The 72,089-nt window shown below is 38.8% G+C and overlaps 6 protein-coding genes across 8 annotated transcripts in view; 1 reads left to right on the forward strand and 5 right to left on the reverse strand.

The window, feature by feature from the left end:
* Window positions 1-3,077, reverse strand: part of LOC124288744 (solute carrier family 22 member 5-like) — a 5,541-nt gene extending 2,464 nt beyond the window's left edge. Inside the window, exons 1-5 of the mRNA XM_046725272.1 lie at window positions 2,970-3,077; window positions 1,428-1,717; window positions 855-1,060; window positions 464-679; window positions 7-246 (exon numbers count right to left, since the gene is read on the reverse strand). Of these exons, the coding sequence (XP_046581228.1) occupies window positions 7-246; window positions 464-679; window positions 855-1,060; window positions 1,428-1,697 (932 nt within the window). The 5' untranslated portion in view covers window positions 1,698-1,717; window positions 2,970-3,077. The remainder of the gene's footprint in view (window positions 1-6; window positions 247-463; window positions 680-854; window positions 1,061-1,427; window positions 1,718-2,969) is intronic.
* Window positions 3,078-6,007: 2,930 nt separating this feature from the next.
* LOC124288758 (solute carrier family 22 member 21-like) lies at window positions 6,008-10,249 on the reverse strand. Its single transcript, XM_046725289.1, has 6 exons — window positions 10,169-10,249; window positions 9,501-9,965; window positions 9,043-9,125; window positions 8,439-8,562; window positions 8,013-8,085; window positions 6,008-7,620 (listed from the first exon to the last, which is right to left on the reverse strand). Exons 2-6 carry the CDS (start codon window positions 9,632-9,634, stop codon window positions 7,414-7,416), a joined length of 621 nt encoding a protein of 206 aa, XP_046581245.1. The 5' UTR covers window positions 9,635-9,965; window positions 10,169-10,249; the 3' UTR covers window positions 6,008-7,413.
* On the reverse strand, window positions 9,722-11,925 carry LOC124288745 (solute carrier family 22 member 4-like). The gene is made up of 4 exons (XM_046725273.1): window positions 11,639-11,925; window positions 10,533-10,738; window positions 10,226-10,384; window positions 9,722-9,965 (listed from the first exon to the last, which is right to left on the reverse strand). Exons 1-4 carry the CDS (start codon window positions 11,906-11,908, stop codon window positions 9,722-9,724), a joined length of 879 nt encoding a protein of 292 aa, XP_046581229.1. The 5' UTR covers window positions 11,909-11,925.
* A 7,291-nt stretch (window positions 11,926-19,216) lies between these two features.
* Window positions 19,217-31,386, reverse strand: LOC124288746 (solute carrier family 22 member 15-like). The gene is made up of 15 exons (XM_046725274.1): window positions 31,229-31,386; window positions 30,061-30,365; window positions 26,515-26,720; window positions 25,998-26,212; window positions 25,020-25,227; window positions 24,333-24,467; window positions 23,984-24,146; window positions 22,846-23,051; window positions 22,488-22,703; window positions 21,868-22,107; window positions 21,643-21,777; window positions 21,314-21,396; window positions 20,761-20,884; window positions 20,319-20,391; window positions 19,217-19,689 (listed from the first exon to the last, which is right to left on the reverse strand). Exons 2-15 carry the CDS (start codon window positions 30,343-30,345, stop codon window positions 19,495-19,497), a joined length of 2,484 nt encoding a protein of 827 aa, XP_046581230.1. The 5' UTR covers window positions 30,346-30,365; window positions 31,229-31,386; the 3' UTR covers window positions 19,217-19,494.
* LOC124288757 lies at window positions 31,047-53,807 on the forward strand. Of its 3 annotated transcripts, none has more exons than XM_046725288.1 (4): window positions 31,047-31,169; window positions 50,323-50,602; window positions 52,628-52,782; window positions 53,476-53,807. In XM_046725288.1, the coding sequence occupies exons 1-4, from the start codon at window positions 31,121-31,123 to the stop codon at window positions 53,715-53,717; spliced, it is 726 nt and encodes a 241-aa protein (XP_046581244.1). In that variant the 5' UTR covers window positions 31,047-31,120; the 3' UTR covers window positions 53,718-53,807. The 3 variants fall into 3 exon arrangements, with proteins under 3 accessions (XP_046581244.1, XP_046581242.1, XP_046581241.1); XM_046725286.1 differs by lacking the exon at window positions 31,047-31,169 and adding an exon at window positions 45,994-46,076 and having other exon boundaries at window positions 50,326-50,602; XM_046725285.1 differs by lacking the exon at window positions 31,047-31,169 and adding an exon at window positions 45,997-46,076.
* Window positions 53,808-66,719: 12,912 nt separating this feature from the next.
* LOC124288747 (amiloride-sensitive sodium channel subunit beta-like) overlaps window positions 66,720-72,089 on the reverse strand; it is a 9,378-nt gene continuing 4,008 nt past the window's right edge. The window contains exons 2-9 of the mRNA XM_046725276.1: window positions 71,117-71,675; window positions 70,526-70,625; window positions 70,261-70,277; window positions 69,201-69,381; window positions 68,582-68,641; window positions 68,094-68,256; window positions 67,683-67,774; window positions 66,720-67,406 (exon numbers count right to left, since the gene is read on the reverse strand). Coding sequence (XP_046581232.1) covers window positions 67,270-67,406; window positions 67,683-67,774; window positions 68,094-68,256; window positions 68,582-68,641; window positions 69,201-69,381; window positions 70,261-70,277; window positions 70,526-70,625; window positions 71,117-71,675 — 1,309 coding nt within the window. The 3' untranslated portion in view covers window positions 66,720-67,269. The remainder of the gene's footprint in view (window positions 67,407-67,682; window positions 67,775-68,093; window positions 68,257-68,581; window positions 68,642-69,200; window positions 69,382-70,260; window positions 70,278-70,525; window positions 70,626-71,116; window positions 71,676-72,089) is intronic.

The following is a 72,089-nucleotide window of genomic DNA, read 5'->3' on the forward strand; positions in this document are numbered from 1 at the left end:
ACTCACCAGATCACCTGAATAACCAGGGATTTCCAGCAAATATTCCAGTGACGATAAATGTCAAGGTAGTTGTATTTGTGATCCGATTCCTGCCCTTTCTTTTCCACTTCTGATAGTTTCTTCAGGAGAATGGCAGTGTTGGCTGGCTTTTCTCTGTTGTTGTACCGAGCCATCTGATCTACCACCTTCTCTGCCTCCTCCAGCTTACCATGAACTGCAAGCCACCGCAAACTTTCTGGTGCCACACTATAGAAGGTTAACATTAGTGCCCAAACAATTCATGTACATATCATGTTGATGAAGAACGATCAATAAGAAACGAGAGAAGGCAGGTTACTGTTTTTACTGAACAACATGATTTATTTTTGACAATGTTGATAATATTTGTGGGTTCTATAACACTTTAGAATTATGTTGCTGATCACACTTTGTGTTTACATATATATGAACGGAAGTTACTCACAACCAACAAGCGAAGAAAGGTATATGTAAAGCTGCTAGTATGATATGTTGATCTGACCAGTCCGGACGCAGCCAACACGACATTGCAAACAGGGCCGATCCAACTTGCCAGGTCGGAAATGCAGATGTTATCTGGCGCCAACTCCTTCCTATGAACTCCATGGCATAGGGATAACTTACCACTAAGTTTGAACCAACCATTGCTCCAATAAGAAACCTGTAAAATGTAGATACCTGTTAGAAGTTATCCCATGCAGCTTTGTTTAAATCCATATGTTCATAGCTGCAAACCACAACCACTAACCAAACATGTTTTATAAACGTGTATGTTTTCGGACAATTATGCAAATATATTGTATCATTATATATGAACGTATTTGTTTATAGTCTACCTTAGGACAATAAACATCTGCCATGACACTGAAAATGCAGCCACCAAGTTGAATCCCCCGTGTAACAACAGAGCGATGTAAAAGGTCTTCTTTCTGCCAATAACATCAGCAGACTGTCCGCTTAAGAGGGCTCCTACCAAAACACCTCCCATTTGTACTGATGTGATGAACAACCTGATTCCTGCTCTGTCGCAGACAAAGTCCCACTGAAAAGGGATTTTGAATATCACTAAGTCCGCAAGCTCTAATATCATAGAATACGGTTCAATAACATTGCGATCAATTAACACAAAACATTCACAAAATGTAGGTAACTTATAAGACGTCCTAGATTGTGTGTGGCTAGTCTTCCCGGTACTATCCCATGGGCTTGTCACACCCAATTACTATAGTAATTGTTCTTACTGTCGTTGATACTTGGCATTAAATGGATAACACATGGACTGGTCGTATTAGAGTCAATGCATTGTCTCAGACTGGAGTATGCACACATTCTAGCGTAGGGGTGTAAATGATTATGATATGGAGATCCTATAAATACCATGCTTCATAATATATCGAAAAAAATCTCACCTCATTTACAACTGTGTTTTTCTCCATGCTGTACACATAGGAGCATAGAGAGCTGTTGTCATCAACTGAACAGTGCTTCAATCCTGTGTAATTACTGGCGCCGCTGGTCATTTTGTTAACACACCACCACAGTTGCGGTGTCACCCCAGCGAACGACATCATCAACATTCCCCAGGATGTGATTAGCTTTGGTCCCAAAAACAGAAAAAGTGCCAACAGCTGGAACTTGGACATTCCTCCGACTCCATCTATGATCTCATCAGAATACATCTTCACATGTGCTGCTCAGACTGAAACAAATAATCATCTAAATATAGTATGACTTTACCATCGACCCTTATCTGCTGTTGTATACGATTCAAGAGATCCAGTTAAAATACCAGGTAAATCTGTGCTACCATAAATTCACAAACAGTTTACAATAGTAATTAATATTTATTCACGGCTCATTGTGTGTGTATATATAGAGATGCTGGGTTTTGTAAATACATGCTCATTTTTGTGTGAATAACATTTTGCAATCAACAGACATCATAACATATCATGTGTTCAAGTATCACACCTGCCTGTCTGTGTAATTACATAATGTGACAGAGACCGAATTCGGGCCATAAATCAATGCGTTTTGTTTATGGTGTATAGCCTGATTGGTGTTAAGTTCAAATTGCATGTGGTCAGTGATCGCATTTGTGTATTGAAAATTGTCATTAGCAGACAGGCAGGCAGACAAACAGGTGTCAATAAAACAAGACATTGAGTTTTGTCTGTGACAAAGACATATCTATATCACGGTTAGAAATTCTGTCAACGTTAAATAATGACATTGCTTTTAAGTATCGAACTGAGAAAGTGACTCGGTAAGAAGAACGTGTGGTGAAATAGACAAATGAAATTATATAAACAGTTTATTTACTGTCATAACATATGAAAAGCTCGCGCCTGTGAGATATCAACAAAACATTAGGAAAATAGCTCACACCAAAGCCTTCACCGAGTATTCACCAGACAGCCCGCTTCCAAGTTGCGCGAACCTATTTCACTGCGCACGTGCTATGAGCGCAGCCCAGCTGTTGAAACCAGTTTTCCCCCGAATAGTCGGGGAAAAATTAGTGAATCGTTTGAAATCCGATTCGCGCGTTTTTTTCATCGTGTTACTTTTCAACTTTATAAGTTGAATTTGCATTTTTGATGATTTGTTTTAGTAAGTCAATACCGAAAGGTATCAGAATCTGCAAAGTTGTGTTTTAAGTTGCATGTGACCTTATAGAAATCATTCATATCAATGACGTGTTTCAGAGGTGGTTGGATAGCCTAGTTGTTAAAAGGTTCGCGCGTCACGCAGAAGACCTGGGTCTGATTCCCCACGTGGGTACAATGTGTGAAGCCCATTTCGGGTGTCCCCTGCCATGATATTGCTGGAATATTGCTCAAAGCAGCGTAAAACTAAACTCACCAACGTATCTCAGAAATATAAGGAATTCATTCCGATTCCTATGAAAACGTTACTGGCTTTAAAATGTAAAGAAATGCAATGAAATTTACCTGTGTTGTGCAGGTGTGCCGTCCTTTACCTAGGAGTCAACCGTCATCCACAGCATACATTTAAGTGGTTAAAAAGGAAACGTGTTTATGACGCACCATGGGAGCAAAAAGAATGGCTGGATTGTTTGTTTTTTGTATCACATGTATGTATGAATTTAAGATGATACTTGTTTTTTTGTATCACATGTATGTATGAATTTAAGATGATGTTTGCTTAAGAATCACACATATATATGGCAGACAAACGTGACATGAGGGCACATTGTTCTTCTGTCCTCTTTGTTTACAATCCATAGGTTTAAACTTTGCTTGTGAACGGCTTACGTTTGCGACACGGTCGAATATTTTACCTTCCACGTATACAGGCTTACATGCAGATTTATACCTGAGATATTCAAAATTAGAAAAGACAGCTTCTTACTGTTCCTTCCAAATGTATTACACATTTAAGGTGTTGACGTGGAACAAATACCAAGAGTGTGTCATAAATATAAATTAAATTATATCATCTTGTGCATACTTCTAAGAGGTGAGGTGAGGTGAAATTGGGTTTAATGTCATGCTTGAGAATGTTTCGCTCATATGACGACGTGTGTATGTGTATGTGCGGCTGCTTGTACTAGCCCAGACTGAAGCTGGTTTTATAGTGCTAGCCCACTGAGATACCATGCCGCAGTGAAGCATGATTACCCCACTCAGACACATTATACTGACTCCGAGCCGACCAGTCCTTGGTGTACCCATTAATGCCGAGCGCCCGGCAGGGACCAACAAGGACCAACGAACTGTGGCCACCAAAAACAGTCATGGTTCTGTCAGAAATATCAACATGAATGATAATTTTGAAACTGAAAACACGGTGTTCACGAAATTCATGACTGAAGCCCAACAGGTACCTGAAATCACACTGGTGGCTTGCAAAATGTAGCATCCACAGAAATTCGAGGTTGTCTGTATCATTCAGTTGGTCGTTATCGGGAGAGCATGTAAGCCCCAAGTGACCAAATAACACTCGCTTTTGCAGTGTGGATCTAAGATCAACGGCCATCCATCTACTACATAGCCACAGAACAATTCGATAGTGACATGTGTTAATGAAAATGCGATCTTTTTATGGGTAAAAAAACCCCACCCAAACTGCATTTTATTTTATCTTCGCTTTTGATTAGCAACAATAAAAACAACATATTCAGAACGAGGTTTCTAAAACTCTAAGCATTCCGTGTACTGTAAATATATAGCATTCATCGATGTAATCGATGCACGGAGCTTCACTCCTGTAAGGCGAATCGCCAGTTTGCGGTCAGCGAAGACTGGATGGGATTTTTGTGGGTAATTAAAAACTACAGCTGTGAGTAACGTACAAAATCAATACATGAACGATTGTTTCATCTTTCATAGCAGATTGGACTTCTTCCGCCTTTTTCGTACATATACAAAAGATGGCTAAACGTTTAAAATGACCTGTAAATGAGTTCACCATGTTCCAAAGTGTTTATTCTGCCTAACCTGATGGCAGGAGTCCTGATTCTCAGAATGCCAAGGCTGTTGTTTTATAGGCTTGTGAACTGGCAGAAGTTTAGTTCTGCCGACATAAGGGACTGTTAATTCTGCTTTTTTGAGTTAGCTGGGGAGAGGACATTTTTGTTTGATTGGTGGTGTACTTCGAAGGAGGCCAGTGGTCATAGTTGCAGCAGTTGGTTACAGGCGGCAATGATGGATGATGATTGTTCGCAAACGTATAGGATAGTGTGTTAGACTATCAGATATTCAGGCAGGAATTACCACAGTGTTAGACGCCAGCTATATGGTGGTGGTCTGTATACAATCGAGTCTGGACCAGACAATCAAATGATCAGCAGCATGACCATTGATCTACGCTATCAGGATACGATGACATGAGTCAGCGAGCCTGACCGTCCGAACCTGTTAGTCCCATCTTGCGACAAGCATGTGTTGCTAAAGACCTATTCTTGCCCGGATCTTTACGGGTCTATCAATTGGAAAAGAGTGAGTGAGTGAGTGAATGAGTTAATATTTAACGTCACATCGGCAATAGTTCATCCATATCGTGACGAGAACAAGTTAATCTATATCAATATTAAAATCAATAAATTTAGAACATAAAAACCTGTCATCGAATGAAAGTAAAAAAACTAGTGCATCAGAGATATAAATTTAAACATAGTACGCTGTCATAAAATTAAATCAATATAGACAGTACAAAATAAAAACGGGCTATAGATCACCAACAACTGAAGGTAGATCACCATACTAGGGCCCATGGGGACTTACAGTACTTTGGCTACCTGCATGGACCCTAGCTGGAATTACACCATCCCTTCAGCTGCTGGCGATTATGCTGAGTTTTAGCCGTTATTAAAAACTACAAATATACTACGATTAAAAGTTTGGTAGAGCTAAATTGACTTTGATGTTTTGGGACTTACGTATCCTCTCAGGGGGACAATAATATTACGATACTTTAATCCCCTTTGAGGATACAGCCACTAACAATCGCAGGCGCTAATTCATACTACCGTATTTAAAATAACATTCATTTCTTTACGAAACATATTATTCCACATTTATGTAATAATTCTATTTCCTTTAAAAATTCAATTTTTAAATGATAATTAACATTGTAAAAAAATATCCTAAACTGTTTGGACATTGAAATATTTATCCCTTGTGATGGAAAAATCAGTTGTAAAAGAGAAGACTAGCATATTGAGGAAACAATTAATGGGGTGAACATGTTTGGATGACCATGTTGTTTGTCATGAGACTTGCTCTCACAGAAATATGGAAGAAATCCCAGGTGCGTGTTGTGTTGCTACCAGTGCTTATGCTCAGCATAGATCTGGGATAAAACTGGTATTTCATGATGCATAATCTATTCTTATTGTAGGTGGCGACTAATGAGATCATGTGGTGAGAATCGCTGACTTAGTCGATGTATGACATCGTATCGCTATTGTGTAGATGGATGATTATGGTATCAATTATCACTGGACTAAGGAAAACCAAGTTCTAAGGATAGTCAACTTCTTTATTGCAATGAGTGCGACCTTTCGGTGTAGGTACTAACACAACAAAGCTATCACTGGACTGTTTGGTCTAAACTAGTTATACAGCCGACAAAAGTGCTGAGTGCTGTGTTGAACAAGCGATACAAACTGATAGAGCTATTTTCATTTTCGGACCATGATCTGAATTAGGATGACTGACTCTTTTGTTGATCAATCGTTTGACCTGTATACATTTCTAGAGAAAGTACTCTAAACTTTGACAAATTGACTGGTGAGGGATTAGTTCTCAAGGGGAGAAGACCTGGATCCCAAAGTTCTTTCCAGTAGGGCTGGGGCTTTACGCAGATCTGATAGGGATCCAGTTCGCCGCTATTTTAAGGATAGTGTTTTGATGAGGAATGGGTTCATTCAGATCGACCTGCCCATAGTAAATGGGAAAATATCCAGATTGTACTCTCAAATTAATAGCAAAAACAATTTATGATTTCGGCACATGAAAGGTTCATGCCTGGTTATTTGGGTGTGAACAAAATTTGTGACAGAATTCTGTTCCATTACTTCTGGCCCAATTTGCCAACTTGATGTTGCTGAAATTCCTAAGGCCTGACATTAATGCCAGATTGTTGTCAAACTGCTCAAGAAAAAAGGCATTCCAGAAACTTTTAGCAGGGTCATCATTGATTGTGATTGTCCTTTGCCTAAACCAAGGTCAGGTAATCAATTTGTAAATCTATGTGCTTCCACAATGTTTCTACGGGATATTCACGTACTGAAAATTAGGGCTCAAGTAAAATTCTTAACTCTGTTTGGTTTGCCTAAGACTATAAACTCAGATGAGCGCTCCAATTTCACGGCAGATCTTTCCCGAAAGGCAATGCATCTGTCAGCCATAACTCAGGTTAAATCTTATGCATATTGTCATGAATCTTGGGGTTTCTCAGGATAAGGTCACAGTAATTTACACAAAAACATCAAGAGCGAGATTACATTCTTCTGATGTCATATTAACCATGTCTGTCATTGTCATTGTGACTGTAGTACAAACTCTAATCTGGGGGTCTAAGAATGTTGATGGTTACATGCATACAGACATGAACCACTGCCACTTACCCAATACCAAAAGTAAACGACCGTGTCGACAGAATTGGTCAAACTAAGTACGTCATCAAGTTTGACCGAACAAAGGTGTATTGGTATATTCGCGTGTCTCAATTTGGAGATACCAGATGGAATTAATCATTGCAAGTTTTTGCCGATACCCTTACTCATTCTATGGAGCAGGACTTGAAGAGGGTCCATGCCTTCTTCTGAAGACTCACTCAGGAAGACTTCATACATTGTTTAAGTTGGTAAGTTTATCTTTGATACATCAGAGGTCACTGTAATGTAGTATTGAAGACTGATGCACCTTGTTAAATCTCCAAGGTGCTGACTTTCGCTGTCTTCTCTTGACTGACATCTTCAACAGCTCTGCCAAGCTCGAAGTCTTTTCCCAAGGTCTTTACTGTGGTGTCCGCAAGTGGGATATTATTTGTCTCGGGCAATAATACTGTTAATAATGTACAAAGCACCATAGTGGATCCAACAATAACAAACGGAGGCAATAAATCCTCTCCTCCCTGAAAAGTTGATCGAATGTTAACATATCATTAGATAAACAATACCAGTCGCTGTCTCACACAACCACCAAAAGAAGTATGAGTATATTGGGTAGTTTGATCGACTCTTTCACAACATTAGATTGGATTCGTATTTGGGTGTTCATACGAAATATAATTTTAACATTAAGTATCCCACAAAATACTTCGAATCTGTAGATATGATATATTTCTTACACTGGACACCCATAGATATTTACGCAGATTATTTACTTCACTGACTGCTTAGACTTTAACAGTTGTAGGGGTGCTTAAGCCATCTGACGTTTCCCTTTTGGGACACAAACATTTAGTCCTCTCCCTCTTACAATTTCGTTGTGTTTCATGCAGCAAACACACTCCCCAACACTTACCATGGCAAATGCATAAGGAGACACGATACTCCCTACACGGGCAGCAGTGTTTGCAGCGCCATAACCCAGGTTCCTGGAAGAAGGATGAAAGGTAATCACAAATCCGCAAGAGCAAATGTTGGTCTATTGTTATGTAAATTACATTGGCATGACTTAATAAAGTAGAGATGACGAAGGACAACATGAGTCAGATATACAGTGACGTGCACACCTGTTTTCCGTGCAATGGTTCTGTCATCATGGTACGATCCCATGGTACGATCCCTGCCCAGATTATGATTACTGATCTGTCCAAAACAGACCCGTGTTCATGACCATTGGTTTCACCCAGACATCATTACACTTCATTACACAAAGCTATCAAGCTGTTAGAGAATAATATCCTTGTCATTCGAGCTTATCTCACTGACCCTGTGCTACTAGTACCTGATAACTGTCGGGTATGTTTCACTTGTGGTCATCGTAAAGGAGTTCCAGGCTGTCGCTACTCCAAACCTACAGATCAGAGTCATAGTTGTTGTTGCTGGTCCACGGATGCTGTCACTGGAAGCTGAAATGAGCACACATGGTACCTCAAAGTTCGAGCTTATAGTATTCATGTTGTTAATGTGTTCCCAAATAGCACCATCAACTTTCGACTTCAAGAAAGGTTGAGACGAAGCTCTGGCAGTGTCCTCCCTTAGTAAACGTTTCTGATCATTACGCATTTAAGTCGTCAAAAGAGTACGAAATGGCAAGACACTGAACATTCAATCAAAATACACATACATAATTAGCAAATACCTTCATTACAGGAGTATACAAGGAAAGCGTTGTTATTACAATATACGCATGACCATGTGTTAACGATACGACCCTTTCTCCTCGGTTGACTGCGTTTTAATTACTAATATAATTAATTTTGAGATTCCATGACATGTATAGAACCAAGGAAATTATAAAATATATATGATGAAACGAATATCTTTTGCCAATCTATTACCAATGCACTCATGCAAATTAAGATACCGTTGAACTATAGAATGCGTACCGACTCTCGATATAACAGCCACTCCAAATGCCCCTATTGTAGCTACAGTGAAAAACGAGAACGTTGTCCATCTTCTGCCGATTCTGAAAGTGTAAGAACTTCATTCACTATATATTTTATGACTATTTTAAAGAAATAGAGATATCAGTATGTACATTTATATTTCGTTTGTTCAACGTTGCACTTGATAATATTCCAAATAAACCTGGGATACATTCATGGCTAACCGCTCAATATCACTGTAGTCTTTGCTGATGTATTGTACATGACAGGCTTATTACTTCTTTGTTCTTGACATGAAATAGTTTGTGATTTCCGATTTTGTGTAAAGATTTTAGGATTCTGAAACAATAATATTAAATGATGAAAACTCCAAAAGTATTAACCTTTTGCAACATTGACATTTGACGTATTTGACACAAATGTATTGAACGTATATAGTAAATGTACAAACAAACCTGCTACTTAGGAAGAACACCATCACCTGTCCAGGTAATGATATGACAGAAACAAGGAATATGTTGAGGTAAAGGTTCCCCATCAGGTTTCCCACGCCGAATGTAATTCCATAAAACGCGAAGGACATGCACATCCTGTGGGGAACAATGGAAATAAACAAACATGCATTTGGGTTGTAATTATGTTCGAGTTAAGGAAAAGAACGTCTCTGAATGTCAACTCACCAGATCACCTGAATAACCAGGGATTTCCAGCAAATATTCCAGTGACGATAGATGTCAAGATAGTTATATTTGTGATCCGATTCCTGCCCTTTCTTTTCCACTTCTGATAGTTTCTTCAGGAGAATGGCAGTGTTGGCTGGCTTCTCTCTGTTGTTGTACCGAGCCATCTGATCTACCACCTTCTCTGCATCCTCCAGCTTACCATGAACTGCAAGCCACCGCAAACTTTCTGGTGCAACACTATGGCAGGTTAAGGGTAGTGTCAGACAATTCATATATAGATCATGTTGATGAAGAACGATCAATAAGAAACGACATATGGTAACTTACATGTATTCATCAATTCAAGTAGCTTAGTGCTTTTACTGAACAATATAAGTTACCTTTGACAACGTTGATAATATTGCAGGATGTTTACATGTCTATGAACGGAAATAACTCACAACCAACAAGCGAAGAAAGGGATATGTAAAGCTGCTAGTATGATATGTTGATCTGACCAGTCCGGACGTAGCCAACACGACATTGCAAACAGGGCCGATCCAATTTGCCAGGTCGGACATGCAGATGTTACCTGGCGCCAACTCCTTCCTATGAACTCCATGGCATAGGGATAACTCACCACTAAGTTTGAACCAACCATTGCTCCAATAAGAAACCTGTAAAATATACATGATACTCGATAGTTTTGTGCGATACAGTTTTATTAGTAGCCACACAAAAAGAAAAACGAAGCAAATGTGTGTTACATATTTGTATATTTTCGTTTAATGATGTAAAATTGTTAACGCAATTTTTATAGTCTACCTTAGCACAATAAACATCTGCCATGATACTGAAAATGCAGCCACCAAGTTGAATCCTCCGTGTAACAACAGAGCGATGTAAAAGGTCTTCTTTCTGCCAATAACATCAGCAGACTGTCCGCTTAAGAGGGCTCCTACCAACACACCTCCCATTTGTACAGACGTAATGAACAGCCTGATTCCTGCTCTGTCGCAGACAAAGTCCCACTGAAAAGAAATTTGCACAAAAAGTTTACAATATTCAGATAACTTATAATACCTTCTCATTTCTGTGTGGAATAACGTAATCTCGGTTCGGACACCTTAGCTCGTCATTGATAAATGGTAACTGTTATTGCCTTCGCTGTCACTTTCAATATAGGGGATAACGCTGGGACATGGCTCCGTCAGAAGTGCAGCTACCGTGAACAAGACATGATACCAAATGTCATCTAAAACAATTTCAACGCTCTTTACACAACTGCATCTTCACGACATCTTCTTGGCGGCCATCTTTGTTTACTTTAAGAAAATTCTTCGTGCTTAAGTAACCCATGGAGGATTCTTAAGTTAAGAAAAAATCAAGCACTAAGAGGTTTGATGAATATTAAAAATCTTAGTTTTAGATAGGTTGCTATGGAAACTAAGAATTCTTACCAGACTTAAGAATTCTTAAGGCTTAAGATTATTCTAAGAAATTTAGTGAATCTGGCCCCTGTATCTATATCCCACGTAGTACTACGCGAAAAGGGAGCGCACTACAAACAAACAACTTTCATAAATCGTGCTAGTAATAAATAATGACACTCAAATGGTGTGTCGGTGCGCAATGCTGTCTTGTGAATGAGTTGATATTAATTTCTGGCTAACTGTTTTGCCACTTTAATTGTAAAAGAAATGAAGGATCAATGGGTTATCTGTAACCGTGTTTTGAAAGACACGTGGAACAATATGTCTGTCTTTTTTGAGAAAATATACGTCATCCAGTGGATGCTCCTTCATTTTAGTTTGTTACAAAAAGCAATGACGCAGCGACCATGCGCGATTGTGAATTGTTATGAGATGGAGATGGAGGCGCGTTGTGTATCCTACAAATACCTCACTTGATATATTTTGGGAAATTCTCACCTCATTTACAACTGTGTTTTTCTCCGTGCTGTACACAAAAGAACACGAAGTGCCATTGTCACCAACTGAGCACTGCTTCAATCCTGTGTAATTACTGGCGCCGCTGGTCATTTCGTTCACACACCACCACAGTTGCGGTGTCACCCCAGCGAAAGACATCATCAACATTCCCCAGGACGTGACCAGTCTTGGTCCCATAAACAGAAATAGTATCAGGAACTGGAACTTGGACATTCCTCCCACTCCATCGATGATCTCATCAGAATACATCTTCACAAGTGCTGATCAAACTGGAATAAAACACATATAATAATACAGTTGAAGCATATACCATCCATTGTCATAGCCCTTTCTATTGAAGTATATGATACATATACCATACATGGTTACCACGCTTAAAATATCACGTAAATCTGCCCTGCCGCGAGTTCACATACAGCTTTCATCTTCTGGAGTGAGTGAGTGAATGAGTTAAAGCTTAAAGTCACATAGGCATTATGACAGTCACATCGTGTCTATGTGTGTTGTAAACATGTATATCAAAATGAGATTAGACAATATAAATATATGTCGACAAAGGACATAAAAAATAACTAGACTATCATAGATAAGGACGTAAAACTAGCAATTTATACCCGTGACGGTCCGGGTCAATCGATGCTCATGCTGTTGATCACTGGTTTGTCTGGTCCGGCTCGATTATTTACAGACCGCCGCCATATAGCTGGAATATTGCAGAGTGCGGCGTAAAACTAAATTTTATTCACTCACTCACTTAAATACCATTGGAGATTTTATGCCATTAGAAGAACAGCGGTTTGAATAATAGGTCGATTCAGTGGTGACTATTCATTTTTCCACAAGTGACACCTACAAAGACACGAACGTTTCCGTGTGTCTGATGTCATCGATATTAACAGAAAATATCAGAACAATATTTTCGACGATATACATTAAACGGGCCAAAAACACATGACAACACAAGCAGCGTTTCTCCTCAGACATTTATGTATGTGTATTTAGAAAGTAGTATTTACGGGATGCATTACAGTAAATTAATTGATCATGACTCTCAACCAACCTACATCGTTTTACTTGAAACACTTTTAACTTTTAACATATATTTGAGTGTTTATTTTGTCCCATTATTGTGCTGACACACGAATAAAATAAAAAAAGCCATAGAAATGATCCATTATCCTCCATGTTTCATGTTAGTATGAATTAATCAAGAGTTTACACAGTTCAGAAACAAAACAAACCCACTTTGATGTTGTTCATGCCTAATCATATTTACTCTCAATATGTGCACCGCGCAATCGAAAAAAAGCAAAGTGTCGATGCAGTAATCCATGGATGTTTTGCATACATACGAAAGGGATGTAGTTAATGCATGTAGTAAAATCTAGACTATCACATAAGTTGTTAAAAACCATAAGAAATGTCTATCCATAATTAATAATGCTGTATATACTGAACCACAAAAGAAACGTCGCCTTTCAAAACCAAATGCACAAGTTTGTTCTTACAAGGTGGTAGTTTTGTTATGATTGTATCGTTTTGTTACCATGCTTTTCAATCCAAATTGACAGTTATTACAATCATCAGCATATCCACCAAACGCACCGAAAAATGCAGACATGGTGAAAGGTTCCGTATTACATTCGTGAAAATGAAAATGCACGTGCGTGTTGTGACAACCCTATCAATGAAAGCGAGTCATTACGTCGCCTGGAATCATTTTTATTTCAACACAATCACCATGCAATAAGAGGAACCAAGTCTTGGAACGATTGCAAGTTAGTCCGACTGCACGGACGGTAGCCAAGTATTTTAATGTTCATGTTAGGACAATCTACCGACTGCAGGAGTGGTATCAGCTCACTAACAGCATTCCAGACCGTCCACGCAGTGGGCGACCTTCAGTAACATCACAACATCAAGACCGACAGATTGTGCGCAACCATCTGCAGATCACTTCCCCAGAGCGACGGAAACAGCATGCAAGACCTTCCGGACTAACAACAGACCCATCAGGGCCGATACAACTTTACGTCGACGTTTGCGCGGAAAAAACCCTCTGCTGTCACAGACCACATCGTAGTCCTGTCCTCACCGCTCGTCACCGCCAAAACTGATTGCAATGAGCAACTCAGCATCGAAATTAGCGTTATCGACAATGGAGAACTGTGCTTGTGCCTCACGAAAGCCGATATTGTGTTTCGACAGTCGATGGCAGAGTGGGAGTATGGTGATGGCGTGGGGAACTGTTTTCCAATGAGTGTACTGTTGAAAGAGACTCATGAGTGGTTCAAGCATCATGGTTCGGGGTGCAATCAGTCTGAACCAGTTAGTTGACACCGTTGTGTCCAAGTATGGAGGTCCAGGATGCGGAAATGACGTGACAACTGCTCGCGATATTGATTAAGTCATAAGACCCCTCGTTGTACCACACTTTGGACGTTACAGAAATCACATCTTCCAGCAAGACAGCGCTCGTGCCAGAGCAACATTGGACTTCCTAATTGGACATCGTGGCATCCAAACCCTACAATAGCCTGCAGTCCGGATTTAAATCCAGTAGAACACCTTTTGGACGCGATTCAAAGAAGACTGAATGACCTCCAACCAATGCCGACAACTGCGGCTGGACTCAACTGGCATTGCGCAGAGTACGAGCCCAAGTGCCCCATGGCCTTCATCAAGCGGTTAATTCATTCCATGTACAGACGATGCAACGCGTTCATCGATGTCCATGGACACCACACACATTACTGACTTTGGATTATCTTCATGGTACCATTTTATGGCGATTTTGTTTGCGTGAACTCTAAATGTGATTACCGAAAATGAGTCAACCATAATTGCCAAGTTATCGCTATCGGTGCGACATTTCTTTTATGGTTCACTAGAACACGGGCTAAAGATCGCCAGCAACTAAAGTCAGATCACTTTACTATCGACCATGAGGACCTGCATTGACCTCAGCAAGACCTCTCTAGAAGCGGGCGATTATCAGTATATTTAACCTAACATAAATACAAATAATCTACGATTAATATATTGGCAATGATAAACATACCTTGAACGATGTGGCCTAACGGACCTGTCCCGGAGAACATATATTTTACACTACTTAATCCTACATTGAGGGTAGTCACAAACAGTCATAGTTATTTAATCATTTGAACCAATTTGTAGCACACACGAGACGATAAATGTCATACTTGTCACCGATTCTTGTGCGTAGTATTCATCTTTAAATTATGAGTGAGTGAGTGAGTGAGGTTAGTTTTACGCCGCACTCAGCAATATTCCAGCTATATTGCGGCGGTCTGTAAATAATCGAGTCTGGACCAGACAATCCAGTGATCAACAGCATGAGCATCGATCTGCGCAAATGGGAATCGATGACATGTGTCAACCAAGTCAGCGAAACTGACCACCCGATCCCGTTAGTCGCCTCTTACGACAAGACAGTCGCCTTTTTATGGCAAGCACATGGGTTGCTGAAGACCTATTCTACCCCGGATCTTCACGGGTCCTCTAAATTATGAAGCTGAATGAAAAAAGAAAATACACTTCTCATGTAATATATTTCACTGATGTGATTCTAAAGTAATTCTTTTATAGATTAGGCTAATAGCCCATTTCAGCACTGTCCCATAGAAAAGTAAGGTACTTTGACAACGGCGTCGTTAATTTCAACTTTTGAAATATAATAAATATACACCGGATACACCGCTTTATGAAAACCAAAATATTCATTCTGAAAACATGCTGCATGTTTCATAAATTACTTTAACATGAAATCTGAACTTTCCGACATTACATCTTTTGTAGGTCGGTAATGAGACACCGACTTTTAACATCACACATATTACTAATTAGTTGGAATATAGACATTACTGATTTCATCTTTTATCACCCAGTCATATCAAAAGAAGACAAGAGATGATACTGTTATGCTGGCTGTCGGTATGATATGTGTCTGTGTGGGGTTTACACAATTATTGATCATTTATAAAAAGAACAAAGTCCGAATAAGAACAATAAATCACATACACGCGTCCATGAACGTCGCTGATTTCTTGCATAAAAATAGGTTATATTGTGTTCCATATATCACATCACTCATCATATCTAGAATATAATGACAACTTATCTAAATCCGGTTCTTATGAAGACCATACTAGTTTGAAAATGTACAGTGAGTGAGTGAGTTTGGTTTCACGCCACTTTAAACAATATTCCCGCAATATCACGGCAGGGTACACCAGAAATGGGCTTCACACGCTGTACCCACGTGGGGAATCGGCGAGAAGAGCGAACGTTTTAACCACTTGGCTACCTCACCGACCCCGATGTGTTGTGCATATATGTAGTCGTTCACCTATTTCGATCACTCAATGAGTCAACAAACATCTATCGCATACACGTAAGATTTTTAGAGGAAAAAATTACTTACCTCGGAACAGCAAGAGTGGCTGAATTGTTTTTCTGCAGAACATGTATGCATGAACTGAAGTTAATACACCTTATGACGCCCGTATTTGCAGAGAGTTTTGGGTATGTAAATGTGTAAAGTGAATGCGAACAACAAGTACTTGGAAACATGTTTGCATGGCATGCTTGAATGACACATACGTACATCAGACGACACGAGGGCATGTGAGGAGACTATGTTCTGCTGGCCTCTTTGTTTACAATGTATCAAGTTTAAAGGTGCATGTGAACGGTGTACGTTTGTGTCAAGGTCGTGTATTTTATCCCACCTGGAATCCCTGACAATATATCTCAAACATGATCAACAACGGCAGACAATATGACAAATGTGACAATAATATGTATCGGTACCACAGGAAGGCGTCACACCCCGAGATCCATCAGTTGACGTATCTCCGCTTCGAATGATCTGAATTATTCGGATTTGAAATATGCAGTGAAGTCAAATTGAAATGAAAATAACATATACCCTAATCGATGTATATAAACTGGGGTATCTTAGACTTCAATAACGGAGACCATTACTTATAATTTTAATTTTACATTGAGCATCCTAGTGAACGGGTGCAGGAAATTCATGAACGATTGTGCTGTATAGATTTTGTAAAGTTTGACCGACTGTTCGTGTCTCAATAAATGGTATGAAGTCAGAATGAATAAATAGTTGTTAGTACATACATACACGTTGTCATCGTTTGCCTAATCGTTTTATGGGCCCCACTACAGGTTGCTACATCTTTCAGTGTATAATGTATGTCGAATGAATTATGATTTGAGAATTCATAACTAAAATCTAAGCATCTGTAACGTGTTGTAAATACTGGGGACAACCAGTGATTACTCTTTATTACTCTCAAACACTTTTCGACTATGAAATGTGGCGGCGTCATTGTAGAATCGAGCTATAGTTTCCGCGCATACACGGCTAGCTTACATGCAGATTAACACCTGAGAACTGCAAACTTAGAAAAGAAGCTGAACGTTCGTTTCCAATTCAGTACACGCACAAGATGTTGATATGGAACAAATACCAAGACCCATAAATAGGAATCAAAACGATACGATCTCGTATGTATTTCTATAATTACAATAAACGATCGATTGCATTTGCACCTGCGTTTTAGTACATGGACTCTTGAATCAAAAGAGCAGAACTGATGGAATGTGTGATGTAAGGATGTGTGTAATGCATTTTAAGCGAGAGTATACCTGGAATCAAAAGAGTCCATCAGATTTCAGGTTATTATGAGCAATGATGATGATACCACGTGGCCTCGTTTATCCTGACCAAGCAGTTTTACTTGTGTAAGGGAAGCTAGCTAATGCCTTTGATTCACATTAACCCGTGAAGATCCGGGTTCAAATTGATCTCCAGTAATTCATGCTTGCCGTAAGAGGCGACTAACGGGGTCGGGTGATCAGGTTCGCTGACATGGTTGACGCGTCATCTTATCCTAGTTGCATGGATTGTTGCTCATGCTGTTGATCACTGGATTGTCTGGCCCAGACTCAATTATTTAAAGACCGCCACCATATAGCTGGAATATTGCGGTGTAAATATCATTTGTATATCTACAGATCTAAGAGAAGACAAGGATGAACTTTGAGATCATACACTCACTCACTCACTCACTCACTCACTCACTCACTCACTCACTCACTCACTCACTCACTCACTCACTCACTCACTCACTCACTCACTCACTCACTCACTCACTCACTTCCTTGTTTGTTTGTTTGTTTATGTCAGATCTTGCTCTCCTAAGGACTGATTCATGGTTAAGCTTTTAGTGTCAACTTGCGCAGCAACACGTAACAGAAGGCAATACACGCAAATTTGACGTCTTTACTGACAAAGTCGCTTTCTGTTGTTAGTTGGCGAAAGTGTAACCCATAGATAAGCCGACCAGTGTCTACGGTAACGGACAGTAAGTTGTCCAATCCGGACAAATGAGTCGGTCCCATGCCAGTCCATAATAGACAGATTCCATTGTATATTGGTTAAACCTGCTGGAATCAGTGGGAGTTAATTATCTCTGCAGTCTCTAATGAATGAACGACCTCGGTGTGGCTAGATCAGGGAAAATGGGAGCTGTGGAACTATCCTAAATAAATATTATCCGATGGACACTAAGAAATAGACGAACACGCCTGAAAAGCTATTTAGCATTCAAGACGAACATCATGTGGGCCGAAAATGAAAATTCCACTTTCAAATTAAACAAATACTTGTTCAACGCAGGTCCTTGACTTCAAACAATACAAAAATACTTGATCTTAAACTGACAGTTATTCTCTATTTATTCTGAGTTATTCTCAGATTACTAGAAAAGGCGGGAGGTGTTACTTAGATATATTGCCAAGCGAAACCAACCCCACACAGCATCAGAGCGAACCATTAAGGTTCATGTACCGGCGATGGCTACACCCGGTTGTGATAAACTATTTGAGCAAGACTGACTAACTGAGTTTAGTTTTACTTCTCTTTTAGCAATATTCCAGCAATATCACGGCGGGGAACACCGGAAATGGGCTTCACACATTGTACCCATGTGGGCAATCGAACCTGGGTCTTCGGCGTGACGAGCGAACGCTTTAACCACTGGGCTACCCTACAGCCCGCTCTAGCAAGAACTGAGGCTTACCGAAAATACACTATTGAATATTAATTTGTCCTATTTACATTTACAGTCACTACTTCTGTGAGGTATCTTTGGGTGTAGAAAGGAGGGTACTGGAAATTACTATCGGGACAACCTATTGAGTGTTTGCATTTAAGGATATGATGGCAACATGTTTGACGTCAGCGTCACTTTGCCTGATTGAAGTTGGGCAGGCACTGCACGAGGAGTGGAATAAGTGTTTTGGGAGATTCACACCAAGTAGTCCGCTTCGGGTTGACGGATGTTGGACACGTTGTGGTGGTACCGGTATTACGGACTAATGTACACGAAACGTCAACAATTTTACGCGTTGCCCTATCGTTCTCCGGTAACGTAACATTAATGGAGACATAACATTATTGTCATAATTCACTAACAGTTGTATTGTGCTACCATTTCATTTATTAAAATCATACTGCTATTACCAGAAGCCAATGTACCCTTCAATATTAAAAGTATATATCTACTAGTAAATCTACTAATCCCAACGAATCTGTATGATTTAGGATATAAGCTCCCTTAATGTCCCAACACTGTAGGTCAAAGCGTTTCGTTGTAATCATACGCAAAAATAAAATAACTCTTTAAGTCAGCTCCCTGGTTACAATCGCCACTCTTTGATTAAACAAAAGTACATTGTGCAGCAGAACCGCAGTAACCTCCAGTATTGATGACTGATTTACAGTATCAAATCTCTAATGAACTGTCTTTAGCTTTCTTTCCTTCAACATCTCCATCAATCGTGTAGCGTCTTCCCGACGTCCTGTCTGTGGTGTCAGCCAGTACGGTATTATTCGTCTCAGGCAACAATAATGTTAATAGTGTACAGACTACCATAGTGGATCCGACAATAACGAATGGGGGCAAAAGGTCTTCACCTCCCTGAAAAGTTACAGAACCTAAGATCAGATGTGAACATTTCATTCGATAATGTTTTTAATGTGAAGAATTATGCATAGTCAATGAATTTGTTAATATTTCATTTGGGTTGATTTGACATTTAACACCAACAATATTATACTTCTGACAAAGCATCCAGCTGCAATATCGATATTGAGAAACTATGTGATGTAAAGTGAGTGAGTGTGTGAGTGAGGTTAGTTTTACGCTGCACTCAGCAATATTCCAGCTATATGGTGGCGGTCTGTAAATAATCAAGTCTGGACCAGACAATCCAGTGATCAACAGCATAAGCATCGATCTGCGCAATTGGGAACCGATGATATGTGTCAACCAAGTCAACGAGCCTGATCCCGCAAGTCGCCTCTTACGACAAGCATGGGTTACTGAAGGCCAATTCTAACCCAGACCGTCACGGGTTATGTGATGTAGAGACTTGAATAACGTAAAAAATACACGTTAATATAATAAATGTTGTGTCATCGATAACATAGAGGTTGTAAATATGATATACTACTAACAATTGTTATCGACGGGAAAATAATACACTCTTTCAGTTCTTAGTATCTCTTAGTATACTCACTCAATATTTAGATCATAGTACCACTCACCATGGCAAATGCATAAGGAGACACGATACTCCCTACACGGGCAGCAGTGTTTGCAGCACCATAACCCAGATTCCTGGAAGAAGAATAAACCGCAGTTTCAAGTGAGAGCAACAGTCGGACGTGTTTGCAATAATACTGGCACGTGACAGGGTGGAATTGGAGTTACAGGGGCCATGGGGCCCGATCCACTAAACACTCGTAAACCTATGATAAACATAGAGTTAGGACAGGTTGTAACGTTATGAACCCTTTGTGAAATGGGACTCACATACCCAAGAAGCCATAATTCGCAGTGAAGGATGCACCTCTTACACATGTAGTTGTTCTCTTGGCATGGCTCAAGTCCCATATCTGTCCATCATCACGTGTTTAACCCGACCACCATTACTGTCAAAAACCCTGGTTACTCAACAGTTCGCTCTCGCTAAGGTATATCTAGTACCTGATAACTGTCGGGTATGTTTCACTCGTAGTCATCTGAAAGGAGTTCCAGGCTGTCGCTACTCCAAGCCTACAGATCAGAGCCATTGTCGTTGTTGCTGGTCCACGGATGCTGTCACTGGAAACTGGCAGTGAACCACCATTTGTAGAAAATTCATGTAGCCGGCATGATCCCAGATCTGAACGTTTACTTTGGATTTTCCAGAGGACGTATGGCACAACTGGAAAAATCTGCCTTTGTCCACTCTAAGTAAGTGTCAGTAACCAGCAACGCTAATGTTGCATACTCGTCATATGTGTCAGGATAATCAAAACTGATAAAGAATTGGCTTTAAGCAATCTGTTCAAAACACAATAAACACGCATGCACCACCAATACCTTCGTTCTGACGATAAAACCAGAAAAACATTAATTGTAGCAGTCGCGAAATTTCTGCAATTTTCTGTGATTTTATATTTAGTAAATGTAACTCGCGTTCACTGACAGAAACCAAACTACAAACGAATACATGCATAGATATTTGTAAAATACTCTTGAATTATGGAATGCTCACCGACTCTTGATACAATAACCACTCCAAATGCACCAACAGTAGCTACAGTGAAAAACAAGAATGTTGTCCATCGCCTTCCGATTCTGAAAGATTAAGAACTTCACTGAAAACATCAATACTGTTTGTTGCTTAAAGCCGCCTTCAGCAATATTCCTGATTCGTGAGTGCGTGTTGTTTCAGAGGAATCATATAAACATTTATTTGAAATGAATAATAGTATATGCTAGAAACTATTAACGTACAACACCACTGTTGATTTACGTTTTTGAATATGCAAACTAGCATTTGTTTTTGGTATGGTATGGTATGCTGTGAATGTACAAACAAACCTGCTACTTAGGAAGAACACCATGACTGTTCCAGGTACAGCTATGACAGAAACCAGGAACATGTTGAGGTAAAGGTTCCCCATCAGGTTTCCCACGCCGAATGTAATTCCATAAAACGAAAACGACATGCACATCCTGTGGGGAACAATGGAAATAAACAAACATGCATTTGGGTTGTAATTATGTCCGAGTTAAGGGAAAGAACGTCTCTGAATGACAACTCACCAGATCACCTGAATAACCAGGGATTTCCAGCATATATTCCAGTGACGATAGATGTCAAGATAGTTGTATTTGTGATCAGATTCTTTTCCCCTTTTCTCTTCTTCTGATAGTTTCTTCAGGAGAATGGCAGTATTGGCTGGCTTCTCTCTTTTGTTGTACTGAGCCATCTGATCTACCACCTTCTCTGCCTCTTCCAGCTTACCATGAACTGCAAGCCACCGCAAACTTTCTGGTGCAACACTATGGAAGGTTAAAGGGGGTGTCAAATAATTCATATATGGATTATGTTTATTATGAAAGATCAAATCCATCAGAAATGAAACGAGATAAATTACATGCATTGATCAATCCTGGAAGGTAACCGTTTCTACAGAACGATAACATTTATTTTCAACGGTATATGTATCAACAGATAAAACAAGCGAAGAATTAAACCAAGTCATAAATAGATGATTATTCATCAATACACCAATAGTTATGACAAAACTTACAATAACAATATATGTATTGATCAACGATGATAGCCATCGTTATTACCTCATTTAATATGGACATAATTTTGTCAATAAACGTCATTGTTACCCTGGGAGGTTACATGTAAAGCAATGCGAATCACTCACAACCAACAGGCCAAGAAAGGGATATGTAAAGCTGCTAGTATGATATGTAGATCTGACCAGTCCGGACGCAGCCAACACGACATTGCAAACAGAGCCGATCCAACTTGCCAGAACGGAACAACAGATGTTATCTGGCGCCAACTCTTTCCTATGAACTCCATTGTGTATGGATAGCTCACCACTAAGTTTGAACCAACCATTGCTCCAATCAGAAATCTGTAAAATATACATATGCTTTATGCGATACCATTTTGTTTAGTGGCATATGTTAGTGGTAAATCGAACCAAATGTGTGTTAGATACTTGTATTTTTTCGTTTAACGGTGTAAAACGATTAATGTATTTGTTTATAGTCTACCTTAGCACAATAAACATCTGCCATGATACTGAAAATGCAGCCACCAAGTTGAATCCTCCGTGTAACAGCAGAGCGATGTAAAAGGTCTTCTTTCTGCCAATAACATCAGCAGACTGGCCGCTTATGATGGCTCCTAGCAAAACACCTCCCATTTGTACTGATGTGATGAACAACCTGATTCCTGCCCTGTCGCAGACAAAGTCCCACTGAAACGTAATTTTGAATGTCACTATGAAGCAAACATGGTTCAGTAGGACTTCTTCCTACATCAAACACCACCTTCAATTAAGATGTTACATTCTATTTCAAACTATTAAAATGTAAAGTCACTTCGGCAGTATTTCAGACTAAGAAAGTTGTAAATTTATAAAAGAATAAAAACAAAGTTTGCTAATATACTTCCCTGTCTGCAAAGGACAGTAAAACAACTAGATTGTTCAATATAAGTTTAAAACTATTAACTAAATCTAATATTTTGACTATAAAGGACAATATACAATATAAAAACAGGCTATAGATTGCCAACAACTGAAGGTAGCTCACCATACTATGGACCATAGGGGCTTAGAGTACATTTGCTTCTTGCATGGACTTTAGCTGGATTTACACCATCCCTTCAGCCGTTAGCAATTTAGACAAATGTAGCCATACATTTAAAAGAGACATAGTGTGCGATTAAAAAGGGGAAAGTTTTAATTTACTTTTAATGTTATGGGACTTACGTACCCTCTCAGGAGGGACAATACTTTTACAGTACTTTAAGCCCCTTTGAGGATACAGCCACTAACAATCTAAGTTTACTTATTTAAACTTCCAATCATAAAATATTTATCTATTTTATATGAAACAGACGTACCATACTATTTGTATGAAATGTGATTGAATAAATTCAACATTTGGCCTTTACATTTACTGGTTTCGAAGTTTGTTAATCGACAAAGGATACCGGAAATAGATTTATTCATTGTTACAAAATACTTCACAGATATTCAGATAAGATGCAAGGTTCATTTGATAACAAGTCCGTCTGTCTCGAAATAGTGTAGAAAATAGTGGGATAAGGACTTGATATGAGACGCAAATCTTTGGTGTATACTTTCGAAACAAATCTAAGACAGTGCTCACATAATTTCCTTACCTCAGTTACAACAGTATTTTTCTCCGTGCTGTACACAAAAGAACACGAAGTGCTATTGTCACCAACTGAGCACTGCTTCAATCCTGTGTAATTACTGGCGCCGCTGGTCATTTCGTTCACACACCACCACAGTTGCGGTGTCACCCCAGCGAAAGTCATCATACTTTGATTGCATTTTTCTTGCTTTTAACGCCGCACTCATCAATATATTGCTCAATAATGGAGGGACTGACATCATGAGCGTTGATCTTTGCCTTTCTGATATTACGTATGTGCATATTGATGGATTTTGACAGAATAAGCTACGAAACGTATATTTAGCTGTTTCCAAGTATAGCGTAATTCTAACTTGTTGTTCAAGAAGAACACGGCCATTTCGCTGGGCAAAGAGATCACCGATACGAGGAACATGTTGACATATAGGTTCCCAGTCAAGCGCCCAACGCCGAAGGAGATGCCATAGTATACGAAGGCCACTAGTAACCTGCAGCAAACAAGGCACATTGATCAAAGGACACAAACAGCAAAATGAAAGACATTAAATATTTGGTTATTTGAAATCATCCATCTTTCAGATTATGTTAGGCTGTTGAATGTTTTTGTTTGGTGTGCAATAACATTTGACTAATCCGAAAATATCATGTTGTTTAAGATGACCCGCATCTATATTATACCTACATGACCTGTCAATAATCAAACCTAGAACATTGACAAAGTCTAGTGTCTGATGTCATGAGCAAAGATACACACCAACGATGACGTTGGTCACTGAACCGGATCATCTGATCAAGTAGGTAAGTTCTTACAACATGTTATAAGGATCGAAATCCGAAGACCATATACGAGTCATGCAGATGCGATTATTATCAGAAATATTGCTGAGTTCGTTTTTTTAATCTGGAAAAACCAAGACATTTTGTTTGAAAATTTCTTTGCGGTGTCGTATCAGTTATATTAATGATAACCCCTTCCTACATAGTTTTGCTTGAATAAAGCTGCACATATTGAATTATATAGAATGATAAATACATCTCACCATATAACTTGGTGAACAATAGATTTCCTGAACATACTCCAACCACGATAGATATCCAAATAGCTGTATTTACGGTCGGAGTCGCCGCCTCTCCTTTCTTCATCTGACAGTTTCTTCAGGAGGATTGCGGTGTTTGCTGGCTTCTCTTTCTTGTTGTACCGAGCCATCTGATCTACCACCTTCTCTGCTTCCTCCAGCTTACCATGAACTGCGAGCCACCGTAAGCTTTCTGGCACAATCCTAAAGATGTACAGTGCAGCTACTGAATGTTGTATTTCATACCCTGACAGTTGGTTGCATCGTTAAATTCATTGCTGAGTGTAATGCTTCAATAGACATATAAAATGTCATTTACATTTCACAGAGAGATTCAACAACAGGTAAAATATTCATCCATTACAATCTGACTGAAAAAAGGATGTTCTCACCACTGATATTCCAATATGCTCATCATAAATACCGCAGAACATAAACTAAAGCTGCAATCTAATAAGTTAAACATCGTGATGTCTGCACAAGGCGTATATACACATATGGGTTGTTTACTCCCGCAAACAAATATGTATTTATGAGAACATTAAAGAGTAGCATCAGAAGAGGTCAAATATTGAAATGTTACAGAAAAGCAGGACATATATTATGTATAGCGCCAGTACTGAGTATATGTGTGCGAAATTATATTCCAGTTTGGGCATAACTGACTGTGTAGCATGTTAACTTGGCTGACGGGTTAACTCTTTTGAAAATTCTCTATTCGAAACTCTTAAACAAATAGGGGTGTCATGATTGAAGGAACTAAATGTATGAATCCCTGTCCAGCTATATACATACCAATGGCAGCGTAATGGTCATACACAAGACTTAGAATACTGTATTACGTAGTTGGTAACTCACATAATCGTTTCATCATATATACATGTAGCTTCTAAATACCACTCACATTTGCACCAGATACAATATACAGTATATATTACTAACAGATAACCAAAGAAAAAGGGAACTTGAATGGCTGCCAGTATGATGTGAAGATCGGACCAGTTTGGACGTAACCAACAAGTGAGAGAAAGCAGAGCAGATCCACGGGCCAGAAGGGAATAGCGGCGATGATTGGACGCCAGCGGGTCCCTATGAACTCCATTGTGTAGGTAAAGCTCACCACCAGGAATGAACCAACCATCAATCCAATACAAAATCTGAAAAAATATTCTCCATCAGATGGGGACACCGAAAACGAGTGAATAATAGTTGAACCTGCTTTCAGTCATATTCGATTGCTTCTTTTCCGAATGGGAAAATGATGAATTCCATGCATTATGGACATGCTGAGGTTTAAAACTTAAACCAATAGGCTGTTCATGGACCCTGATGGGATATAATCAGTATGTTATATATAATAAAATAATAATATAATTAACTGAATAAGAACGAGTGGGCATTGCAATGGCAGGCAATGCAGGCACCTTTAGTGTTAACTTTAGAATGATTTCATACATGCCTTAACGCAATAAACATCTGCCATGATACTGAAAATGCTGCAGTCAAGTTGAACCCTGCGTGGAGGAACAAAGATATGTAGTAGGTCTTCTTTCTCCCAATGACATCAGCAGATTGACCACTAATGAACGCCCCAATCAGCACACCCGTCATCTGAACTGCTGTTATCAATGGCTTGATCCCTTCCATATCACATAACAGGTTCCACTGAGAACAAAAATGTGTATCTGTATCATGTGATGTAATAATTGACATTTTAACGGACGGGAACTGATCAAACTACTTTAGTGTTTTCAATATGTAGTTTTAAACATCTAATGGTTAATGTAAGGCTGATCAGGGGAATGAGTGTGTACACACTCAAAAACAGGATCCACTTGCTGAGTGTTCTAATCCCAGATACACTTTTGTGACAATATTTCTGTTAGAGGCACAAACACACTTCTGGTTTTAATACACTTTGTATCCAATGCGTAACGTACTTTTAAAAATAAAAATCCCCTAAATTTGGTTGCTGGTGGTGATGGCATTGTAACAGTGTTAAAAGAGAAAAATAGATGTATGTGTTGCTTGAATATTTCATAATTTGAGATGTTAATGGCTAGAATCGAAATGTATGAGGTCGTGCTAATGTTTTTCAGTCCATTGTATATTTATCAACTGATGTCTCCTGATGACATTAAACTTCAACTCACTCGTAAGCGGATCCTTTTGTAATTATTTCATGTAAGTAATCGATGTAACTTGGGATATTAGGGGCCATATTTGTATATGTTATGGCAGTTGATGTCTATACGGATACCTGAAGCACCATATCCTACACTGATATCTAGAGAACGATAACGAATACCAAAGAACCATTTGAAAATGACCGTAAGCACCATCCACTAATGATACCTGGGCGATCATCATATAATGATGTATGCTCAAGGAACAAACTTCACCACCCCATATTTTTCAAACTATCAATATGTTACAATTAGCCACAGCGGAGGAACCTTAATCAAACCTCACTGTCACGTAATATCCGGATACAATGATGCTAAAAAATAATTACATGACAACTCACAACTAAGAAAGAACCAAAACCGTAGTTTATATAAAGATGCCTACATGGCGAAGAAATGCATCTAGCTATGGTCGTCTGACGTGAACAAATGTTTACATATACAAGATTCTGGCAAACAATCCTCATGAAATTACCTAAGTATCAATAATCGAGCACAATATCATTATCAGGTGAAACCTCCGCCAACATTCTTGTGTATTGCAATGCGTTATGATAATGTAACGAAAGACCCATAATGTCCCAAACCTGCTCCATGGAAATGAGGTTTGGAGGCGACGCGCATTTGATCGTAGGACGTGCATATCTAAAATCAATGTGTGGTGCTCTTGACGCGTCAAAATAGTCATACAATACAATAATTATATCATGACTAGAAATAGCTATATGGGGCTTAACATCAGTAGGTGTTGCGGTACGTTTTTTTCCATATGTATCCTGTGTAACAAGCGCACCATCTAATCATTTTGAGAGATCTTCTTCTGATACTTGGGGATAGTTTTATCAAACTATAATGCTAGCTACACCTTGTGGACAATCTTCTGCTGATGCTTGGGGATAGTTGTAAAACTATAATGTTAGATACCTTGAGGTCACTGTTAACATGATTCGTGGCCAACCATACTACCACGATATACACAAGAAGCTGCACCCCAGTATTACACGATCCTATAATGCCAAACTAAGCACTATCTTGCAATGACATTTGACACCCTGTAATGATATATACCTGCAGTTCCATCCTGTAATGCAATACACTTGGTTCACAATGATATATACCACAGGGCCTAGATTTTCGATGCTCTCTTAGCGCTAAGGTAGTCGTATGTTAATGTATGGCACTTACAACTATCTTAGCGATAAGAATGTCTAGACCCAGGAATACTACTCTTTGATAATACGTCACTGTCCGAATGTCGGCACATATAAAACAACTCGGACCATTTCGACACAGCTGAGCACCTTGATATTCATTATGGGAATTTGTTTTCTGTGACATTTATTCACTAAATGTCTTATCGTATACATTTTCGTCATACTATTTGCATACTTGATCTAACATGTAGGTAGGTTTATGCATGTAATGTTTCAGTGCCCTTGATATCATTTGTAGATATTAGATATTGTTTTAATGATTAGAAGTTTAAATTAGTAACTTAGATTGCTAGTGGCTGTACCCTCAAGGGAGGTTAAAGAGTTGTAAAATATTGTCCCAGTGAGAGGGTACGTAAGTCCCTAAACTTTCAAAGTATATTTCAAACTTACCAGGATTTTTAGCATAGAAGTTCTGTGATTTTTAATTATGGCTAAATTTGACTACAATCGCCATCGGCTAAAGGGATGATGTAAAAAATCCAGCTATGGTCCATGTAGGTAGCAAAAGTCCTGGAAGTCCCCTTGGTCCCTAGTATGGTGATCAACCTTCAGTTGCTCTTGATCTATAGCCCATTTTTATATTGTACTGTTGCCTCTAGCGATGTATATTTATGATAGCGTACTAGTTTTAAATTTAAAGCTGTGATAATCTAGTATTTTTACTGTCCTTCGATGACGTTTTTTTACATTCTAACTTTATTGATTTTAATATTGATATAAATTAAATTGGTCTCTTCACGATATAGCTGCAATATTGCCGATGTGACGCTTAATCTTAACTCACTCACTCACTATGATACTATGTAGATTACATTGTTTTATATTATTTTACAGGACCACCATCGTATAAAGTTACCGTAAACATATTATTTTCCCGGATATCTGGAGTGAGTGAGTGAGTTATTATTTAACATCACATCGGCAATATTGCAGCCATATCGTGACGAGAACATATTTGATTTTGAAGTGGAATATATTTATATTATAAAAACCTGTGGACGAAGGACAGTAAAACAACTAGAATATCACAATTAGAATTAAAACTAGCGTGGAAAGTTTAAAACTAATAGCACTATTGGGGCAATACAATATAAATACAGGCAAGATCTCGCCAACAACAGAAGGTAGATCACCATACTAGGGACCATGGGTGTTTAGAGTACCTTTGCTACCTGCATGGACCCTAGCTGGATTTACAACATCTCTTCAGCCGTTGGCGATTGTAGGAGAATTTAGCCGGCAGTTAAAAGAACAAAAATATTACGATTAAAATGTGGTAAATTTACATCTTACTTGAAAGTTTTGGGACTTACGTACCCCGGATATCTGGAGCAACACCAAGATGATGCTTGCATTATAGGATAACAACACCTTGGGAACCATCACTTAATGATACAAGCCTGAAACACCATCCTGCAATAGTAAATGCCGAAAACATCTTAGCACAGACCCATTATATTCCTGGGAAAGAAGGTAACTCCATATTGCTGAATGTGCAATTCGTAATAAATACTTCTGAGTTAACAGTCCCAATCATGCCAACGTATATGCAAAATACTTAAACACATCAAGGCTGTTTCTTTAATGAATTTAATGGTAACTTACTTCACTGATGGCAGTGTTCTTCTCTTGGCTGTACACAAAAGTACATGTGCTTTCGTTGCCTGTTGCCGGACACGCCTTCAGGCCAGTGTAGTTGCTGACGTCGACGTTATCAGCAGCATCGCTGACGATGTCCGTGCACCACCATTTTTCAGGGTCCACTCCCACGAACGACATCATCAACATTCCCCATGCTATCAATCCTTTAGGAACCATGACCAGCAGCATGATGGTGATCTGGAACCGTGACATTCCCCCCACACCGTCTATGATCTCATCAGAGTACATCCTTGTGTCTTCTCTTAGATCTGGAGATATACAAACATGTATCATTTTGTTTCAGCAACAAGATAATAAGTGAGTGAGTGAGTTTAACGTCATCCCGGCAATATTTCAGCCATATAGTGACGGGAAAGGTTTTGCATTCACAATAAATACAAGCCGTTAAATAGCCAGCCATAGAAGGACTGAAAAAATAACTAGAGTATCACAGACGGTGTTTAAACCTAGCATGTGAATCTAAAACTAGTTTAGTTACGAAGACGATATACTATAAAAAAAGGCTAAACATCGGCAACAACTGAAGGTGGATCACCATATTAGGGACATGGGTACTTACATGAGATTTGTAATAAAGTAAAAACTTAATATAATGTTTCCATTAAGAATACAATTTACACAAAACTATGCTGTTTGTCATTCGACTACACACAAATGTATATAGACCACAATTTGTGCCCAGCCAAGCTAACGAAACAGGGCAAAGGGACATCAGAGGAAATCATGCATAATGTAAAACATGACCTAATGACCCCACTTGTAATTTATGCTAATTGTAATAGGTAAAACATGGCAATGGTCACATTTATGTACTTGTGAGAGGACAACATGTAATAGCCGCGACCATAAATGTTCCCCCTGGGGCCGGATGATGTATATAATCGTGTCATTCTTCTCCCAACTGTCATTCTGAAGAACACTGAAAACACATGACCGTTGGCAAGCGAATTCAATCCGGTTCCCCTGAAAACATGTCACATTAGAAAATGTAGAAGATTGCATAATGCCTGTCAATGTGAAGTACCTTACCCAATTCGACCTCATTTACAAAGGTAAGGACCTATCTGCCACATTTAATATTGCGTAAAATATATTTATGTTTATGACGTACCTTCGAAGCAGTTGGAATGTGCCGAGTTTCAGAGGTATGGCATCTGTAGGCAATACAAGCTTCAGCTCAAGACAGTGTGCTCACGTTGTGTGTTCGTAACGGCCTCCACGTGTATTGCAGGGCGGCCTGTATGTAAATATGTAAAGTGACTGCGAGCTTCAAGTACTTGGTTTAGTGATTGAGTTAATTTGCATTAGAATGTGTCTGAAGTATGTCAGACCAACGTGACATGAGCCAAGATAAGGAGCCCATGTTCTTGTGGCAGCCTTGTTTACGATGTATCAAGTCGCACATATAAGGAATGTATTTGTGGTACGCTCGCTGGCTTTATCTGACCTGTATCCAGGGCCCTTAGACAAATCCGTCTATATGTATTATGCTGAGTCCCATTGCAATTCGTGTTTGAGCAAATGTTTGAGGATCCTGTACAGCGGATATGCGTCACACTTATTACAAACAGTATATTTATGTAGCTTTCTTTCTTTAGTATTTTCACACATTGCTATAAACGGAAGCCATACCTTATACATGTACAAAATGTAAGCTACATGTATGTTCGGATTATGAACGATAACGTGAAACCGTCACCATAACAAATGGGTGATTTGTTTTAAACTCTTTGCATGTGTTGTCTTTGTTACGTTGTTTCAGTGAACCAAGTGACACCCATTTGAACTAAACATTTGAATTTCATACATATATCTGAAATATTTGTCAAACATACCTTGTTCCCGATCACACGACCTTATGCTTTGAGCATGTGAAATCATCTATTTCTAATGAAATAATATTCATGATGAAGAACAATTGTCACTTACATGATACTATACACGTTACAGCAGCAGAACCACGAGTACATGACATTTGTGACAAAGTGAAAGACCTTGCATTTACTTCGGATGTAACTGTATCGAATAGAATGAACTTTGAGCATCAATAAGAAGAAACTTATTTATGCATTAGTGAATTTCTGATGAAGCGAAGAGAAATATTTATATGTCCCCAAATGAATTCGTTTTAAAGAACCAATATAGTTTAACAGAAGCTCTAACTGTCGTAACAATCAGCGGGCATTAGCTTAGTGATTCGACTGAGCTTCTCATGTTTGAAGCCACTGGACCGTTACACAGCTTACCAGATATAACCACACCACTGTGTAACATTAATGTTTTATACGCCATATAAATGGAATAGACTGCGATATAATACAGTACTCCCAAATTCACATTTATCCTTTGTTAAATGATCCTATATTGTACCATATGTCTTTATGTATATGGGCCTACGGTCTTTCATACAATAAATATTAGAAATAGAATAAAAAATCCCATTATATTCATGGCTTGCTTGCCAGTCACTGTGATGATCACCGCATGACCATCGACGATACACTTTGTCGTGTAATAACTATGCCATGTGGATTTAGCAAGATATATCTGATGTTTAAACAGCGGTACACGTTGTCGAACGCACGGTTTCTCCACGTGGGGTCAACAAGAGTTCATCTCGAGGTCGCGCATACCTACAATAACGTATAGTCAAAGTAAAGTATTCACTCACACATAAACACGTGTCAACGTGCGTTAAGATGGCTGGGGGGAGGGGGTGTGTGATGATGATTTCTGTGGCGAAGCATGTACAATGTGAATGACCACCGCCCTAAAATTTATTTACAAAATAAGTGACCCCCCTTCCATATCATGTACAAAATCAGTGACCCCCCCTCCCCTTTCCATATATTCTAAGCATAATTTTAAACATATTCTTATGTACAAAATTTCTGACCCTCCCTAGTTCGTGTGTACAAAATCGCTGACCCCCCTAGCTCCCCAGAACATAATGAGCTACCTCCCCTTAAAATCATCAAACAACCCCAACATCCCCCCAACCATAAATTATGAACGGTCCCTTATCTGGTTTTGTAAGGAGGACACATGGATAACATCGCCCCTTTCAGCTCTCTGAACAGATTGTTTACAAGGCTAATATTAACATTGTAAACTGTTTGGTGGTATTGGATGTATCCTACTTCAGGCTGCACAAACAAACATGCTCAACACTGAGTAGACTAGATCCCAAGCAGTAGACACCTCAGGGGCATGTAAATATGTGCACATTTTATTTGTAGCCGCCTTTTAGCATTTTATAATCAGAACTGGTTCGCCTAATGTTTTGCTGCAATTTTCAGCATTAGCGAATGAGTTAGTTATTTCAATGTAAACATCGCATCGGCAATATTACATAGTCTGTTGAAAAATGACAGTAAGTAAACATTTTAATTACACAATAATATAAGGTCTCATTTTAAGGTCAGATGCTAACCTATAAAGTACACCTGTACTTTGGTTATTTTAATGTTGTTTGCCAAAAGGTTCTAAATACTCTGAATTGTGGATTATTAATGAATAAATGTGTTACAAGCACAAAGTAGCTGTGCAGTTGCCAATGTGACTTTACATTTTAACTCACTCACTCTTGCGAGGATAGAAATTGTGCAATACTTTAACCCAAGAATGGCCCTCTCGTCACTAATCTGAGTTCTTGATGACATCACATTAATCTAAACAACCCACAAGACTTCGGTGGTAAGTGGGTTGTATAATCATTGAGGTAGAAATCCGGGTCATTTGATGTTCTGGCATTAAAGTCGCCAAAATATAAACATACTCATATCTCCATAGTCACATATCATTTGCAACAGAATATCTTCCAGCTTTCCAATTCCGTTGTTTTCTGAACTTTCATACCCGGACGATCAACATGGGTGAACATAAATGAAACCGATGTAAATCTTTGCAGCTTAAGGTTTTCATTTTGTATAGACCCTATTTAAGTATTCAACAAGTTCTCTTTTTACATACACCTGTGCCACCATAATAGCGTCCTAAGTTTGATGATCGAGATGGTTTATATACGTAGTAGTCATACCCCGCAAAGGTTGTTCGTAAACTATCTAAAGCATTTTTAAACAGAGTTTCAATGAAACAGAACATGTCATATATACGGAAAAAGTCAATTAATTGATAACCACACAGCTTAGATATCAAACCGCTAATGTTGCAACAACAAACATTTAATTTCCTCTCAGAACAGTCAATAACATTTGAATCTTGATCTGGATAGACAAAAGTTGTGTTATTGAGGCCACGGCCAAACCCTTATGTAGATTTATTGGTGTTGTCTGTTGAAGAAGTTGATGATGTTGGGACATGTCCAGTCCATATATCAGCTAGTGGTAATATTTTCTTCTGGTTATTTCTGTTGCCAGTATAAGTATGCAATGGGTCCTACGACCCTCCTTTTGCCGGAGGTCATTAATATGCATGAAACTCATTAATATCCAAATGAATGCATGACGTCATAGGTCGGTGGGGTTAATCAGTCGTAGCTATGACGGCAGGAAGATAGAATTGTGGTTTAACACATACATCGCTTGTCTAGAGGCGCAATGGCAAACAAATCTACCTATTCAGCTAGTGACCTCAGCTTCTGAATTATTTTAACCTGTCAGCATCGACCTAATTTCTCCCAACTATCCACTCCAAAAGTGTGAGTAGAGGGTATAGTGTGAGTGTGTTGAAAATACTTAAATGCCACACGAGCGGACGGGCTTGTGTCAACACGGTTTGGGGGCTGTTGCGCATGCGCGTGATTTCAGCTAAGACGTCGGATTGAGTGTGTGAGTGAGTGAGTTAAGATTTAACGTCTAATCGGCAATATTTCAGCCATATTGTGACGAAAACATATTTGACGTTGGAATGAAACGTGTGTATAATATAAACCTGTCGTCAAAAGACAGTAAAAAAACTAGAATATCACAATAAGAGTTACAACTAGCGCGGAAAGTTAAAACACACAGCGCTATTTGGACAATACAATATATAAACAGGCTATAGATCGCCAACACCTGAAAGTAGATCACCAAACTAGGGACCATTGGGACTTACAGACCCTAGTTGGATTTACACCATCCCCTTCAGCTGTTGGCGATTGTCAGAAATGTTAGCCAAAATTTAAATAACAAGAATACTACGTTTAAAAATCCTGGTAAGTTTGAATTGACTTTGAAAGTTTTGTGACGTACGTACCCTCTAAGGAGGACAATACGCTACTTCAACCCCCTTTTAGGATACAGCCACTAACAATCGAAGTTGATACATTGAACTACCAATTATAAAACTTTATCTATTTACAAAACATATATCAAAATTCATTGAACAAATCTATCTCTTTTAAAAAATCAATGATTAAATGATAATTAACTTTTCTAAAAAGGTCCTTTACTGTTTTGATATTGAAGAATTTATCCCTTATGCGGGAGAATTCAACACAGGTCAAGCAGGATATGCTTGACAGTGACTCTCTCATCACAAGGGATACAAAACGGAAAATCCTCGCCTTTCAATAGATATACATGTGTCTATCTTGTGTGGCCAATACGACATCGTCGTTAATGACCTCATCAAATCTGGACTGACAACCCAAGTAGGTGCAACCAATATAGGGTTTTAGTTCATGTCCCACTTCTTTTGCATCAGATCACGGGTGTAGGTTCTAATGCTAGCTTTGTAATCAGAGAATGGAATAAACAGTGGTGTCACAGATTTATTAAGTGCTGCCTTGGCAGCAAGATGAGCCATGGTAATCCCAGAAATGCCAACAATAGACGATGTCACATTTGTCAGTAGCAAGCTCATTATACAATTCAATAATTTCTAACAAAAGTGGTTGTTTACAAGAAACATTTTTAACAGCCTGAAGACACGAAAGAGAATCGAAAAAAATTAGGTATTGTTTATATTTACGGTGTTTATTAATATAGTTAAGAGCTGTTAATATGACCTTCGCTTCTGCTTTGAAAATAGAGCTGTTATTTGATAGTCGAGAAGATATTGTTCGGGATGCATTGACAGTGGCACATGCACCGCGCCACCATCCTTGGACCCATCTGTAAATAAGGATTTGTATGTATTATAGTTATTGTTTCATTGATTATATTCTTGTTTATATTGTAATTCATTAGTTTCAGCTTTCTTAAACTTTGTCAGAGTTAGGTCAACTTCAGGCCTCACTAGTTGCCAAGTAGGAGAAGAAAGAAGACCGGAAGGAGAAAGACTTTTTGTTGTATAAATCCTCATAAAGAGGATTGAAAACACAGTTAAATGAACGATTAGACTCGTTAGAATAGAGTTATGTTATATACTGTAATGATAATTTAATACGACGTTGGTAAAGGGATGGCTCATCAGCCTCAACATAGAGACTATCAATAGGAGAGGTTCTAAAGGACCCAAGACAAAGTCTTAGGCCTTGGTGATGGACAGAATCAAGCAGTTTTAGGTTGCTTTTGCAGGTTCCACCATATACGATGGAGCGATAATCAAGTTTCGAGCGAACCAATGTTCGATATAGGTGGAGGAGGGTAGCTTGATCCCCTCCCCACTTTGAGTTGGAAACAACTTCAACAAATCAAGGACCTTCAGGCATTTAGTTTTAAGGGATTTAATATGCGGCAAAAAAGTTAAATGGGAGTCGAAAATTAAACCCAAGAATTTGGCCTCCTTGAAAACTTTGATGGGAGTGCCATTTAAAGATAGTTCTGGGTCTTTATGCGGCTTATATTTTCTACAAAAGTGTAGACAATTAGTTTAAGACTTGGAAAGTTTAAAGCCGGTTTCAAGACACCATTTATTTATATTATTTTAACACAACTGCAATTGCCATTCAATAGTATGCATATTTGTACCACGACAAGAAATATTCAAATCATCCACAAAAAGTGATCCATCAATTGGATCGTTTAAAACCTTTGATAAACTGTTTATCCTGATACTAAATAAAGTCACAGACAAAATACTGCCTTGAGAGACACCCTGATCCAGTTTGTAATGGTGAGACAGGGTTGAACCCACTCCCACTTGAAATTGCCTGTCTTTTAAAAACTGTGTTATAAAAAGAGGCAAACGGCCTCTCAAACCAAAATCATGTAAATCCTTCAAAATGCCATGCTTCCAGGTCGTATCATAAGCTTTCTCAGGATCAAAGAAAAATTGATAGAGCATGTTGTTTATTTACTATAGCATTTTTAACAAAGGATTCTAAACGTACCAAATGATCAATGGTACTACGAGTTTTCCTGAAACCACGTTGAATATTTGTTATAAGGTTATTGGTTTAAAGATACCAAGTTAATCTATTATTCACCATACGTTCCATAGTTTTACAGACATAGCTAGTTACAGATATCGGTCTGTAATTCGACGGATCTGTGTGATCCTTGCCGGGTTTTGGTATTGGGACTACAATGGCATTACGTCACGAGGGAGGAAACTTTCCGGACGTCCATATTTTGTCAAATATATCTAAAAGTGTGACCAGATATGGTTCAGGCAAGTGTTTCAGTAGCTGATAATGAATATTGTAATTACCCGCTACAGTGTCATGAGCTTGCTCAAGAGCTGTATATAGCTCATATAATGAAAACAGTTCATTAAAGTCTTCACCATTATTTGATTCAAAATTGACCTTTGTCTTTTCCTGTTGTTTCTGATATCTCTGAAACTCATGGACATAACTTGCAGATAAAGAATTTTTGGCAAGAGTTTCGCCAATTTTATTTGCATTTTGAGATTTGTCAGTAATTAAATCATCACCATCTTTAAGATGGTGAACAGCAGATTTTGAGCCGTTTGTTTTGTTTGAAGGTACGACGTGCCTTCGCATTGAGTATTTTGAATGTATTTAAGTTGTGGACAGTTGGGTGATGGCGGAAATATTTCTCTGCCTTTTTCCTCGCTTTTCTAGCATTTTTACAGTCTGCAGTAAACCATGGTTTTCGTACATGTGGAGTTGTAGAGGAGTTAGATATACACTCATCAGCTATTACATTTAAAACGCCAGAAAATACTTCAATAGGATCAGCAATATTACTGAAACATTCGGGTCTTAGTTTAGATGTGCATAAAGTTTGAAATAAGGACCAGTCTGCCTTTGAAAAATTCCATCTTGTATAAGATGGAGAATCTGTTGGACAAGTTTCTGATAGTATCGTTTGAAGGTGATCACTTCCACAGAGGTCGTTGTGTACAAATCCAGAGAAGAGTAGGTGCCGGTTGCAGGATGCAGATAAGTGCTTGAATCATCATTGAATATGCACTGGTCATTATTTGAGATTAAATCTTCCAGTATTTTAACTTTAGAGTTCATTTTGTACCACTCCCGAGTCAATTATGGCCATTAAGATCACCCATTATAATGCAGGGTTTCGGAAGTTGATCATAGAGAGCTTGAAGTTCAGTCAGGTGAAGTGCAGAGAAGGCGAAATATACAGTGAGCATAATGTAAAGACAACATGATGTGTAAGTCTCACTGCAACGGCTTGAAGATTAGTTGTAAGTGGGACAGGGCTGTGAATAACATTCTACTTAACAAGGATTGAAGATCCTCCAGTGGCCCTATAACCCGGGGGTGAGAAATAATGATATGCATCGAACTGACGTAGATTAAAAGTATCTGTCTGTTTCAGATAAGTGTCCTGCAGACAGAATGCTGATGGTGCCAGATCTTGGACTAATAGATGTAACTCCTTAAAATTAGTCCTTAATCCTCTACAATTCCGCTGTGCTATAGCTTTGAAATGCATTATCGTTTTCGTGAGCGACAAGCTAGGTGCCCGTGGATGGATGGTGTCAGACACTTCCATATCCTCCATTGATCCAAACCTATTAAACAATTTCATTTTATCATCGGACCCTTTAGGAGCTCGATTTGGTTTCGAAGGTTCTGTTCTTGTTTTGGTTTACGATTTTACTGTTTGTTTTTCAGTCTTCCTTTTACACTGAGGTCGAGGCTGAGACGGAGTAGGAGATACGTTTTGCTGCGTAGAAGGTGGTGTTGTCTGAGTGGACTGTTCGGGAAAGATAGGTTTAGTATGTTCTGTATTCACCCATATCAAGTCAGTCTGACATGTGCTTGATGAAGTGATTACTGGTGTGGTAGTTCCTTTTGAGGACGTTTCAGGAGTTTTAGTGACGGAGGCGTAAGTTTCAGTGAGTTCAGTGGACTGTACAATTTTTTTGTCTTCTGCAAAACTGATGTTCCTGGAAAATTTGACTCTGTAATTTCCATTTGCCTTTTCCAAATGGGACATTCTTCAGAAAAAGATGAATGAGTTCCCGAACAGTTTGCACATTTGTTATATATACTATCGCAATCTTCTGTTACATGTGCATTCTCAGCACAGTGAGCACATGTAACAGACAAGACGTCGGATTGAGAAACAGTTCAGTAGAAGATGTCTTACCTCTGTGACACATGCCTCGGCCTGCTATTCATGGATGCCAACCGTGAAGATGATCAGGATTTATTTACATGTGTTTACTGTAAGAGCAGATTAAAATATACGTACCACCGTTTTCTTACACATACCAACAAGTGTGCCGTGAAGAAGAAAGTGTCTTTCCAGATTCCCTCCTGTACATGTCACGGCAAAGTGCAAAAATAGAACTCCTTGGTAGGGTCGGGCGACATGTGAGGTTTGTGAAAGGAATTCCCCACAATATATTGGACGAGGATTACTTTGATGCCAGTTAATGGAACGTTTGGGTGTTGGGTGATTTCCTCGCCGAAGCAAAGCATTACAACCGTATCTCTCGGCTGTTTACTCAAACCTCCCATCACAATAATGTCCTGATCTTGCTTCTGCTACAAAACCTGTTTCCGAGTGGCAAAGAATCGAGAAACATTACTTTGAAAGCTCATTATGTCATTCTATTTCATTCCCCCATAGATAAAGAACAAATCCAATTTTATGGCCATGTATGAAAAGGTTCCAGAAAAAAGCTTTGGACAACTCTTCGATCTGAAACCAAGCACGAAGGATAAGGATCGACTGGATGTCAACCTCATAAAAGATGACAACGGGAGAGCAACAGCACAGACTGAACCTGGCTTGCTGACGGACCAGTTCGCCACCAAAGCCTCTCTCGATAGTCCTCTGACTTCCACAACAAAGATTGAAGAGAGGTCGTACGATCATTCACCCGCTCAAAAATACACGGATTCGGACACGAGTAGTGAGGGATCCTTTACTATGGCCACGGCTTGCGCAGACTGCACGGTGCTCATAGACAACATGCACCATCTACAGCGACAACAAGACCCATAACATACTACTGCTGCCAACGTTTTGGACACCTTATACGGCCACATCGTTCACAAATACACTGCCTTCAATAACAACCAAATCATATGTCAAATATGCATTTTAGTCTTTCTCCTGTGCCCCCCGCATAAAAGGAAACAAGTCAGATCTGGCATTGCTGACTCTCTCTGAGTAATCATCCGCATCTCGGTATTTAATTCAGATTCACAAAATCCCGTTCTTCCGGCACTCCACGGAAAATAATTTATAAATCCGGTTAAAAGATTCTTACAAAGGTCTGCAGATCGTTTTCTTTCCTTTTGTACCTCAGTGAACCGGAAAAAATATACAGTGCAGTTTCCATTTAATCCGACATACATTTCATGTTAATTCCTTACCTAATCAACATCAAACAAAAATGCATTTTTGAGACATCAAGAAACATTGCGGGGAGATTTAATGTTCTGCCTTAATGTTATGTCAGCAGCGCAAGACTTAGCAACTGAACATGAATCCAGGAACGAAGAAGCCAAACTTGGGTAAATAGTAATTATTTAATGTAACATAAAACTGAAGAAATGAACTAATGATTCACTGTATGGCAATCTCATCTATTTTCATTTCACTACGAGGTATTGAGACAAATCCATATTTTTGACTCGTACAATACGAGCTGCCTTCAGCAGAGCATTCGTATCATTCTGAAAATGTTTTTATCTGTTTTCCTAATAGCCTCCATTATACATGTATTGTGACTAACACCATGGTCATAATATAACATGACGGTGCAATTTTTCAAATCGATACAACATGATACTGTCGTATATCCTTTAAATATGAGCCTGGTGTACGGAACTAATGAGATTACTTGTCGATACTCGTTGGGTTTGAGACGAAAGGAGAACTAGCATTATATGATAACTAAAGATACAACATGTACTTCCGTGTCCTGACGTTGTCAACAAACAGAGAATAAATAAAAATGCAATGCCATGTATGTGCCTCAGCTTTGTCGAGAGTTCATTTGCTAAATTGTTTGCACTTCAGACCGTCTATGTGGTGTAGTCGATTGAACGACTGCACGGAGAGAGAAAAGGTGATGGTTCGAACCCCGGTTGCCTCATACCAACAAGTTAAAGTTAAAATATGGTACTTTCTACTGCCTTGCCCGGTGCCAGGTACTAAGGGATGTTGTTGTTTTCCTAAACACAATGGCGTATAATTTCGTACTGTGCAGTTTACACAGATTCCCGAACGTTGGCTGGTTGAGAGAGCGGTCATGTGATCTAAATGTCAAGGTTCATTTCCCTTGAACCCTTCAAATCGTTCATACGTGTTTAAAGTTCGTTCATACGTGTGTGAACATTTTCGAGCCGATCTGGGTCATGTGAACTTTTGCCGGAACTACTTTCCGGGTTTTCCCCAGGATACTGCTGTCCAGCTTGACGTAAACAAAATAAATCATTTGCATTCACACTCCTTTTAATTTATACATATCACTTACTTGTTTTTGTATATGACAAAAAGCACCAACTGCAAAAATCTGACTGACAACGGGTCCGACAACAAGTCCCAGCCAGTGCGACCTAATTTTCCAAATTTCCGCTACGGTATCAAGGAACCCAAATGATCTTGTTGCATTTGGTGATGCCAATATAGCGAGCGATCCTGTTTCAAGTCACCCCAATTTTGGCAATGTCACTTCTTCACGACCAAACGAATTTCCAATTGCCGAACATTGTTCCTTATCACAAGAGTTTAATCTCTCGCGGTTTGCGGGTTCTGCAACGTGATCTGTTTAAAAACTGCTCATTAAATTTCACAATAAACAATCACAAATAAATAGAATACAACAACGAGATCTGCTGCCTACTTCTAAGTCGGTCAGTGTATTATTACGCGGTCAAACGAATCCTTCATAGTGTTATAGGTACCATGACAGTAATGGTAATATTGCTATTGATATTTGTTTCTGTTTGGTAATTTTATTGATGTTATGTTTATTGAAGCAGTTTCAAACCTATTGACGAATTTGTTGTAATATTTTAAGGAATACTTTGAGAACTATTTCTTCAAGGGTTGGGATACATGTGTAAAAAAATCGCCAAGTATACAAACATCGCTACAATACGGTCTTGAACAAAATGACATCACTGTAAACAACGATCATGTAGAAGTGGGAAAAAAACGTATGTGTCAACATCAAAGTGCGAAATTCAAACTCGTAAACTCGCTCGTTCACACGAGTTTGAACAACGCTTTGACATCGTTGATTTTTCAATGCTAACACATAAAGTGACATTCAATTCTTAAATGTACAAGCATCGTGGAATCCAATGCTGCCTATTGTTCACATACATAGGCTACTTTACATCGTTCATAAAACATTCCATGTCCCAGTTGCGGGGAAAGGGACGAATGGGTGGTTTCACTAATTATATTAGTAAAATAAAGAACTATGGTTAACTCACTCAAGCAATAGTTTTACCAGATGCCATAGTAATATTGTATCAAAAACAAAATTATCACCGAATAATTGAATAAGTATAAGGCATTGGTTAATATTCACATTACAATATATACTCAGCAGCAAAAAATACGTCAGTACGAATTCAAAATTAGATAGGCACTGTAATCAAATCATTACAGAAATGGACATAATAAGCGGATTTAAAAACGTTTGCAGTCCATTCATACTCTTGACATGAGTATCTAGTGTGACCACCACGAGCGACAATAACTGCAGCAAAGCGCCTATGCATGGAGTGCACCAATCGATTGATGAAGGCCATTGGCACCTGGAACCACACTCTGAGAAAGGCCTGGCGCAATAACTCGGCTATGTTGGTCCTTGGTATGACATTATTCAGTCTCCTCTGAATTTCATCCCAAAGATGTTCATTTGGATTTACATCAGGACTAAGGGCTGGCCACTGCATAATGTTGACACCGTTCTGCTGTAGGAAGTACCGTGTAGCTCTGGCAGTATGGGCCCGGGCGTTATCAAGCTGGAAAATGTTGTCTCGGTGACGTGCGAAATGTGGTATGACGTGGGGTAGAGCTTGGTCGATGTAGCGCACCGCTGTGATGCCGCCTCCTCTCCCTGGACCAAGGTTCTGGAACACCACAGGACCCTTTCTCTGGTTCAGGCCTTTTCCACCCCATACCATTATGCTTGCCCCATGAGTCTCTTTCCATAACACATTGGTCTGAGTAACGCTGGCCACGTCGTCGCCATATTCGTGTTCCGCCATCTGCAGTTGAAACGCAGAACCGACTCTCATCTGTGATCAGAACAGTTCTCCATTGCCTGTATCGCCAGTTTTCGGCTTATAGGGCAAACTGTAGATGTTCACTACGATGACAAGGGGTAAGGAAAGGTCCACGGTAAGGTCTACGGCAATGGAGGCTCCCGCTGTTAAGATGTCGGCGTACTGTATCAGTACTGATTGTTCTTCCGTGTGTTCCCACTGTCTGGCGTGCTGTTTCGGATGCCTGCATGAAGGGATTCTGTACATGCTGTCGCACAACATGGCGGTCTTGTTGTCTTGTCGTCACCCTTGGTCTGCCAGTACGGGGGTGACCATTGTGGTGTTGGTGGCCCGGAAACGTTGCTGCAGCCTGAAGATGGACCGAACGATGACCTGGAAGTGATTGGCAACGGATTGTGCAGTGTGGCCAGCTTCAAGTCTTCATAGCGCCTGGTTCCTCTGAGCTGTCGTGAGTCGCGGCATCCTGCTGACGTTGTAATGTGAATGTTTCAACCAGGTTTTGGGCTGCATTTTATAGGGCTGGTCCTTGTGAACAGCAAATGCAGCATGAGTTGCATGAAATACATGGAGAACACCGTACCATCTCTGAGATCATGTTGTGTTTTTGAGACCATTTCCTGGGTTCCATTCTGAGTTTTGTAAGGAATGTCTTTGCTCAGGTAAAGTTGGAGATGTTGTCAAAAATATACAATCAAAACATTAAATGAGTATAAAGTTATCCGTTTCTGGGAAGGAAAATTCCAAACTGACGTTTCTTTTGCTGCTTAGTATATATGGCATTAATCAATATGTACCTTCTCCTAATAAGCACAAAAAGGAATGTTTTCGTACCATATGTAACGTGTGTTTCGATGTAGAAAACGTGGTTTTACTTCCCACAAATTCAAACACAATTTACCATGGAATAATCGTATTAAGTTACAATTTACAGATTAGCCGCAAAACATACTCGACAAACAAGGGAACCAAAAGCTCACACATTAATTTCGTGAAAGGTAACTCGAACATTTACTCCCTAAATTTGAAGGTATACATAACACACAAAGTGACAATTGTAAACTTTTAATGACAAATGACAATATCCCGAGTCATCTAACAGTTACAAGATCAGTAAAGTGAACAATGTGTGACGCCAACTATTCACTCAACAGTTGCAATATTTATAGGTATCGCTTCCTTCAGTTTCCAAGGTTTTACTATTTGGACAGTTGTTGATTGTGTATGCATGATGTTATTCATCAGATTAACGATTTCTCTCAAACACACTGCTTAAACTTGCAAATACAGTCCACCACATCTAAATCGATATTTTGATCATTATTTGGCAACGGTTGATGGAGTACGTTGAACGTTAAACAGTTCTTCTGCCTTTAATCGATAGACGTTATCTAACTGAATATTACAACGATGTGAAGACGCATTTCCCCAGAGATAATACTGATTTACAACTTTAAAGCACATATCAATAAATCAATTTTACTCCTAAACTAACTTTCAAACAAGGATGTAATCGATAAGCCATAAATGCGTTATGTACGAATTCCTTTTCTCTTAAACGTGTTTAATCATTCCATGGTCATGACTACACACATGGAATATTGAATACTGCCCAGTTAATCACTGAGGCATATATCTAGTAATTACAAAGATATTGTGGTAAATCTGTGTGAGATTCAGAACATTGATTAGATCGATGAAGCGTATTTCATGCATTAGACATTACCACACTGGTAACCATAGCCTTGGATTCGATGTTGACTTTGATGATTTATAATCAGAGGGAACATTTAGAAAAAGACCTGGCGCACCTAAGTACAATACTGCTAGAAAGCCTAGACAGCCCGCACTCCGCTGCTTCTTTGTTATTTATGTTTAGACCATATATACATCTACTCGTTGATCAAATGAATGTTTATGTAGCAAACTGGATATTGAAATGGAAAACTCAATACAGTCAAGCAGGGCATGCCCAACAACTTAAGATTGTTCAACTTACAAGAGAGGGACTTTAGTTTGCTACCTGCGAGGGCCAGAACAGTATTTACACCTTCCCTTCAGTTATTCGCTTTTCTGGGCAAATTATCCAAAATGAAAGAATATGTATTCTACGATTAAGAACATACATCTTAGATATCCTCTCCGGAGAACAATACGCAACATTAAGAAGCCACACACCAATCCTACTGGAGTGTGCAATCGATGTAATGATTTGAACAATATATTCCGTGGCTATATGTAACGTGCATTGATTTCGAAAAAAGTAAACATTGCTTCACGGTTGCTATGCAGGTCATCAAGTGCCCAATCATGTAAGCTGCATATTTATTGGATATGTTCACATTCGATGCGTATCTGTTAGAAGAGTCAGAAGACCTACCGAGAATGTCCACTGTAAATCTGCTTTACGTTGGGGTTTTGTTTGCACATTCGACAGGTAAGATCGTCTTTAATGTGTGCTCAACGTTGGCATGTTCAACAGGTAAGGCCTTGTGTTAATCTTTCCAACGTTGGAGGCGCGTTTTGACCTTCGGTAAATCTGATCTACGTTGCGTTTGTGTTGGTATTCCGTTATGGATGTGTACGTGGGACCTCATGCTGGTGCAACCGGACTGGACACCAACCTTATGGTTATCCTTTACAAACATTTCATTGTAGATGTACATGTGAGCTATCCAAATCGGTCAAAAAAACGGTAAAATTACTGAGATAAAAGGCTTGTGAGTACCCTTTAATCCAGCAAAATATAACACACACGAGTCTCGAAATATTCAATTGTATATTGAATAAACAAGGTTCCAATGAATGACTGTACAGATTTCTAATACATGTACACTACTATTTGATCACAAATCTAAAATATTGGGTCACAAATCTAAAATATTAACTCACGAAAGTTTTTATATTCCCAGTAAATATTGCTGGCAGCTGTTGAAAGTTCAATGTAGACGACGTCTCTTGAAACATCGATGTTAGCAGACGACTGAGCGTAAATCCACAGTAGTTCCCCACACATCTCAACAACCACCCATTTTACACCTATCATACAGTTCTGGAGAATTCTAGCTACAGCCACGCCACGCCACACCACTATCATCGCATAGTTTATAGCATCCTATCGAAGAGACCGGAAGCAAAATTCAGCCCACTCTCAACAGGTGAAAATACATAGCCTAAGTTCAAGGCGTGTGTTCAAATCCACACTCACCGCTTTAAACTTTTTTGATCCATAACAACTAAAAGTTAATCAATGTGTCATTATGATTAACAAAAACAAATCCTTATAACAGTATTAGCCGTTGTAATTGCACTGATCGTTGATAGATTGGTTTTATTGGCGCGGGAAGAATCGGAAAACTGTACTATGTATGATTTCGCCAAAATGAAATGAAGATCACAGTCATTTCTTAGTACCAAGGGCAACAACGAGTGAGAACTTCGACTCCATGTGACCGTTTACCATTCCCCTTGCCCAGATATGTGTGGAGACATTCAATACGCGTTTCATTTAGAATTTATGGAGAGGTTTTTGTCTGCGGTAAAGAATATATAACATGAAGGTGTTTAGTAAGATTCCAAATTTAAGTCTTCGCTTAGAAAACAAAATGTTTGCTTTAAAAAAGAACAATCAACGATCATGATTGTTTAATCTGGTTGTCTGAAGGTCTCCCCTTGCAACCTTCATGAGCTGTGCAACATATCAGAAACAGGGGCACACATTTTGGAAATTAAAACATCACATCTCGTCTACCCAACGATGCTCCAAGGCCGAGAAAAAGGACTAATCGTTGCGCACTAGCGGGCTGAACTTTACTGGAATCTCATATCCACAGAGGAAGATATGTTCTTTCTTGAAACTGTTAGACCTATTTAAAGAAAAAAACTAAACTCTTTTTGAACAAACAAAACAAATACTTCCGGTTGAAAAAGAGAGAAAATCAGGTACTGAGTATAGAATGCAATGATGGGAAAATGTAGACACATGCTAATTGACAAGATATATTGCATGGCAAGATATGATATATTTGCACAGTATTTAAAGATACATAAATTGCACCAAGATCGGTAATTTACTATCTAGAAATAGACTAAGCCCATGTGGTATTTGCAGCAATTGCATCTTGTAATACGGGGCAGCTTGTGTTGAACGCCCAGATTTCGCCGTTTGCTGTTCCATTCATTTGTCAAATGCCAGAGACAGGATGCTTTCCTCAAACCCTATCAGTCAAGGTTCCATAGTGGCAGACTGATAAAAGACTTTGCGACCAGAAGTTAAGTTGTCCTTTTGCCTTGGGCGTCTCATTTCCCGCATATGTCGCCCAAAGAACACTTTGGGACTCCTTGCGTCGACATTAACCTCCAAACGCTTTGTCGGCCTTATAGGGCGGTGGACGCGGATCCATAATGATGCTATAGGCGGCTGACGTCATCAGGGAAAGGACGGTTTCCAAGGCTACTCAGGGAGATCACACAAGATAATGAAGTTGTGTGTGCATTGTAAGAATATAAATCCAGTTCATGCGCTAGCTTTAGCAAAGTGCAACTGTACAAAGGTAAATTGATCTTCATTCCAAACTCTGTGTGCTAAAAATGTCTATCCTGACAATTTCATCAATGTCGATGATCCCATGCCACTAATTTCAAATCAATATAATGTTATTGAAGAAAAATGCATTTCTAAGTGCTCTGCAAACGTCTGTACTTGGAAACCATGGTTTGATAATGCTTGTAAACAACGCTCGACACGTTACTGTATAATGTCTCGGACATCCCTGCACATCTTAATTAACGTCAAATTCCCAAATGATAAGACATTAAATCAAAACGAAAGTAAAACATGGAAGAAGTATGAGCTTAAAATCAGTTCTCACACACATATATCCAAGGTATGGAATATCAAATACTATGCACAAAGCATCAAAACCTGGTGTTCACCATCCCAAATATGGTAACACAATATCTCAGTAGAAATGATCAGCATAAGCAACACACAACTGAAATAGGAAACAAACTGGTAAACTTTTTCAAACCAATCCACATAACTCCCCCCCCCCCCCTTCAGTTTCAAAGATAGCAAAAAGAAGAGGACATTGGAAACCAGTCAATGTTAACTCTGATAATGGTGAAGATGACAGTAAAACACTTGCAAGATTCTTGTTTCGAAATCCTACTTCTTCTATGAAATATTTTACCGGAAATTCTCTTTCTTGGAGTCACAAAACAATTATCACTTTTCTACCAATACCCGGTCGGGTTCTTCTGATCAATCCACTTACCGTCCCATACTATTTTAATAGCTCACGTTGTGAAATCATGGAGTTTGGTACCTAAAGTCCAATAACCTCCTAGGTAACGTCCAGTGTGGTTTCCAGGAAAACCAATAGAAGAACCGTTGACCTTTTGGTGCCCTCAAAAACAAATAATTCCATTATCAGCGTACAACATACCATATCAATTGATTGATTTTCTATTTTAACAGAACATATTATTCAAAGCGAAAGCATGTTCATTTACAGCATTTGCATGCACTTGTAGTCAAGGGCATATTGTGTATATCACATTTATTCAAGAACAGACAATTTCAAGTAAAACTTCTCTGATTATTTACATCAAGATTAGGGTGTCCTTCGAGGCCGCTTCCAATGTGTCAAACGCGTAGCCTCACATTAGAAGCCAGTGGGATGTACAGAGGGGTTGGGGTTTAGTTCCTGAGATCGTCCTGATGCTTTTATAACTGTATTTTGTATTGTTACATACATGCCTCGCGTGCTAAATTATCTATATTTTAGTTAGATATCACGATGATACATTTAATTGATCATATAACAGTTATAATTAATTCCAGCGATCAGCTTGAACTACCCCGCCATCTACCAGCGCTCAACGTCATTAGAAAATGTGTAATTTTTGATTATGAGAATGTTTTATGTTTTATGAACATTCCAACACACTCTGCCTTAACCGCACTGTGCATGATATTTGATAGATTACACCCGTCTGACTAAATGTCACTTTTTGTGTGGTGTTAAGTGGGCTTCTTCTGGTATGCGTATTTCCGGACGTAGAAGTGACGTCTCCTGTATCATAATCTCGTTCCAAATCAGTTGCAGAAATAACATACTCAACAAAAATGTGTTTGCCAACAGAGCTTTTAGAAATTTTATGAGACTTTTATTGCAGTTTTAATATAAAATTTACCGTGCGTTATTTATAGTCTCTGCTTTTGCGCACAGTATTTATTCTTTTAAAGTAGATTAATGGTATAGAAATTAATATAAACTGTCAGAACTGACAAGAATTAAATTAGATGTACCATACACGGTGCAGTTCGCTCATTCATAGTTAGCCAGTGTAACTTCGTAAATAGTAACAAATAAACATTCGTAATGACTTTTGTTAAAGCGACATAATCACCTTTAGTAACAGTTGATTCTATTTCAATTTTCATTAGAAAAGACATATAGTATTCATTCTTAGTTTTCACGTATACATATTTTTTCGGTATATAATCAAAGCATGATTGAGAATAAGACAACAAAGTGTTGCCTATGTAGTCATATCTTGTGCCATATTTATACGCAACCTGTGATTTATTATCTATTTTAAGAACTTGTGCTAATGTGTCAATGTAAAACATGGTATTGCGTACTTTATACACAATCAAATATCGTATTCTATTTCAGCAGCTGTACTGGGGTTACCTGCAGTGATATTTTCAAGCGGGGGTCTCGAGTATCACAACACATCTACATATGGCGTTGATATCAGCGACTGTTCGAGCATCAGTTTCACAGTAAAGACCTGTGAGGACGGCTACATCCTATTAGGAGACGGTAGCAGTACGGGGTCTTATGAAATTGCCCTTGGAGGGTGGGACAACACGAAGAGTGCCATTCGAGAATGTGGAGGGTGTGAGGGCGAAGAGGAACAGACTCCTCAGCTGATGGACTGTGATTCGTACACGTAGGTATCACATTATCTGTGGCAAAGCTGCGAGCACCTTGTACGAATTTGACATTTTTCATACCACATGAAAGTGTAAGACAATTATTCTTAAAACAAGTAGGTGATCAGTTTGGAACAGCAGTTTAACGGATAAAGCTTTAAGTCAATGGTTACACGTAAGTTTCACGATCATTATGGAGCTTGAGTTTTACAGCAGTATGGAGGCACTGACAGTTACGGTTGGTCCAGCCAATGGACTAGACAGAAAGACGGAATAGCTGAAGCTTTTGCTATATATAGAAATTAATAACGGTAAGGATAGCACTTCAGATGCTGAACCCAGATAAGCTTTCGTCTGGAAAAGTTTGACTCGTCGGAATGCGCTAAAACATCGACTCATTATTGTCAAAATACAATAATTGTACCTTTTTCCGAGAAAAAAGGATGGACTTGTGACACAGGTATCCATTTCCAGTCAAGACCAACTAGAACTGTCTATGCCACCTTAAGTTGTACTTAAAAGCAGTTGGGGCAAGTACACAACAGTAAGTCATTCAATTACTAACGAGAAATTACATTCTGGTGAGAATTTCATACGTTGCCCTTTGTTAGATTAGATTAAGGTTCCATTCAACGTTTCAGGTAGACCTAATGGAACTCATCTGGCCTCTTTAAGATTCGGTTTCGGGTGGGGACTTCGCTTTTTCGGCTAGAGGTAAACAGCTTTATCAGTTTAGACAAAGCTTAACAACGTCAACAAAACTGGGTTGACTGGGACGATATTCATAGATAAACAACATTACTAATCTATGTAGGTGACATATGTTGTGATTGCAGGATACTGGATGTGCCGGAAATGTGTTAATAATTGATATCTGGAGCCATTAAAGTGGTGGCCGTGTATCAGTGAAGTTGTCAATGATATGTGGTACAACGCTGTTTAGGTTGAATTTTCTCATATACTTCTTTAGACCTGTTGCAGGGCGTTGAAGGTCTATTGTTGTCTGTAATGTTGATGGAACAGTTGTCCGTATACCACATATAAAGTTGTACTGCTCATTAAGATAAGGATATATCTCAGGTCGGCATATATCATTTCAACAGCACTAAAATCAAATAAATGAATTTACATCAAACCGACACGTATATATTTCCCAAAGGCTTGTATAGCAAATGCATGGATGTGGTAGATCTGGCGGCAGGGGTATAATGGGCATTACTGTTAGATGCATTCTTTTCAGTGTAAATTGGCACGATACCCACGCTTGTCAAAAGGGTACATAAAGTACGTGGTCTAGACTACCAGTTGTCCGCCTTTAATTTTTATTTGAAAGCCGTGGCGGCCGATTGGTTTAGATGGCTGAAATTTGTGTGCTGGCGATTAGGTACCTGGCTCTCACAGTTTGAATTCGAATCAAAGATTGGGATACACACATTGTACAAAGTACTAGAATCTGTACTTTACAGAGAAAGTGTAATCCCAAACACTTCTCATTTGACCACTTTCTAAATGGCATTGTCAGTGTATGAAATAAGCCAAAAACACAGTCCGACATCTGGTCTGAACTTCAAAAACTTACCAGCCAAGAGATTTAACCAGTCCTTCTTAAATACTAAATAGACAGTGCCAGTGGACTTGTTATATGAATATTTTTTTTCACCCGTCCATCGGGCTGGCTAGCTGTAAAATTAGACCGTCCGGCAGAAATCTAGCCCGCCTCGGGCAGTCGGACGGGCCTTATTTCATACACTGGCATTGTGTATTCATAGAAATCATAAACTCTTAACGTTACATTACACCTAATTTACCAGCGTGTTCCAATGAGTAATTATTACTTATATGACTGCCTGTGTCTGCCTCTTTGACAGTCGTCCTGATAGTACTAACATAAGCGCGAATAAATTACAATTCTATAATAACCTTCTTGCTTCATGTTTCAACTACGTCTGATGGATGCATATTACTGCATTAAATTAGGAATTCGAATAATTGTTATGTCTCTAAAAGGAAGGGTCAGCTGATTTCCCTCTTCAATATTACAGGAAACTGTGGCTCGCCTGGTCTGCAGAGAAGGTTTCTCTTGGAAGAGGAATCGTAAAGGGTGAAGATGTACTAGTCAGCCGAGACATATCTACCGTACACAGGGTAACAACCATGAGCGTCTCTGCACTTGTTTACAATGCGACGTATACATTTGGTAAATAGTCAGTATGAGTTTGTGTTTCAGTTTAAAATCGCATCGGCAGTATTTCAGCCATATCGTGAACCATAACTATGAAAATTCCATGATATAAAAGTAAACTTGATCAATATAAATATCGGTCAACGCACGACATTAAAATAGTTATACTGTCACATGAATTGAAATGTGGTGAGAGAAAAGTTATTCAGACTAAAGACATTGTGTCCTGTCTTCGTGATATGTTAAATGAACCTCAGATACGCTCATGGAAGGGGGCAGCTTGTCTTGGCTCTAGTAAGAGGTGGACAACGTTTGAAGTGCCTTCACTGATGTATCAGTATGAAATAATAATGATACTTAAATGGATTCTACTTGAGTATTAACAGGAGACGTGTATGTTCCTGTCGGCTGATTCTAACATGTGTATCCAAACGTTAGAGAAATGCAGCAATTTCACGATAAACCCCAAGAAAGCTGACAGTTTCCTGGTTGTGTTAGTGCCATGTTCATATGCATAGAACAGACTACCGTCCTCGTGCTTTAATTATAATAGTTCAGGGCAAAACTATACTTTATTACAAAACACATTGGGGTAGAGCGAACTTTATTTCTTAAATCTGTTCTTCTTCTGGATAATATAAAAGTCCTTTCTTTTATACCATTCATTTCTCAGCTGTGAAAATCGTTCATTTATACATTTCTTCCCAGGTGCAATGCATGACGTCTTGTACAAGCTCGTCGGGGAAAATGTCAAGTTTGAGAACGGTTTTCTTGATGAAACACCAACAAGCCTACTGGACTGTGGGCGTCTCTGCAAAGCGCATGCGCTGTGTGGGATGTTCAGCTTCAACAGCGCCAATGAAGCATGCGCCCTCTTCGATAGGATGGCATCACAGCTGAGTCAGAATCCTCAACCTCAGTGGCACTCTTGGGTGGTGAAATACTGCTAGATTCACAGTTTACCTCGCCGTGTTCTGATTTGACAAACATTGTCGATAGTGCTGGATTTGCAGTCATATATGCGAAGAAAAACCCTTGATGTAGGAAACGTTGATGCAACCTGACGAGCCATGTATTACACGGCAGTGCACTTTATATCAAAAGATTGTTGTAACTGTACTACACTGTTTCTTTTAAGATTCACTAGAGGGCGGTGTTGTGGTTACAGTATTTAGACATGAAGTCAAGAGTATTCTTCTAGAACAACAAGGACTAAGTCAGCAGAGTATGCATCTTGGAATTTTTAAAACCTTATTTGTCAGTTGGACAAGCATGAAGACAGTCGATGTATGTTGACCGTATGTTAACAAAGTTAGAAATGAGTTCAGCAAAACTCTATTCATCCCCAACCCAAACTGAAAATCATGTGCAGTGTTGTATATGCTCTTTCTTCTGAACACGTTGGTCAAATAAACCTACCTAACTACCTGCTTTTTGTTGCCTTTGAATTTTAATCAAGCGTGTTGAATGTGTTTTATTCGTTGCAATAAGAACCATTCGTCAACAAGATTTGTCTTTACACAACATAGGATTCACACCGTATATTTTCATACGATTATTGCATTCTCTTGTTGTCCCAGACAGTTGATATTGTTCGTATATTTTTAAAGGAATTCCATAAATATATCAAATGTGAATGAAAGTACACGATATGGATCTTACAGATCTTACAGAAGTTTTCGTGAACCAGATGAATGACTTAGTTATTACATTTAGATTGAGTTTGTCAAAATTAATGATGTAATGCAAGTAGAAAAATAAGGGCGTGTTTCGGGGCGTGATTCAAGATCCTTGAGTCACATGCCCAGTGACCCGGGCGGTATCCATCTGTGACAAGTACTAGGCATACACATCAAGGGAAAAGAGGTCCCGACACCACAATCAGACCCTCCAAGAAGCGCCCCTGCCACAGCCCTTGGTGGCCTCTGTAGCCTAGCACTACGATATACTTCAGACCAACTAATTAAAGGCTCTTTGAAGCGTTCGTAGAATATATGTTTATCTACATTAATACTAATATCACAACCGTGCCCGTCTGTTGTTCATGTGCGCACTGTTTTGTAATATTTGTTTAAAGAGCTTGTTAGAAATTGTGGGGTGGGGCATGGGGGGTTAAAAGTAATGGTATTGCAAATTCATGTCTTTATGTTTAGAATTGTCCGCGACTATTCAGTTTTTGGCATATGTGTTTTGCACATGACCACTATGTCGTCAGTTATTTTCACGACTCACCTACATTCATAAAATTTGTCTCAATAAAAGAAATTATACCGCACTCATTCCACTGTGTCCAAAAAATGATAAAGACACTCCGTATGGGAGTAATTAACTGAAGGTGAGGCAAACCATTAGTTGAAGCCGAGAAATATAATTGTTGCATTCGAACGAGCATTTCGATTTCTTCCAAATGCATCTGTATTAAATAAAGTTATAACATTCTCAATAAATTTATGCATTCTAATTGTAATAGTTCTGTTAAGCCTGAAAGAACAAATGGGGATTATGGGTAGCTGTATATGTAATGTATGCATTTCAAATTTTGCCTGGTGGTTGGGTAGTCTAATGGTGTAAAGCGTCCGCTCATCACGCTGAAGACACGGGTTTGATTTACCACATGGGTACAATGTGCGAAGGTCATTTCTTGTGTCTTTCGCCGTGATATTGCTGGATTATTGCTAAAAGCGGCGTAAAACTAAACTTTCTCATTCAGACACTGATAGATTCTATTTACAACTGAAAGTTCATATGATGCTTATTGATATATGGCAGTATAATGTATTGTTAGGAAATGTGTCACTGATTGCTTCAGCAGAGGTTTCCATTCTATTTTAAGAATAACTAGTATCGTATTAGGACCTGATGTCAGCTAATGTTGTGGTGTGTGGTGTCGGTGAGCGGTTGTATGGACGTTACTACGTGTGAATTTGTAAAGCGTAATGCGGTATCTTCCAGAACAGCTGTAGACTAATTCAGTATGGAGTATGCCATTCTGAACGGTGTTGACACCATACAAGTGGACAAGCGCATGCCTCTCTCATATCTCAGACCAGAGGTTCCATCCCAGGCCTATTTTGAAACCCTTACCGTTGTTGTTACCTTCACTGCTCTGGGCGGTGGGGTAGCCTGGAGGTTAAAGCATTCGCTTGTCACGCAGAAGACCCGGGTTCGATTCCCCACATGGGTACAATATGTGAAGCCCATTTCTGGTGTCCCCCGCCGTGATATTGCTGGAATATTGCTACCTCCCCTCTTTATGTACTGCCATTGTAGCAGGGGAAATAAAGGGAAGTGTGCAATTTTCTCTGTCTTCAGTGGCATGGAATTTACTGTGTTGATAATACATGGGCGATTATTATGGGAGAATAATAAAAGAAAAAGTATTCAAGTTTTTATTATCAAACCTAATTGAAACTGTTATGCAAGCACAATTACCTTTATAGCAAGTTTTCAATAAACTATAATATTTGCACAGATTAATTACTGTTTATTGTACATACCTGCTGCTCCCAGATAAAACAAATACATTTGTTGCATTTGTATGAAGAAATAGGAGTGTAATAAAGTGTCCCATTACTTGGAAGTTTTAAACAGTTATTTCTAAAACGTTATCGTCAATAAACCAATGTAATAACCACAATCCAAATAATAGCACACCTTAGTTTTGGAACAAGAGATATAATACATCAGATTAAATGAACGACCAGAATTGATCGGATGATCTGCTCGCTGATGTGGATTATGGCGTGCCATTGTACCCCTATAACTACCCAAGTAGTTGTACTGACTGTAATCGATTTGTTTGAAAGCCGCCAAATATTGCTGCAATACTAGCAGCCTGTAATGCTAATATGTACTCAAACTCAGTCATTGACAGGACGTTTTCATTATAGATCCAGGACGCATGATTCATCCGTGCTTCACGAGGTGAGGTGAGGTGAAATTGGGTTTAACGTCGTGCTTGAGAATATTTCGCTCATATGACGACGTGCATGTGTGTGTATGTGTATGTGCGGCTGCTTGTACTAGCCCAGACTGAAGCTGGTTTTATAGTGCTAGCCCACTGAGATACCATGCCGGAGTGAAGCATGAATACCCCACTCAGACACATTATGCTGACTCCGAGCCGACCAGTCCTTGATGTACCCATTAATGCCGAGCGCCAGGCAGGAACCAACAAGCACCATATTTTAACGTCTTTTGGTATGACGCGGTCGGGAACGCCTCACGAGTGAGGTAATGTGTGATAGGACGGTGAAACGCGCGACGATGTGACGTGCTGTCTTCACATTATACACATGGAAATTCTTCAATCACCCCTTACAGGATTAGAAACAATGAGTGAGTGAGTTAAAATTTGAAGTCACACCGGGAGTGTTTCAGCCATATCGTGGCAATGAAACCTAAATATTAATAAAAAATCGTAAACGATAAAAATACCTGTAAAAAAAGAACAGTAAAATAACTAGTATATACCACAGATTTATAACTAGCAAAGGAAGGGAAAACGACATGTCTATACACTAAATATTATAAAAGCAGGCTATAGATAGCGAGGAACGGAAGGGAGATCACCATACTATAGACAATGGGGACTTACAGTACCTTTGCTACCTATATGGGCCCTATCTGCATGGACACCACACGATTTTGACAAATGTGTCCAGCGCGGTTTTTAACGGTTAAAACGTGGTGGGAATAAATCCACTTTGAGTGTTTTGGGGCCTCACTCACCTCTTTCGAGGTCAATAACTTCACATTGCTTTCACTCCCTTTGAGGATTCAATCTCAGTTGCTAACGTAATTTACCAGTTTTAACAAGACATGTATCTATGTACGAAAGCAATCAAAATGTTTGAATTAATTTTAAATGATAATGTGATAAAATGTAACATTATTAAAAAAGTTAATTAATTGTTCTTTCACTGATATAGTTATACCATGTGATGGAAGAAATCAATACAGTTAAGATAAATGGCTGTGCTGTGTGTGATCTCAGTACACACACGGCTAATGCTTTCATTGTGTTTGCACACATTCTGTATCTTAGTGTGAATTTTAGATAACATTGCTTAACATGATAATCCTCACGTAGAATAATTATTATAACAGCCACAACATGTATGATTACGTAATCATTAGTGCAACATCTACAGTGAAACCATGGAATCGATTTACCTCGTATGACAACAGGTGTCATTTAAAGGTGTATCTGCGTACGCTTGCTCACATATGACGTTCCAAAGCCAGTATGAGATATTTGCCAGGAAGACACTCCAGATGATGCTGCACTTTGATAATCTGATAATGTGTTTATCTGTTCCTATGCCACACGATTCAACTTAAGTAGGATACACGTATCAGCCACCCAAACACTGGTAGATGAGGAGTCCAGTTAGGACAGGTGACAAACCGTTTTAAGGACATGCGATTGATTGATTGTTATTTAACGCCGCACTAAACAATATTCAAGTTAAATGACGGTGGTCTGTAAATAATCGAGTCTGCACCAGACAATTCAGTGTTTGACAACATGATATCCGTAATTGGGATACTGTGGCATGTGTCAACTAAGCAAGGGTTGCTGAAGACCAAGATCCACAGTTTGAACTGATGTGCTGTCCCACCCTAGCCCAGACACATAAGATACCTTCAATGTGTGTACATATATAGAAAATAGACAACCTTTTGACGTTCAGAGAGAAACCTATGATAAATTTGAAAAGAAATCACCCGAAGCCTATCGGTTATCGAAAATGCACATATGAAATATGGTTTCATCATCACACTCCAGGCTGGAATTCCGAACCAGAGCGTCTTCACAGAAACTATACATGTAGAGACTGTTCTTTTATGATTTTCGTACTCTGAGTAATTAAGTTGAGGATATAATTGGCGTTCAGTCACCATTTAAATGCATGGTTGTACCCCATAACCCCTACACCCCAGTACCCCTACAATTAGTTAAAACAACACACGGCATTTACCTGTCTGGCATAATGGACTGAGCCAAGGAGAGATTAGTGCATAGAGTATACAGATGAGATCAAGGGAGGGATTAGTGCATAGAGTATACAGATGAGATCAAGGGAGGGATTAAGCTGTTGTTTAGTGTTTTGTGTCAAGGAAATTTGGGATCAGCTAAAAGTTGATTAGTTTCATGATGAAAGATAAACCTCTATTAAGTAGAACAATTTGTGTAGGTTGTTAAATGTTGAAATTAAGTTGTTTTAGTGCCAGGATGAAAGATACACAGTAATATTGAAACCCAGTATTAGGACCCCTAATGTTCATAATGTATACTCATGATATTGTAGATGATATTGCTAGTAATATTAGACGACACGTCTCTATACGTTATAATTGATGATCCTGACATAGCTTCAGACTGTTTAAATAATGACTTATTAGGAATTTCAAATTGGGCCAAAGAATGGAAGATTTCATTCAATCCTAACAAAATCAATACAGTTCAGTAGAAAAACTAAATAGAGGCATTGAACCTGATCTTACAATGAACGGTGTGATAACGTAGATAAACATCTTGACCCTTCAAAATAATTGTTACAGGGATATGCACATAAACTCTATGAAACGAAAGTTAGCCCACTGATTAAATGCTCAAGAAGTTTGAAATATCGATTATCGCGTAAAAGTTTAGAAATTATCTACAAATCTTTCATCTTACCGACGACATATGCCAGATCATTTCTACCTGATACAATAAAACTGTGGAAATCCCTAAGTTCGGAAGTTCAAAATATTGATACTTTATCCCGATTCAAAAAACTCGATATTAAGACAACATAACAAAACTATTATTTTTTATCTAAACTGATTTGATTTGAATGCTGATAGGTTTGATAGACATCATCGACAGCCCCTCGTTCTCATGTGGACATCCAGTCGAAAATGCTGTGCATTATTTCTTTACGTGCAATAAATACACGGAATTAAGACAAAAAGCATATTTCTATTTAAAGGGGTTTAATATCAACAATGCACTATTGGTATCAACACTGTACTATGGGTATCAACACTGTACTATGGGTATCAACACTGTACTATGTACATTGAATGTTAACAATTAATTGTTAATGTTCATCAATTAATCATGATGACAACTTATTGTTAATCCTTATTAAAATCTTGATGATGACAAATGATGATATTAACCTTCATTAAAATCATTCTCTCAGTCTTATAGCTGTGTGTTGTTATGTCTCTTAAGTGGATTAGTCCATTGTATGGAATAGGTAACAGGCAGGGGATTAACAGTGCAACAGACCGTAAACTATGTTGTTGTAAGCTGTAGGGGTAGTGGCATGTAGGGGTAATGGGGAGTTACCAAATGCATAGTAGCAGCACACAGATTGCAAGCAATGTGAATGAACCTTTAATTATGAGTCAAATAGAACCATGTGAGGTTTCAAACTTCTGGAATTTCAGATCTTAAGATGCGGTACTTTTGGAATGAACTGCACATAAAACAAAGTCAGATCGTGTTTACCATCGCGTTTTCGATTATCATCAGGGTTTGACACACGCATCAGTGTTGGGACAACAACCCACAGGTCTTTGGTAATCGACTTGTGTGAAATTATTTGTAATATGCTCGGTGTAACATGCTCGGTGTAATATGCTCGGTGTAACATGCTCGGTGTATCATGCTCGGTGTAACATGCTCGGTGTAACATGCTCGGTGTAATATGCTCGGTGTAACATGCTCGGTGTAACATGCTCGGTAGTTGTGACTTTAATGACTCAGTTCACCCAATATCATGAGTCGTGAGTGAACAACCTTGTTTCGCTAATCCTCGGATTTGTCAAACAGCCTTTTTTACTCTAGGTTACACTAACGGCCACCATTGTGTACATGCTGCCATGATCGTCTTCCACTACATGTTGTTTTATTGACCGCCCAAGTTTTAGTGCCTGGAAAAAACAAAAAAAACACCATTGTTCAGAAAACCCATTTCTAGTAAAGTTAACGACCCCGATAAATATCCATACTGGCAGCTTGTCATACCCGTCAATTTTATCAGCTAAATCGAAATGTGATTTTTGTCATGCTTTTTAACCTAATATTATTTGATCGTTCAATCCAACCCGAGTTTCTCATTGTGAGCGTAAACAATACTAAATGAGTTAGCTGCTAAATAATGCTGCGTGTAATTACACTAGCCAAGTGCAAATACGTCCATTGTTAGTGGTCGCACCAAGTCTGGCAATCAATTAAGTAATCAATCCAGTCTCATCCATCAAATACGCACTTATGGAAACTCAACGTTTCACCGAAACATATATCGATTCAGTTGGAATACAATGTAGTTGTATTTGTCTGATAGTAGGAAAACACAGATTCGATCGCTGGCCAGACCATAATTATTATACACATACAAATGTATTCGTCAAAAAATCCTAAGCCAACAACCGCCTAGTTCACACATGACCAAACTGTTCCCCACAAAATATTCCAGTAATAATAATCAATTACCGCAAACCACGGATCATGTCAAAGCTATCCACAATCTGCACAAAAAACATGGGATAGCTATCCAATAAATATAATATTGGAAGCAAGAACCGTATCTTAGAGCAAAAGGACAAAAAAGTAATCTGTAAAAATTTAACCAAATATATTCTTGGACATAAATACATTTGTCCACCATTTAACGGTTTGCCGTTTAAACCATAAATAACTTGTGATGCTGTAATACAAGACGTGCTATACGCTTCCTTCATTTACACATTAAACATTTACCCTTTACATATAAAGCACTTAACCTTGAGTTTTCGATATTTCCTTGTTAATATTGGCCAATACCGTTAAATATACAGACATATAGTCTTCACATTTATCTTTACAAAGCAATACCGTTACAATTATCAGGATTATTGCTATATGCCTGTATATATATAATAATAATAATATAATGATAAAAATATAATATGATAAAATAATAGTTCAATAATAGCGCAGTATTCAGAAAAGCGACCAGTGTTAAATATTCCCCTAAAAAGATTACAAAGACTGCACTGGCAATATTGTCTGACGCTTTACATGTAATCAAGATTACATATTTACCCTCTTGCAGATACATTGGTAATGGAGACTTACCGGACAACCCTTAACTTGTGTTGAAAGTCTGATATTCACAAACACTATCCAAATGAAAATACATAGTAAATACGAAATTTATATATTACCATTCTGTGAATTTACGAGTGACTTTCAATAAGTATAGTTTCTACACTTTATGATAATCGTCTTTACAACAGTTTACAATCTTGCACGACCTTATCAGGGGGCTTGTTCATCTCTCATTACATACCAGATTTGTTCTCACATGACATGCATGATTTAAGCATAGGTTTATCGATGTGACACATCACTATATCTTCATCCGTTTGGTTTTCCATGTCCATATTTAACATATCCAGCATATATGTTGAACAGACTCTGAAAAAATTATAGATGCATTCATCTTTGCTGACGTTGTTTGTACAATGTTTAACAGGTTACATATGTCGAACCTGACTATGGTAAGGTTAGGGATAAAAATCTAGACACGTGAAGATCCGGTTCAGAATTGGTCAAGCTTGTCGCTAGAGGCGACTAACGGGATCGGGTGGTCAAGCCTCGCTGACTTGGTTGACACTTGACATCGTATCCCTATTGCGTAGATCGAAGTCCCGATGCTGATCACTGGATGGTCTGGTCCAGACTCGATTTTTTACAGATTGCCGTCATATTGCTTGAACATTGCTGAGTGAAGCTTTATACAACCAAAAAAAAGCAAAACTACTATAAATCTTGGAATTTTTCTTTTACTTTTCATTGTTTCTACTCTTTTGAACATTGTTTTCATGTAGCTCTGCCAGAAGTATTTACACGGTTAATACAAAATAACCCAACCAGTACTGTATTGATTCATGCGTTGTTTACGTGTTTATGTTTATGGTATGTATTTTCATCTCAAAGTTAATTGCCAAACGCACAAGCGTATTCAAATCACCAAATTTATATAGGGTATACATAGGGAGAGAGAGCTGTGGACTTTCGGTTGACAATTGTTCTATGTTATAGATAAGAGTGAGTTAGTTAAAATTATAGGCACACCGGCAATGTTACAGCCATGTTGTGACTAAAACAATTCCTTTATTGATAATACATAAAATTATATTATAAACTCTGTCGACAATGGACAGTAAAAAATGACTAGATAATCACAGACAGAGAATTAAAACTAGCGTGGAACTTTACAATGAAACCTCTACATACTAAACATTATACAACACGCAATAGACCGCCAACAACTGAAGGTAGATTACCATACTAGGGATTTACTACTACCGGATTTACACATCCCTTCAGCCGCTGGCGATTGCAGGAAACGTTTGCTATAACATAAAATCACAAAACAATACTGCGTTTAAATTTCCTTTGAAAGTTACGTACCCTCTCAGGAGGACAATCATTTTACAATACTTTAACGACCTTTAAGGGTACAGCCACTAACGATCTACATTACTCATTTAAACGTCCAATCATTAAAATACATCTACCTACAAAACATATCAATCAAAATTTATCAATGAAGTCTATTTCTTTTAAAATATACACAGAGAACTTAATTAAACACCCCCTTTATTTTTGCAATGATAGGTTTTCAACACCTCCATAAGACTTCTCAAGGTGACCACGATGGAGTATTTCTGACCCGTATGATCCTTTGACTCATACAGAAATGAGACATGTAGATTTTATGATGATAATTTCTCATTTAAAAACTATTTAAATGATTTTCATACAAAACCATATCTGTACAAGTATGGCCCTGGAATGTTTAATGTTCAATTTGTTGGTGAATGGGAACATTCAAAATGTCATTTTGCGTGTATTAAACGATTCAAGAACAATACCGTGTGTAACCTCCATGTGACTGCATACCCTCTGTCAGCCTCCTAATCCTCTGAAGGGGCAGTCTACGCCCTTCCTTGTGTAAAACAGCTTCCAATTGGGCCAGCTTCTGTACAAGAGGATTTCTTTGTGGCACACGACGAACAGTCATGTCCCACATATGCTCTAACTGTAAAGATCGGAGCTCCTTCGATCGTGAAATATGTCAGTGGGTGCTTAACTAAGTTCTTGTATATATATATATAAGAAAAGAGCTTGGCTTATATAGTACTTTTCATTTGTTGATCCCATCCGCGTGCATCCACTGCAGGTATGAATTACCTGCGACATTCATTCACAGTTGAACCTCCTATTGGAATACCGACATTATAATACGTTTTTCGTGAACACCCCATGCCTACACTGATTTTCAGTGATTTATACAGTATTTGCATGTTTGTTTATTTTTTACTCAGTGGAACCTTGTTAGGTAATCGACACTTCGTTTCTTGCAGTTGCTGTTTTTGCCAAAAGACTCACGTAACCTCAGACAACTCAGGTATGAATGGACCCGTGAAGATCCGGGTTAGAATTGATAATCAGTAACCCATGCTTGTCGTAAGAGGCGACTAACAGGATCGGGTGGCTGACTTGGTTGACACGTGTCATTGTGTCCCAATTGCGTATATCGATGCTCATGCTGTTGATCACTGGATTGCCTGGTCCAAGCATCATTATTTAAAGACCGCCGTCATATAGCTTGAATACTGTTGAGTGCGGCGTAATGCTAAACTCATTCACTCAGGTGACATGACTGTGTCTTATCGAGATGTGTCTAATGTTATATTATGATTGCAAATGATCACTGCTTGTATAGTTTTCTCCATGCGAGTCCTAAGGAATGTGTGTGTACCCACCGCGTTCCTATTTTTGATCATATGGAGGCATTACTAGAATTCATGTCTTTTAAGTAGAAGGATCTTGGTATGAAATATACCTGAGACTTCACCCTAATGTCCGTTTCCTTTTGTGTGAAGATCAAGCACAGGGGTGCGGGTTGGTTTATCTAACTTGGTTCTTACACGAGCCAACAGTCAGACACAGAAAGCTTAGTGATAATACGTTGGTTTTTAAATTGTAACGTAATTATAACATTAAAAATCAGTGTTGTTGGTGAACAGTTCCAGAAAGCATACAGCGAAGCGTAAATAACGCAACGGCCCAATCTTAAATCTCCGTGATGTCAATGTCTTCTTGTGAATTTAAAAGGTTGTTTAACATGAGCCTTCAGCGCCATGGTTATCAAAACTAGCAAGTCGACAAGACCAGCCTTAGGCGACAAATGAGAGACTCTGAAACCTTGCTCACTGTGTTTCCTTGCCGTAGTTACACTTCCAACTAATTACGGATGCTTATCTGCAAATGTTCTTACTACGACATTTATAATGGTGTGTGCATCATTTCATTCGTCAGTGTGAACGTCATTTGGACAATACTTTCAGAAATTTGAACTGGGTGTACATAGAGGAATCAACGTGGGACATTGAATCATTCAATAAACTTGTCATGGCGTTGCAGGATATACATTATTTGGTTTCGTGAGGATGCATTATGTCCTAAAGATCTTGTAGATACGCACCCTTTCTGGACTATATTATTTAATGTCTGACTATTATACACCCACCGTGTATTGCTTTCATCATGAGGTAGGTCAATACTGACCAGTTCCTTTATTCATAGCACGACAACATACTAGACTTATCGACGTTGCTTTTTGGACCTGTGTTCAACATTTGGAGTGATTCTAGTAATCAGATAATGCTTCAGATTCACTCATTGTCTATAAACGCTGGTGTGAATTTGTTTGGTGTTGATGTGATATCAAAGCCATTCGTGGCCAAGTTAAACATAAACGTCATTAGGGGGAAGCACGAAATGTGTAACGTTATCGATCGTTCCTGTCGCCATAGTGACACGTGTTAACATATTCATTTCATTTCAACGAGATCGCATTGAAGAACATCATTAATGTATCTGTTCCACATTATATGATGTAGTCATATAGTTATCATTTATGAACACTATACCTGCATCGTATATATGGCTGAACCAGCATAACCTATCTCCTAATAGCTAAATGTCAACTAAGATCGAATGCAAATACAGTTCACTAAATTCTTTCTGACCCAGCCTAAGCAGAAATAGTAATAAAGTGTGTGTAAGTACTATTAACCTATATGATTCAGGGAAATGTTTTGACATGAATGACGGTTCATCATATTGATGTGAGGTGAGATGAAATATTGATGTGCGGCTGCTTGTACTAGACCAGACTGAATCTGGTTTTATAGTGCTAGCCCACTGACATACCAAGCCGCAGTGAAGCATGATTACCCCACTCAGACACATTATACTGACTCCGAGCCGACAAGTCCTTGTTGTACCCATTAATGCCGAGCGCCAGGCAGGGACCAACAAGTACCATATTTTAACGTCTTTTGGTATGACGCAGTCGGGGATCCAACCCGCGACCTTCCGCTCTCTGGGCGGACGCTCTAACCACTACACCACGGAGGCGGTCTTCATTTTGATGTGTATTCAGGTCTTGCAAAAGGGACTGTGAATGGGGGCAATGTATATTGGATATGAATAACATCATTCTACAATGAAAACGTTCCTCTCAAAAGGATGTGACATACACATTTCATTTAATACCTAACGAACAGTTGCACTTTTGACAAAGTATGGCTTCTTTGTAGGACACCTCCCGAGCAAACAAAACAGGACTGTGTTGTTGTTTTTATCTTTATGTTGCTGTTTACAAGACCAACAGCATCAGCGGAAATTGATGTTTTCCTGCATTGTTGCATTTTAAGATGTTAAGAAATTCTTGTGAAGCTGCGTACATCCTCTGTAGACTTACACAAAAAGTGTCTTCACGCATGATACGACTCCATGCAGGGAGACTGGATCCTGTGACTGTAGCTGCTATTGTGGCAGAGGAATGGCAAATGTTCAAGACTGACGGAGTTTGGTTTTACGCCGCTTTTAGCAATATTCCAGCAACATCACGGCGGGGAACACCAGAAATGGCTTCACTCATTGTACCCATGTGGGCAAATGTTCAAGAAATTAGTAAGAACGTTAACATTCATAATGAACTTTGATCATCCTTTTTAGTCAAAAACTCATCTGCATTTACGGAAAAACCTCAACCAGTCCTGAAAAACATAAAATGACTGTACAGCTTGTAACAACTAATCATACTGTGAACACGAAAATAGGAATGTCGTGAATGACTTATTAAGACAACACATAAGGACAAATCACAGGCTTTCTCACGATTATGACAATTTATTATTTATGTTAACAAATTAATAACTTTTGTGACACTCCTTTTGATATGTAAAAAAAATCGCTTTGACTATCAAAAAGTATATCAATCATCGATAACAGACCCATCAAAATATTTCAAGTTATATTGCTCCGCCAAAGTACTGGAAACAATCAAAATTGTCCTCTGCTTCTAAATTTACTATAAAAGTATATTTAACTACTTAAAATTGTGTTTCATTAGTCATAGACAACAGTTTACTTCAGTGCTAAATAGGTTTGCCTTCGCCGCCATATTTCCATTTCCTGAAGATCGTGACAATGAGAAAGAGGAAGAACTCTCCGAGTTCTGTGAGTGTTAGGATACTGGCTCCCAGACAGATGCCCATCTGACCTCCCAGGTTACCTGGCAAGAAAGAATATATATACCCGTTAGGAGCTGTCCTTTTTAGTGTGTTTTGTGGAAATTAACAAAGCAGTTGGAGGGCTTCCGGAAAGAATGGATGTACACATCATCCACGTAGGAACATATTATCCACGTGCCAATTTATATCTATGTGAATCTCTACAGCCAATCTGAAATCAGCTTGTCATGACAAACGTTGCACTCTCCGTGACGATGACAATAGTCAAAAACTTCATAAGGTTTATTGAAAGTTCTAAATATGAATCTGTTACTCACCTATTATGGTCTCAGTTGTGTACTGTGGAGTTTGCAATGTTGATTGGATGATCAGGTTGTCATAGAACATCCGTATTTCGAGAAGGTTGTCCCTGAAAATATGCACTGTGTATTGTATTATTACAAGTACAGCGACAGGAAGACAAAGTACAGTCACCATAGTGCAATTCCGTTATTGATATTAATTAGTTGTATATGCCAAACACGGTTTCACAATACAATGCATGTACTTATGCACGCAGCACATGACTGCTTTGGGAATCAAAGGGAAAGTTAATTCGACATAACAATCATATTTTAAGATGAGCATGTCTTGACAAACGAAACTGAAACTGAAAACTATCAGGTCATTCCTTCAGGGCCACGACATCTCCGGTTACAGGTTTTTTACATTAGGATACGCAGAGATACCTGATAAATGCCTCATCTGGTGCATGCCCATGCTTCAGGATGAGCGCCACTGACACGTCGGATGGGTATCTCGATGTGGATAGTTTGACATCGTACGTCTCGAATGAACATGGCACTTGACAGCCGCAAGATTTCTGAATCGTCGCATTTTGCCTGAGAGTTACTAAACAACAGTATATAATTTACAAAGGAGTAATTAGTAGTTGAATCACATATAGTAGCATTTGAATGGAAAAGATTTGAATACCCCAAATTGCCATTGTTACTGTTTTTCATGTACATGTCTCTGATGACACTTTTGTTTTAGTTCAAATGCGGATTTTGTTCTCAGTACCAAACAGGCCGGTTGAAAACAAAGTTAGACCTGACTGGGTATATAACTTTTCTGGATTTTTGAGAAGTGCTATAACACGAATATATTTGAATGTTCTTGCGCCGAAAAACAAAACACGTATTCATAAATTCACATAGCAGCAGAATGAACTCACCATATTCTGGAATGTAGCAGACTGTTAAGTTATAAAGGGAACAAATGTGTCCAATACTTGCTGAAAATGGAAGCATAATAGTTACAAAAATGGGTATTTTGAAAAGAAAATGAGAAATGTAATTTTATACAAAATAATGTCTGAACATGTTGTTCCGGTTCCCCTATATGAGTCTATGGGAATAATGACGCATTTTCTACGAAGGGGCAAAATTATAACAGGATTTCAGCGAACACATGATCACCTCACTATCACTTCAGATTCAAGAGTCTTTGTAAATGCAGAATTTGTTCAATCCAGTTTGGTTGATGAGGCATTGCTGAATAAATCAGACTGACCAGCAGTCCGAACGTGACCAGACAGAAGGGACGAGCTACAAGAATTAGCTTTTCATGAGATTAATTGTCTGATAATAGTTTCTTATAAAATTACATTTCCCAATTGATGTCATGGCAACGAACACGCAATTATTACAATTAACATGCAGTTGAGGTTTCGTCAGTTAAGCGTACGTATTGACCACTCACTCAGCTGTTATGTAGACAAGATCATTCTATAAACAGTAGCTAAATAATTAGCCATTCTGTTCCAGTAAGTGTCACTTGATGCTACATCTTACCGTTATCTGCTGGCTGAATGCAACCGCAACGGTCGTGACTTAACTTTGTGATGCATTCCTGAAGACAGTTTTCATATGTGTAGGTGTCGAAATATTGCAGTGTGTTGTTAAATGAGGGTGATAAAGTGTCCAAGCATGTCCGGTTCTTGAAGGCCTGATAGGGTGGTGGCAGGTACTCGTACTGATACAAACAACTTCATAAATAACATGCATCTTATTTTGTCCAAACAATTGTGTTATTTACACAAGACTGTTGTTGGTAGTTTTCATGGCTTATATAATAATTATGATCTTTCTGTGATACATGTACCTTTATCTTACCTTCATGTAAGGTACTTTAATTTCATTGGTCAATGACGCTTTAACAAGTTTCCGTGTCACCCTTCCCAGGAAGGTGACAAATGGAAACAATGTAACCCACTGCCAAAGTAACGGCCAAACTTTCCGCCGAGAAGCTGCATCGCTAACAATCGTATTCCGCACGGAATTCGAAATCCGTTCTGATTATCTGTGTTTTGAGTTCACTATGTACGCATTTATTTTACCGACTTTCACTGCTTTATTTAAACTATTTTATACATTGAGTCGTTTGCAGACTTAACGTAAACATAATAAACCATTTTTATTGCAGTTTTAAGCTTGTCAGAATATGTTTAACTGATTAAAAATATCTAGTCGAGAGGCAGACGCCATCTTGTTTACATGTCATATAGTAGGTAATAATATAAAATAAAATGATATTTTGTGCATTGAACATGGCGGTAAGATAAATACGTTGTATGCTTCTCCCTCGGGTAATACGATCTGATATACGCCTTCTTGTAGCAGTGTCATCCCTCGCCTACTGGCTCGGGTGACACTGCTACAAAGAGGCAAACATCGGACCGTATTACCCTCGAGAGAAGCATACAACTTGTAGTAGTTCTATACATGTATCTCGTCTTTAAGTGCTACTGCAATTTGAAACCGGTAATGATGACAACTGTCAGGACGTAAAAATATATATCTAATTGATAGCGTTGTCAGTATGATTTAAATTCATATTGCATTGCGCACAAACTTTTGAGGTACTGCACTCTTTGTGTTAAAAAGCATCTGTATGAACAACCATATTTCAGCAATATTAATTCTACATACAGCAGAAAAAGACATAAAACGAACGGAGGTGAAAAAACATACACCGACTACATGCCATATCAACTCCTCATTATTGGTATGGAAAATACAAAATGGCACCTGGAGACATATTTACAAAAGTTGAAAGTTCCAGGATGACAGAGTGCTTTAGCAGAGATACCATGTAAGTGTGCATGTAAGTGACTTACCGTTGATCTGCGAACAGAAGCGTATGTTGATGTTCCTGGAGCTGCCAGGAAGGAAGATGTCGCCAAGATCTGGGTGTACACGAGGGTCGTGTAAAATTACCTGTAGTCAGTGAAACAGCAATATTTATTTAGTCAGTGATATATACGTGTGTCACTTCACCATGAAATCACAACTGGAACAAAATGTGTTCGAACTGAACATGAGCAATTACTTCCCTCAGTAAATATATCTGTCGTGTTATGATGAACACATAAAGCACCATCTATACACCACATGTACAATTTACACTTGACAACTGTTTAACTGCTCAAACCACAGTAGTGAGTGAGTGAGTTCAGATCTGCACATGGCGGTAAGATATCGGCATTATTTCAGCCATATCGTGACAAATACAAAGACAAACCACAGTAATGATTTTCCATGACAGGTAAGAATACACAATGGCAGGTACATCGAGTATTACTGCAAATGTACATTTCAAGAAGGAGGACGTAAATGCAAGCATTCGATTTATAGGTGTATTTTGTAAATAGTCTTCCTATTTCTATACTTGCAATACAGTTTACTATGTATTACTTTGTTTTGCATACCTTCATCCCAGCAGCCACTTGAGACCCAATAACATAGTTGGCCTGATCAATATTGACATCCATGATAAGATTGAAGTCTGATCCAGTAAGTCGAACTTTAGCAACATCAGAAGCATTCCAGTTGAAGGTGGCACAGTTACCCATGGTAGTGAAAACAGGTTTCATTGCAGCGGTGCAGGGTTGATATCCAACACCATTCATCGAACAACTATAAAACATATGTTTTGGAGTCATGGTAATATTTTCCCACCAGTCCTGTTTGTGATTCTTCCGAAATGTAGACCCGTAGCCAGGGTCACTCCAATTTAGATTTCCCGCCATGTATCCTAGCAGGCTGATCTTTGTGAAATACTCCTCCAGATAAGGATCGACTGCTTTAATCTTGGTTAGATTAAACGGACTCAGATTGCAGAAGGTGACGGCAGGAAAAGGCAGCTCCTCGAGGACTTCCACCTTCGTGTTAGTTATCACTGGGTATCTGTAGTAATTCATCAGCTCCTTTGTGATGTTGTAGGTCATGTATGCTGTCATCGCCAAAACTGCGACAGTCCATGAAAAGCTAACAAAACAATTCTATAACAATCTAGATGCATACTTCCCTGAAGAGAAATGAGGTTCTGTTTTTTTTGGGGGTTGTTTTTCATTTAAGAGTAATAAGCCAGTAACTGTATTAACCCATTCAAGACGTAATGAGTCCCTAGACACATGAGGCCTGTTAACCGTCTAGGCAGTAGTCACATCACAATGATGTATAATTTTAGGAACCTATGCTACATGAGATATTATTCATTTATTAAATCCATCACCGTTGACTGAAAACACATTTCAAATGACCATATATTATTGACAGAATTATATAATTATAACCTATTTTTCACAATGTTAGTTTAAAAATCAACAACGATTCTCGGACATATGCTAAGGCAACAGGCCCCCCATCAAAATTGTAGATGCATACTTCCCTGACGAGAAG

This window comes from Haliotis rubra, unplaced genomic scaffold (assembly GCF_003918875.1).
Source record: "Haliotis rubra isolate DU_JTF1 unplaced genomic scaffold, ASM391887v1 Scf423, whole genome shotgun sequence".
Lineage (NCBI taxonomy): Eukaryota > Metazoa > Mollusca > Gastropoda > Lepetellida > Haliotidae > Haliotis > Haliotis rubra.

Bases quoted from the DNA above. Each gene is read 5' to 3' on its own strand.
- LOC124288758 (XM_046725289.1), bottom strand. From the start codon at position 9,634: ATGTGCATGTCCTTCGCGTTTTATGGAATTACATTCGGCGTGGGAAAC. The intron at 8,086-8,438 runs GTACTAGTAGCA...TCCTTCTTCCAG, and splicing joins ACATACCCGACAGTTATCAG to GAACCTGGGTTATGGCGCTG. The intron at 7,621-8,012 runs GTAAGTGTTGGG...TCAACTTTTCAG, and splicing joins CTCCTTATGCATTTGCCATG to GGAGGAGAGGATTTATTGCC.
- LOC124288757 (XM_046725285.1), top strand. From the start codon at position 46,025: ATGTCCACTGTAAATCTGCTTTACGTTGGGGTTTTGTTTGCACATTCG. The intron at 46,077-50,322 runs GTAAGATCGTCT...ATTCTATTTCAG, and splicing joins TTTGTTTGCACATTCGACAG to CAGCTGTACTGGGGTTACCT. The intron at 52,783-53,475 runs GTAAATAGTCAG...ATTTCTTCCCAG, and splicing joins CAATGCGACGTATACATTTG to GTGCAATGCATGACGTCTTG.
- LOC124288745 (XM_046725273.1), bottom strand. From the start codon at position 11,908: ATGTATTCTGATGAGATCATCGATGGAGTGGGAGGAATGTCCAAGTTC. The intron at 10,739-11,638 runs GTGAGAATTTCC...ATTTCTTTTCAG, and splicing joins AAAACACAGTTGTAAATGAG to TGGGACTTTGTCTGCGACAG. The intron at 10,385-10,532 runs GTAGACTATAAA...TATATTTTACAG, and splicing joins CAGATGTTTATTGTGCTAAG to GTTTCTTATTGGAGCAATGG.
- LOC124288746 (XM_046725274.1), bottom strand. From the start codon at position 30,345: ATGTACTCTGATGAGATCATAGACGGTGTGGGGGGAATGTCACGGTTC. The intron at 26,213-26,514 runs GCATGTATGAAA...ATATTTTTTCAG, and splicing joins CAGATGTTTATTGCGTTAAG to ATTTTGTATTGGATTGATGG. The intron at 20,885-21,313 runs GTGAGCATTCCA...GTTCACTGCCAG, and splicing joins GGTTATTGTATCAAGAGTCG to TTTCCAGTGACAGCATCCGT.